Raw genomic sequence first — 72,089 nt, forward strand, 5'->3', positions numbered from 1 at the left:
GCACTTTGCAAGCAAAGGTGCTTGGCACTTGGGGGCTAATGTACAGCGCAAGTTCAAGGCATCATGTTACAACCGGATTAAATATCTTTTGAACTGGACAGAGCGGGACTAAGCAGTTTTCTAAGTCTACAGCATATTTATTCATAAGCAATAGACTTGGGGGCTGATACAGTAAGTAAGAATGAGGAAAATAGCATAAATTATACCTCAGATTTGTGTTGTATTTGTTTCACCATGTCAATTTCCAGGTCACGCTGTTATGCACTTGATTCAGATAGCCCGAGACTATGTCGACAATGCTTAAGTGAGTATAATCAGTAATGTCCAGCTTGGCTTTTCGGCGTTCGGTAAGTTCCTCCTTAGCAGAGCATTTGGCAAGGACAGTGGGTCGCCTTGGCTCAACAAACTGAGACCTCAGAATCTCAACTTCCAGGTCATTTGTCTTGATCGGGCTAGGAGCCTCCGGGTTATCAGAGCTGTTGAGAGTATCTTCGGCGGGCGGATCAGAGGTTGGCACCGGAATATCAAAGGCTGGTTCAGGCGGCGGCTGATGGGTGGAACTGTCAGGAGCAGCTGTTCCAAGCTCCGGTTCAGCCATGACCGGGTCTTGGGACGGCTTATTCTTCTTTGCCCTCTTACTGGGCTTCACTTGCATACTGCCAACAAAGGTGGAAGGATGAATACAAAAGCATGAGTAAGGTAAAGCCTAAGGTAAACAAAGTTACATTACCCGGGGGCAGTTTTGAAAGTCGGCATGTTAGATTGCATAGACTCACCGGAAGAAGGAGAGGTACCCTGATAAATGGAGTCAGATTAATTGAGAGGTTGGCAAATTAAACCCGCCAAAGGTAAAACAAAACGTAAATCGGAGATAACCTCAGCCCGATGCTTCCTGGTTACATCAGGTAAGCCGGAGGAGAGCTCTACATCCTTGCTGTTCCGGGTCTGCCTCTGGCTTTCGAACTGCTGTTGCTTCAAAAGAAATTGAGGATCTTGGTAAGCCAAAGGATGTTACTCTTCGAATTTTCTGACGCGGCAGAGGCTCGGAGTCGGAGGAAATTATAGTTACCTCTTCCTCGGCAGCTTGGTTGTTCCCTGTGTCTTCCTGGAAAGATTTAAAGTCAGTAAAGTGATGATAAAGAGTCAAGGGAGTTAGAAATTACCTCTTCTTCGTCATCAGAGGAGTCATCCAATTTGAATAAGTCTGAAGCACTTGGCTTCTTCTTCTTTGAAGCTCATATTTTTGTGGTTTTCCTCTCGGTTCTCTTGGCCGCTCTGGCTTTTTTGGCGGCCTCATGGTCATACTTGACCTTCCAGAAGTTGTCATCGGCCTGTGGAGAATATAAGGGGGTTATGAGTAAAAGTAAGGTGTAAAGCACTGAAAGAGTATTCATGAAGGATTAATGACTTACTGTGGGGGCCGGGTTCTTCTTGCAGAAAGGAAGTAAGCCAAAGGCGTTACTGGTCACGGTGCCCTCTTTCAGCAAGGTTTGGGTCGTAGCCTCCACCACATCATCTGGCAAGTCGTCGGAACTGTGACGTAGTGGATCATCCTTCTCGCCTGAGTAAGTGCACATTAAGCCGGGGCAGCGGCTTAACGGAAGCACTCGCCAAGCGACCCAGACTCGGACCAAGTCAATACCATTCGAGCCATTGCCTAAAAGGGCTTTGATCTTCTTGATGGTAGGAGCAAGTGGTAGGCGTTCAACAGCGGTTAACTTATCCGACAGCGGGTGATTTGACTCAAGGCGTAGAGCGCGGAAGCCGGGCAGAGGGTTCTCACCAGCGGGAGAAGTGTCCTGGCAGTAGAACCATGTCTGATTCCAATCTTTCGGATGACTCGGCAGTTCAGCATAAGGAAAAAGGCAGTCTCTTCGCCGCTGAATTGAGATGCCACCAAGTTCAAGACTGGGCCCGTTGGCGCGTTCATTCTGTCGATTTAAATAGAAAATCTCTCTGAACAAAAGCAGATTGGGTTCTTCTCCCAGGTACACCTCGCAGAAGACTTGGAAGTTGCAAATATTTGACACGGAATTGGGTCCAACGTCTTGAGGCCTAAGGTCAAAGAAATTCAGAACATCCCTGAAGAATTTTGAACCGGGAGGAGCAAATCCCCGGCTCATATGATCCGTAAAAACTATCACCTCCCCTTCTTTGGGATGAGGTTTCTCCTCGGACGGGTCAAGGGCACGATAAGACATGATCTCCTTCTTGGGCAGATGACCAGACTTTAGAAACTCTGACAGTTTGCTCCAGGTGACTGTGGATGGGACCCAATTATAGGTCACAGGAGCCTTGGTTGCCTTAGGCGCCATGACGACAGTTGGCCTATGACAAAATAAAGGTTTCTGTTCAAATTTAACCCGGCGGAAGGCATTTTAATTATTCAAGGTGGCGGCTTAAGAAGGGGCCTAATGATATATGGATAACTATGTAACAATATTTAAGCCGCTACAGGTGTCACGAGCAGTTAAGTTTTCTTAAGTCGCGAGAAGCAAGCAAGGTTCACAGATCAGTGGCATTTATTTAAACTGGCCACATGGACAGTCATGGTTAAACATATTCGACAGATGTAGTTTTTTATTTTCTGGGTGAAATAAACAGGTTTCACAAGTTGCCGCTATTATTTTGGATCAAACAACTGTTCTAAAAAGAAAATTTTCTAGACCTAGAACTGGCACAGAGGAAGTTCGAGGGCTCGAATAGAGCCTCTGTATGACAGAAAGGGATCTACTTGCAGCCAAAATGGGTGTGAAATAGCTACCGCGTCAGTTTATACTATCTTCAAGATCAAGGAATAGCAGTGGTGATGAAATCTACGAAGGGTTCCTGATGAACAGCGAAGAACACCGAGGAACTCGAAGGTCCCGATACAGATCTGAGGAACAAGAAGGAGGAGACTTACAGATGCAAGGTTGCTGCGGAGGGTCGTCGCGTTTTTCTGGTCCAACCAGGTTGATGCAGCGGCCTGAGTTGGTGAAGATGAGGAGATCTGCGACGGCGGCGGCGGCGGAGCTCGAGCGGCAGAGAAGCAGCGAGAGGAAGAAGACGACTGAAAGGGGAGAATGGGAAAGACCTAGGTCGTGCCTATTTATAAGGAAAGGATGACTGAGACGGCATGAGAAACGAGGAGATAAGCATTATTATCCAGCGGCCCCGACGCCTCGGTTTTCGAAACGGTCAGTAAATGCAGAGATCCGTTGGAGGATATGGTGGAATAAAGAATGAATTTAAGTGAAGATGACGTCACGGCGGGTTAACGCGGATCCAAAAGATGACATCATGGCGTGTTAAGGAAAATCTTTTGCAGAGGCAGAAGGCTGAAGATTTACTTTTTAAAAGGTATTTTAAGATTGACATGAACTGGTTCAAATCAATCTGGGGCCTAATGTTGGGGATGTAACTATTCGTGTAAGCCGCCCAGGAGGGGCCAGGTTACACAAAGAAGACTCAGTATAAGGAAGCCCAAGACCAAGCATGAAGATGGCGGTTCAGTACAGAGTCTGAGGCCCACGGGCGACTTAAGACCCGTCGTAGTAAACCGCCATAATGGCATGACTTGTATCATAAGGTAGATTTTAACTAGTAACCGAGCCGGACACTGTTTATGAGCCAGCCGAGACTCTGTAAGTCGGAGGGCGTCAACCCGTGTATATAAGGGGACGACCCGCCGGTGGCTTAGGGTAAGAAAGCAACTCATCGAGAAACCGGGCTTAGCGTATCTCACTCCCTGGTCATCGAAACATCAATACCAACCCAACTAGACGTAGGCTTCCCTTCACCGTAAGGGGCCGAAATAGTATAAACCTCTCGTGTCCTTTGTCCCGATCAACCCCTTCAAGCTTCCTAGTTGTGATGGCTCCACAGCTAAGTCCTTTCACGAGGACATCTGCCGTGACAATTCCACAACACTTTCAATCTCCCCCATTTTGGTAATTGATGACAATCACTTTCAAGAGAGTTTATATAAGGAATTATGCATCACCATGCAATGCAACAACCAATGATGTTAGATAATGAGATGCAAATGCTTAGGAACAAAACAAAAGCAAGGAGAGGACTCTGAAAACCTTCTCCGCAAAACTCTCTGGAACTTCTCCCCCATTGGCATCGATTGCCAAAATGGGCGAAAAACTTAGAAGGCCAATATAAAAAGTGTTCCTCCATAAATTGTGTATTTCTCAACAAGATAGTGAAATGTCATACACATATCCAAAGGTGAATACTTGGAGGAACACAAACTATATTGAGGCACAAAGATTGCTAAAGAATGATATGCCACAAGGACATAACAAAGAGAGACACAAGCAATCAAGCAATCAAAATATACCAATTCAAGCAAGCAATCAAAGGATATCAATTGAACCAACTATACCAAAGATCCTACGAGCCACATGAATAAAGGATATTATGATATGAGCGAAGGAGTGTTCTAAAGAAACTAGAGAATCTCCCCATGATTTGTGCACACATAAGAATTTTTGTATTTGAATACAAAGTGCACAAAATAGGATCATAGCTCCCCCAAAATCAATAGAAACTTACAACAAGTGCAAGTGAGCATATAGGAAACAAAGCCTAGCACTTGCAACAAACAAATGGTTGAGCACTCATGTAAAAGAGGCAACTAAGAATAGGCTCAACCAAAATAATGTGTGTGAGTCATGGCAAAGCACTTGATAAGACTAAAATAAGGATGAGAATTAAGCATCAACATAGTCTTGGAAAAATGAGATACACGATGCATGACATGTCCTATCCACACACACCCAACTAGCAAATGGATTCACAAGCTCACTAAAATGATAGCAACAAAGCTTGCGACAACCCATGGTAAAGATAGAAGATGAAGGCCTCATCAAGACGAGGGATACGAATTAAGATGGCAAAGCCTCGTAAAGATAAGCATGAGGAAAATAATCTTCACCACACAAGAGTGCATCAAGATGCAACGATATAAGACACGCACTCAAGGCAAAAGCTTTCACGGAGCCACCAAAGAAATAACATAAGAAAGACAAGGTGGACGTGAAAGAAAGGATATCATCTAGATATGCAACTTCACTCAAGTGTATAAGATTCTAGGTAGACGAAATCATGATGATATATATCTACAAAGAAGGATGTACACGCGAAATAGTTACAACACGAAGGAACAAGATATCCAAAAGGAAGTCATACATATACCAATAAGATATTTGCTTGGAAGCATAGCACATGGCTAGATATGGTCTTATTGTATATAAATGAATTCCTGCCACACAACCATCAAAGACATCACAACCAGCAACATGAGATTATCATTGAGATGCTTTGAGAAAGGAAACAAGTATCACAAGATGGAATGAATAGCATGCCAAGATGCAACCTACACAAGGTTGAATGCAAGAAAATAATGCATGAAAAGATACTTATTACTGAGATATCATTGGAAGGATGTAGAAGAAACCAATTGAAGGTAGTAGATAGTAGTTCATTGAGCATCCTAGCTTGACTCCAATAAGTTCATGGTGACACCACCTTCCTTGTGAGTGAGCCGAGCATCCGATGTATCTCCAATTGTTCCTAGAGAAACAACACAAACAAAATGGTACCCAGCCTCATTGGGACCAAAGAGTTAGAGAACCAACAATACATAGGACAAACTCCACATAAATATGTGCATATAGATATGAAAATGAATTTCATGCACATCTCATCCAATTTGAGACTTGGTGGAGTTTCCCCCATATATTGGGCCAAAGAGACTACATGAAGTTAATATACATGTTCAATACTTTCAAGAACTGAAACCAATTGACAAAGAAATACCAAGTGAAGAAAATATACCAAATGAATAAATCAACACTTGGAGGATATCCATAACAGATACATCGAGGAATGAGATATCCATTGATACACACTAAATAAAAGACATCAAACTCCCAAAATAGAGGATGGTTCCAAACAAACCAAGCTCTCTACAAAGTTTCATGATGGCACAAAGTACCAAAAACGAAACGGCTTGCCTTCCACCAACACACACTTGATAAGGATCGCAAGATGAGTGTTTTATAGAAAATAGGATAGCTCTCCCAAGACTAGTGCATTATAGAGAATTTGCATTTGAATACAAAATGCACAAGGTGGGATCACCACTTTCACTATATCCAGAAAACACTAGACAAGGTCAAGAAATTAACAAGATCCACAAGTGGTATGGAATACAAAGGGAGTTGATACATTCCTTGGCAAGAGAAAAGGCAAATAAAAGAAAAAGCCAATGTAAAGATGATCAATAAATTCTACCACACATAAGTGAGTACCAATTGTCAAAAGACAAGAAGTATATGGAAATAATTCCCGGTGGTAGATAGCAAGGATATCCAACATCATATTCACACCACATACAAGCAAATTTCAACTTGTAGAGCTAACATGCCACCTAGGAACAAGATAATTTACAATATCAACTCTAGGTGACAATATCTCAAATGTACACATTTTCTAGGCTAGTAATATGCACATAACATATTACTCCCCCATAATGTGATACCAATTAAAGATAAACAAGAGGCAAAAAAAGATCCAACAAGAGATAATTAATGGACAATTTAGAATTTGAATTCTCATGAGAAGACATACAACATAGCGACTATATAATCTTGTAATATCAATACTATGTGGTATTTCTCATGTACACACATTTATAGGATTATGAAATGCACAAAGCAAACCACTCCCCCAAAATGGGATGTTCCATTAATATCTCACAAGATCCAACTAAGACACAAACAAGATGCACAAAGTCTCAACGTACGACACACAAGTACATGATGTGCAAACCAACACACACATACACTACAGGAATCTGCTACTTTGCCATCTGCCACGGCGGATGGCAAAGGCATGGATGGCGGACGGCAAAAGGTGACGGCAAAGTAGGGGACGGCAAAGAGCTGCGTTGTCGTCTGCTTCGGGCAGCTGACGGCAAAGGGGCCTTTGCCATCAGCAGCGGACGGCAAAGAAGACGGACGGCAATAAATGCACTGTTACTCCGTTAGGTGGTTAACGGCAGGCCTTTGCCGTCCGCTGCGGACGGCAAAGCCTTTGCCGTCAGTTGCTGATGGCAAACTGACCAAATTGGTCAGCCTCCCAGGAAGCACAGTTGCCTGCCACGTGGCCTCTTTGCCGTCCGCTGCTGATGGCAAAGAGCCCTTTGCCGTCGGTGGCAGACGGCAAAGAGCCTGCATATTGTCTCTTTTTTTCTGTTTTTTTAATTCAACAATTTTCACAGCAAATATATATGACATATATAGATATATTTCCATATCACATATCCAGCACATAAGTTTCATATCACATATCACATCAGTTTCATCCATACACATTGTTCATACATAAGCAAGTTCCATCCATACACATTGTTCATACATAAGCAAGTTCCATCCATATACATATTACAATGCAAAGTTTCGTCAAGATAGCAAGTTCTATCATAGCAAGCTAGATACAATGCAAAGTTTCATCAAAGGAAAAGCAAGCACTCCATCATAGCAAGCTAGCTTCCATGAAGTGAATGAAATCTGCAAAATGGTAAATAAGAAAGTTAGAAATAGGTGACTAGAACAAGAAGAAGACTAGAACAAGAAGTATATGTCATTTATGAGCTAACTTAGGTGAAATGGATCATATATGAGCTAACAAAGTTGAAATGGGTTGTTTATGAGCTAACTTAGTTGAAATGGATCATTTATGAGCTAACTTAGTTGAAATGGGTCGTTTATGAGCTAACTTAGGTGAAATGGATCATTTATGAGCTAACTTAGGTGAAATGGATCGTTTTTTAGCTAACTTAGGTGAAATGGATCATTTATGAGCTTTTATGAGCTAACTTAGTTGAAATGGGTCGTTTATGATCTAACTTAGGTGAAATGGATCATTTAAGAGCTAATTTAGGTGAAATGGATCGTTTTTAGCTAACTTAGGTGAAGTTGATCGTTTAGGAGCAAATCTAGGTGAAATGGGTCATTTTGGAGCTAACCTACGTGAAATGGGTCATTTTGGAGCTAACCTAGGTGAAATGAGTCATTTTGGAGCTAATGCACGTGAAATGGGTCATTTTAAAGCTAACGTAGGTAAAATGGATCATTTACGAGCTAATCTACTAAAATGGGTCATTTTAGAGCTAACTTGGATAAATTGGATCACTTGTAAGCTAACTAAGGTAAAATGAGTCATATTAGAGCTAACATAGGTAAAATGGATCGTTTATGAGCTAACTAAGTTAATTATGCAATTTTTGACATAAGTAAGCTTATTAAGTCATTTTGAAGGAAAAGAAACTAACTCTAGGTCATTATGGTAAGCATATTGGAGGAAATAAAGCTAAGTCTAAGTCTAGAGAAACTTACCATGATCAGGAAGGTGTAGGAGCGGGCTGGCTCGTGCCGGTAGCTGGAGAAGGATCGTGCGATGCGTTTCTGGAGTTAAGCTGCACCAAAGATCATTTCCAATGTCTCGTTAGCATTATGACACTCAAATGTTAAGACTAGCAAGTAATGTCCATTCAAATTAAACTCACCGTGCTCCCAGGAACAATCACTGGCATCGGCGGAGCGGTCTGACCGGACTTCTCGCACACAGACTGCACATTTGGTTTTCACAACAGAGTCATACTAGTTAGTAATGAGACTCAAATGTTAAGACTAGCAAGTAATCTGCAGAAGAAACTTACCACAAGGAGCTCATATATGGCCCTTGCCTGCATGTCATTCCGTGCCCTCTCCTCCTCCAACATCTTTGTCGTCCTCTCCTCCAACTCCCGCTGCCTCTCCGCCGCCTCCGCCAGAAGTTTCTCCGTTCTATCTCTCTCACTCTGTATAGCCGCCTGCAACACCACTCACATGACCATTTGTAATCATTGATGGAAGCGCACATAATGTAATGGAGAAAGATAGCTGAGTACGTATAACTAACCTTGATGGCGAGTTGGACTGGCCGTTCACGAGGCCTTATCTCAGGAGCGGAGCTCGAATGGCGCGCCTTGATCTCCGGGAGAGTGCTAGGACAACGGATAAGTCCATCTCCCATGGCTATGGAGCCATGGGACCTCCCGCCACCAGATATCATCAGCAACTCTGTATCAATGGGACCCTGGCTCGGGTTAAAGTCCTCCCCTTTCCTCGCCTTCCCCTGATCTCTATATTGCACGAGCTTGTCGTGGGCGGAGATGTTGGTGAAGTTCTTTGGATCATCGAGGTCAGACGCAGAGAATGCCTTGACTTTCTTGTAAGAGCCAGTGTGGGCCATGGCATACAGGTCGTACACCTCTGGCACCTTATCCACCTTATTGTAGCGTGCCTGAAAGAGAGAAACAAAGTAAATTAGTAATTAAAGGGCTAAAGCTAGCATGATGAATGAATTTCATGAATCATGAAGCAAACCACATACCCAGTTCCGCCCGTACTGAAATAAGTTGGAGTTGCCTTGGTGGTGTGGCACACCTTCCATTTGGGCACGTTTGTCCTTGGCCTCGTTGTGGGTGGCCCGCCATTCTTTTGAGCACCACCCATCGACCAACACCTCCCAACAATCCATCCGATCCGCACACCATCTCTGAGGGGCCTAAGTTAGCAAATAGAAACTTCAGCGCTACGGCTATGAATTACTAAATGAAGGAATTAAGTACAATGCCTTAAGAATTACCTTCATGTACTGCTCCTTACTCAAGAACTTATCGCGGCAATCCCTCTTGGACTTCTTGATACCACGGTCAGCGTAGTAGTCTCGAACAGACTACACGCGAGCCTCATGCCGTAAGTTCTGAAGTAGGCGCTTGCACTCCTTGTGGATAACATCTGCAGCCTCCTCCTCATATCCCTCCTCACACCTGTAGAATGTCTGCAATCAAATGAGACAATATTGATTAGTACAATTAATAACTAGCTAGTTGAAGATTTTTAATTGTGTAAAGGAGAAATTTCCCAGAACTTTCTGATCACCATGTCTGTCCTCGTCTTGCACAAGACACCATCGATAATCTCACCCGGCGGGGCCGGGGCAGCCAAGTAGTGCTCCCAACTCAATCCAACCTCTGGAAGCCGACCCTCACCAGGCAACGTGACAAACCCCGGAAAGTTTTGCCGAATCAGAACTCCAAGGACGGAGTTGGGCCGGTGGACACTTTCATGGTGGTCCCAACCCCTGCAGCATGACAAGGCCAACGCATTAGTTATTTCAAGAAACATGAATGCAGAAGGTACAAAAAGATTAAATGCACTTACCTCTCCCCATCAGGGAAAATCAACCACCTCTGCTCGCGGGTCGCCGGCACGGACGGGAGCCGTGTAGCACCACGCTGGTAGACGTTGCCCCCCTCCTCCCCCTCCTCCTCAAAATCAGTCGGCTCCCCGCCATCATCAGCATGGCCACTCGGCTCCCCGCCATCATCAGCATGGCCACTCGGCTCCCCGCCATCCTCAGACTGACCCGACCAAGTACCCCATCCAGACATGTGCTCCTCCGGGGTCTCATGGGCCCAACTCTCGTGGGCCGAAGGCCCGTCAACCTGAGGCTCGTGGGCCGAAGACCCGTGGACCGGAGGCTCGTGGACCGGAGTCTGTGTAGCCTCCTCCTCAGACGAGTCCACCCTAGCAGTCACATGCTCGGGTGAAACAGCTGGGGGGCGGCGAGGAAGGCGCCGTAAGAGTCACCCTACCTCCTCTCCCGCGACCACGTGCTCCACCTCGGCCCTTCTTCTTACCTCGTCCCCTGCTGGGCACCGCGGTCGACGAAGAAGGGCCCAGCGGTGTCGCCATACTGTCCAGCAACGCTCGGCGGAGAGGTGCGTGTGGAATGGAAGACCTCACACTACGCGCCGATGAAGAAGGGGCCTTGGCGCGCTCCCGACCAGCGCCCACCATCTTTCAACACCTGCCATGACAAAGAATAAACGAAATTAGTACAACATGAAAAAAAGTACCGACATGAATAATAATATGTATATCACTTAAGTGTATCATCATCAAGTACAACATAAACAACTGCACATTTAAAACTACCCGATCAACACAATTATATATGATGTTTTCATAACAAAATCGAAAAATATATGACCTAACTAATAATTCACAAATATATGACCCCGTCGGCCTCTGGAAGGCCAAAGAACACCTTTTTCGGGAGGTGTCGGGGGTCGGGGTGTCGTGTCGGTGTCGGGGTGCCGTGTCGGGGTCGGGGTCGGGGTCTCGGGGTCGGGGTGTCGGGTCGGGGTGCCGGGGTCGGGGTCGGGGTGTCGTGTCGATGTCGGGGTCGGGGTGTCGGGTCAGACTCGGGGTCGGGGGTGTCGGGTCAGGCTCGGGGTCGGGGTGTCGGTGTCGGTGTCGGGGTCGGGGTCTCGGGGTCGGGGTGTTGGGTCGGGGTGCCGGGTCGGGGTCGGGGTGTCGTGTCGGTGTCGGGGTCAGGGTGTCGGTGTCGGGGTCGGGGTGCCGGGTCGGGGTCGGGGTGCCATGTCGGTGTCGGGGTCAGGGTGTCGGGTCAGGCTCGGGGTCGGGGTGTCGGTGTCGGGGTCGGGGTGTTGGGGTCGGGGTCGGGGTCGGGGTCTCGGGGGTAGGGGTGTCGGGTCGGGGTGCCGGGTCGGGGTCGGGGTGTCGTGTCGGTGTCGTGTCGGGGTCGGGGTGTCGGTGTCGGGGTCGGGTGTCGGGTCGGGGTCGGGGTGCCATGTCGGTGTCGGGGTCGGTGTGTCGGGTCAGGCTCGGGGTCGGGGTGTCGGGGTCGGGGTCGGGGTCGGGGTGTCGGGGTCGGGGTCGGGGTCGGGGTCTCGGGGTCGGGGTGTCGGGTCGGGGTGCCGGGTCGGGGTCGGGGTGCCGTGTCGGTGTCGGGATCGGGGTGTCGGGTCAGGCTCGGGGTCGGGGTGTCAGTGTCGGGGTCGGGGTCGGGGTCGAGGTGTCGTGTCGGGTTGCCGGGTCGGGGTTGGGGTACCGTGTCGGGTCGGGGTTTTTTCCTCCTTTTCCTTTTCTTCTTCTTCCTCTTCTTCTTCCTCCTCTTCTTCCTTTTCTTCCTCTTCTTCTTCTTCTTCCTCTTCCTTTTCTTCCTTTTTCTTTTCCTTTCTTCCTCTTCTTCCTTTTCTTCCTTTTTTTTCCTTCTTCTTCTTCTTCTTCTTCTTCTTCCTCCTTTCCTTTTTCCTCTTCTTCTTCTCCTCCTCTCCTCTTTTTTCTTCTTCTTCTTCCTCTTCTTCTTTTTTCTTCTCCTCCTCCTCTTCTTCTTCTTCCTTTCCTTTTTCCTCTTCTTCTTCTCCTCCTCTCCTCTTTTTTCTTCTTCTTCTTCCTCTTCTTCTTTTTTCTTCTCCTCCTCCTCTTCTTCTTCTTCCTTTCCTTTTTCCTCTTCTTCTTCTCCTCCTCTCCTGTTTTTTTCTTCTTCTTCTTTTTCTTTCCTAAAACTGAACTAAACCTAAATCTAAAACTAAAACTCAAACTAAAACTAAATCTAAACTAAACATAAACCTAAAACTAAAAAAAGAAAAAAAAAGGAAAAAACTAAATCTAAACCTAAAACTAAACTAAAACTAAACCTAAACCTAAAACTAAACCTAAGACTAGAACTAAAACTAAATCTAAACTAAACATAAACCTAAAACTAAAAAAACAGAAGAAAAAAAAGGAAAAACAGAGGAGGTAGAGATCACCTGGGCTGTGGAGGAGGTGGCCGGTGGAGGAGGGGGCGGGGCGGCCTGGGGCGGCGGCGCCGGGCCCGGGGCGGTGGGCGCGGGGGGGCTGGGGCGCCGGGGGGCCGGGGCGCGGCGGCGCTGAGACGGCAGGGCGGCGGGGGCGACGGGGCGGGGGGCCGGTGGGGCGACGGCGCCGGGCGGCAGTGGCGACGAGGCGGGGGGCCGGTGGAGGAGGGGGGCGGGGCGGCCTGGGGCGGTGGCGCCGGGCCCGGGGCGGTGGGGCGTGGGGGGGCTGGGACGCCGGGGGGCCGGGGCGTGGCGGCGCCGAGACGGCAGGGCGGCGGGGGCGACGGGGCGGGGGCCGTTGGGGCGACGGGGCGGCAGGGCGGTGGGGCGACCGGGCGGTGGGGCGACCGGGCGGCGGCGAGTGCTGGGGGCGGCGACGCGCGTGTGGGAGTAGGAGAGAAACAGAGAGAGAGGGCGGGGTGGGGCGCGCCATTATTTTTGTTGAATGTTTGTCGTCCGCCCTCTTTGCCGTCCTCTTTTTTGCTCTTTGTCGTCTGCTAGCAGACGGCAAAGAGGGGGGACGTTAAGTATTTTTTAAACAGCTCCTCAGTGGGCCCCCCCCCTCCCTCTTTGCCGTCTGCTAGCGGACGGCAAAGATTCTTTGCCGTCAGCTAGCGGACGGCAAAGAACAGGCTGATTGCAAAGGCTTTCTTTGCCATCAGCCAGTTCTTTGCCGTCTGCTAGCTGACGGCAAAGAGCTGGCAGATGGCAAAGTAGCTGATTCTAGTAGTGATACTTTATTACTCAAGATAAGCAAACTAGAAGCACAACATATACAACACATGCAAGGAACAAAACCAAAACATGCAAGGGGCAAGTAACTTTCAATGTAAACAATTTAAGTACAAGTTACCGGAAGGAGGCACATTGGATATAGTATAGAAACTTGATAACCCAATTAACTTGGCTTGAGACACTAAGAATGATGAAGTCCCCTTAATTCTTCATAATGTAGCCAAGTCTCCAATGCCCTCCAACAACACCTATTGATCAAGTTTGAGCTAGTTGGTCCCCAACCAAGTTGGGTCCTAAGAGATTAGTCACAATAGGCTTGGCTACCCAAATGGTTCTGTTCCTGACACCACTTTGAGTACCAACAACTTTGGCAAACACATTGCCAACCTTATCCTTCCCAAGAGAATAGATATCATCAATAATAATTGGGTTGGATAATTTATCACTAGTGCATGAAGAAGCGAGGTGACCTTTCTCATGACATAGGTAGCAACATCTACTCTTCACTTTTTTCTCACTTGATTTCTCAACTTGAGAAGCATTAGCTTGAGTTTTCTTGGGAAGAGGCCTTTCTTCAACTTGAGGTTGAGCATGAGAGTGAACTTGTGGCCGCTTACCTTGTTGCTTGTCACTAATGGGCTTCTTCTTTAATGGGCAAGATCTAACATGATGCACTTCTACTTTTCATTTGAAGCAAACAATCTTGGTCGAATTCTTGACTTGTTCTTGGCCCTTCTTTTTGTTCATCTTGGACTTCTTCTTCTTATTGGAGTTGAATCCAAGTCCACCTTTGTCATTGGGGGATTTTTGCACACTCAAGATATTGTTGAGTGTGGATTTCCCTTCATGACTCTTTTCCAAGTCTTTCTTCAAAGAAGTGACTTGGGCCTTGAGCTCTTTGATTTCCCCTCATGGTTAGTCTCAACACAAGTACTAGAGGAAGTATAAGCTTCATTCTTAGAGCAACAAGGCAAGGAAAGCAATTCATCACAAGATGTACCAACATTGTGAGTAGATGAATTACATGGACTAGCACATGGCAATTTAGTATTTGACTAGAAGTAGTGCTAGTATCCACATGAGGCTCACTAGATGTTACCTTAGCAATCATGGCCTCATGAGCTATCTTTAGCACATTATGGGATACTAGAAGATCATCATGAGAGCATGAGAGTTTTTCATGACTTTCTTCCCATTTCCCATAATTGCTAGATAGCACTTCAAGTTGAGCCCGTAGCTCATCATTCTCCTTGAAAATGGATGCTTCAGAAGTAATAGAGTTAGTAGCACAAGCATCATCATTTACAACAATAGGAGAGGACAACTTGGCAAGCTCTTTTAAATAAGAAGCTTCAAGTTGAGCATGAGACTCGGTGAGTTTGATGAGCTCACCCTTGATACCCTTGAGCCATTTTCGAGGTGCTCAAAATCCTCAAGGAGTCTAGCATGAGAAACTTCAAGCTTAGCATTTTTAGTTTCAAAAACATTGGCCACCTCAGGAGCTCTATCATGAGATTCCTTCACTCTAGATAATTCTAGAGCAAAAGTCTCCTCAAGAGATTCCTTGGTGGTTTGTTCAAGTTCAAGAGCTTGAGAGAGGTCTGCAATCTCATTAGCATAGTCACGCTCATGACCTTCCATTTTCTCAATGGTGACCTCATGCTCCTCGAGATGAGATTCCAACTCCTCAATATATTTCTTGCCCTCAGTGGCAATAGACATGATTTCCATGACGTTGGAACGAGCAATTTTATTCTTATGAAGAGCTTTAAAAATAATTTCTCCCTTAATTTTTAAGGAAGCAACATTATCATTCTCTTCGTCACTATCCTCATCATCATTACCATTAACATCATCATCAAGAGACATATTGGGTTCAAAGTAGGAGATACCTTTGAAGCTTTAGCCATAAGGCAAAAACCAATAGATGACGATGTAGGATCCCTTGAAACACCGTCCAAGACCACATCTTGTTCCATGAAATGTTGGGTTTCCTCTACATTGTTAGCACAACAACTCGAGGAAATACATACATTTTTATCATGGCAACAAGATATAGCAAGCATATCATCATAAGATTTAGTCAAGCAATTTCTAGATGATATGCACAGACTATCAACACAAGCATGAGAAACATGTAAGGTGCACGAAGTGTTAAAGTCCAAAGATGGAGCATTGCAATAAGATAGTGATGAAGAGTCACCAACGATTAGCATAGTATCATCATTGCAATGACCAACACTACTCACCATAACCTTGTGGCAATCCACATGTAGGTGAAGTAGAAGAAGTTGAGAAGGCAACACGGCCGAAGGTGTAGGGAGAACAATCATCCCCACAAAACTTGGACACACCATATTTATATTGAAGCTTTGTCCACAACTCATGAGGATCCCAGAACGACATGAGTTGAAATATAACTACATTGCTCAAAGCATCGAAAAGCACATTAGAAGCTTGAGCATTGAGATAAGAGTTTTTCTCATCCTCTAACGATAATATTTGGGGATCCTTTGGAGGAGAAAAAACCATATCTACAATTCGCTCTAAATTTGGGTCCATGACCCTAAAGAGATTAAGCATGCGAATTACCCAAACATCAAAATTTGTGCCATCAAAACTAAGAGTGTCAGAGAATCCTAATCCCCTAGTCGACATCTTTACTCTCTAGGCGGTTAAGCCTCACAAAGAGAGACGAGGCTCTGATACGAATTGAAAGACCGTGGATGTCGCCTAGAGGGGGGGGTGAATAGGCGCTTTAAAATAATTACGGTTTAGCCTTGAACAAATGTGGGGAAAACCTAACGGTTAATTTGTGAAGTACAAAACCTACAACAACTAGGCTCACCTATGTGCACCAACAACTTATCCTAAGCAAGATAAACAACTAAGTGATAGCAAGATATATGACAAGAAACAATATGGCTATCACACAGTAAAGTGCATAAGTAAAGGGCTCGGGTAAAAGATAGCTGAGGCATGCGGAGACGACGATGTATCCCGAAGTTCACACCCTTGCGGATGCTAATCTCTGTTTGGAGCCGTGTGGAGGCACAATGCTCCCCAAAAAGCCACTAGGGCCACCGTAATCTCCTCACGCCCTTGCACAATGCAAGATGTCGTGATTCCACTAAGGGACCCTTGAGGGCGGTCACCGAACCCGTACAAATGGCAACCCTTGGGGGTGGTCACCGAACCCGTACACTTTGGCAACCCTTGGGACCGGTCACCGGTACCCGTCAAATTGCTCGGGGCGATCTCCACAACCTAATTGGAGACCCCGAAGCTTGCTCGGAGCTTTACAACACAATGATTGAGCTCCGAACAACACCAACCGTCTAGGGTGCCAAGGCACCCAAGAGGAACAAGCTCTATGGTGCCCAAACACCCAAGAGTAATAAGCTTCTCAAACTTCACTTCCACGTATCACCGTGGAGAACTCAAACTGATGCACCAAATGCAATAGCAAGGGCACACGGAGTGCCCAAGTCCTTCTCTCCCAAATCCCACCAAAGCAACTAATGCTGGGGAGGAAAATGAGAGGAAGAACGAAAGAAGAACACGGAGAAGTCCAAGATCTAGATCCAAGGGGTTCCCCTCACTTAGAGGAGAAAGTGATTGATGGAAATGTGGATCTAGATCTCCTCTCTCTTTTCCCTCAAGAACTACCAAGAATCATTGGAGGGATTGAGAGTTAGCAAGCTCGAAGAAGTTCAACAATGGGGGAAGAACACGAGCTAAAGAGATTAGGTTCATTGGGGAAGAAGACCCCCTTTTATAGGTGGGGAAAAATCCAACCGTTATGCTCACATCCCGCACAGAGCGGTGATACATCTCCAATGTATCTATAATTTTTTATTGTTCCATGCTATTATATTACCCCTTTTGGATGTTTATGGGCTTTATTTTATACATTTATATCATTTTTGGGACTAACCTACTAACCGGAGGCCCAGCCCGTATTGTTGTTTTTTGCCTATTTCAGTATTTCGAAGAAAAGGAATATCAAACGGAGTCCAAACGGAATGAAACCTTACGAGGCGTGATTTTTGGAACGAACGTGATCCAGAGAACTTGGAGTTCAAGTCAAGAAGCAGCCGAGGCGGTCACGAGATAGGAGGGTGCCCCCCCTATAGGGCGCGCCCCCTGTCTCGTGGGCCCCTCGGGCGGCCGCCGACGTACTTCTTCCTCCTATATAAGCCTACATACCCCAAAAACATCCAGGGAGCACCCGAAACACAATTTCCACCGCCATAACCTTCTGTATCTGCGAGATCCCATCTTTGAGCCTTCGCCGGCGCTCCACCGGAGGGGGAATCGACCATGGAGGGCTTCTACATCAACACCATAGCCCTTCCGATGAGTTGTGAGTAGTTTACCACAGACCTACGGGTCCATAGTTATTAGCTAGATGGCTTCTTCTCTCTTTTTGGATCTCAATACAATGTTCTCCCCCTCTCTTGTGGAGATCTATTCGATGTAATCTCTTTTTGCGGTGTGTTTGTTGAGATCCGATGAATTGTGGGTTTATGATCAAGTTTATCTATGAATAATATTTGAATCTTCTCTGAATTCTTTTATGTATGATTGAGTTATCTTTGCAAGTCTCTTCGAATTATCAGTTTGGTTTGGCCTACTAGATTGATCTTTCTTGCCATGGGAAAAGTGCTTAGCTTTGGGTTTAATCTTGCAGTGTCCTTACCCAGTGATACAAAGGGTTGCAAGGCACGTATTGTATTGTTGCCATCGAGGATAAAAAAGATGGGGTTTATATCATATTGCATGAGTTTATACCTCTACATCATGTCATCTTGCTGAATGCGTTACTCTGTTCTTTGTGAACTTAATACTCTAGATGCAGGCAGGAGTCGGTCGATGTGTGGAGTAATAGTAGTAGATGCAGGCAGGAGTCGGTCTACTTGTTGCGGACGTGATGCCTATATACGTGATCATGCCTAGATAATCTCATAATTATTCGATTTTCTATCAATTGCTCGACAGTAATTTGTTCACCCACCGTAATACTTATGCTATCTCCAGGGAAGCCTCTAGTGAAACCTATGGCCCCGGGTCTATCTCTTATCATATTTGCTTCCAATCTACTTTTATTTGCATCTTTACTTTCTACATCTATATTATAAAATACCAAAAATATATTTATCTTATCATACTATCTCTATTAGATCTCACTTTCGCAAGTGGATGTAAATGGATTGACAACCCCTTTATTGCGTTGGTTGCGAGTTCTTTGTTTGTTTGTGTAGGTGTGTGGGACTTTTGAGGAGCCTCCTACTGGATTGATGCCTTGGTTCTCAAAAACTGAGGGAAATACTTACGCTACTCTGCTGCATCACCCTTTTCTCTTCAAGGAAAACCAACGCAAGCTCAAGACGTAGCAAGAAGGATTTCTGGCGTCGTTGCCGGGGAGGTCTTCGCTCAAATTAATACATACCAAGTACCCATCACAAACTCATCTCCCTCGCATTTACATTATTTGTCATTTGCCTCTCGTTTTCCTCTCCCCCACTTCACCTTTGCCGTTTTATTCGCCCTCTCTTTCCCAATATCCTCCTCTCTCTTTTGCTTGCCTTTTTCTGTTTGCTTGTGTGTTGGATTACTTGTTGCCATGGCACTAGATAATACCAAATTATGTGATTTCTCGAATACCAATAATAATGATTTCCTTAGTACTCCAATTTCTCCTCTTAATGATGTTGAGTCTTGTGAAATCAATGCTGCTTTGCTGAATCTTGTTATGAAAGATCAATTCGCCGGCCTTCCTAGTGAAGATGCCGCTTCTCATCTAAACAACTTTGTTGATTTGTGTGATATGCAAAATAAGAAAGATACGGATAACAATATTGTTAAATTAAAGTTATTTCCATTTTCACTTAGAGATCGTGCTAAAGTTTGGTTTTCATCCTTGCCTAAAAATAGTATTGATTCTTGGAACAAGTGCAAAGATGCTTTTATCTCTAAGTATTTTCCTCCCGCTAAGATTATCACTCTTAGGAACGATATTATGAATTTTAAACAACTTGATCATGAGCATGTTTCCCAATCTTGGGAAAGAATGAAATTGATGATTCGCAATTGCCCTACTCATGGTTTGAATTTATGGATGATCATACAAAAATTTATGCCAGTTTGAACTTTGCCTCTAGAAATCTCCTAGATTCGGCTGTGGGAGGCACGTTTATGGAAATCACATTAGGAGACGCTACAAAACTTCTTGATAATATTATGGTTAATTATTCTCAATGGCACACCGAAAGATCTTCTAGTAAAAAAATGCATGCTATAGAAGAAATCAATGTTTTGAGTGGAAAGATGGATGAACTTATGAAGTTGTTTGCTACTAAAAATACTCCTCTTGATCCCAATGATATGCCTTTGTCTACTTTAGTTGAGAATAATAATGAATCTATGGATGTGAATTTTGTTGGTAGGAATAGTTTTGGAAACAATGCTTATAGAGGAAACTTTAATTCTAGACCGTTCCCTAGTAATTCCTTTAATAATTATGGAAATTCCTACAATAATTCTTATGGTAATTTTAATAAGATGCCCTCTGATTTTGAGAATAGTGTGAAAGAATTTATGATCTCTCAAAAGAATTTTAATGCTTTGCTTGAAGAAAAATTGCTCAAAGTTGATGATTTGGCTAGGAACGCTGATAGACTTTCGCTTGATGTTGATTCTCTTAAAATTAGATCTTCTTCTCCTAAGCATGATATCAATGAGTCTCTCAAAGCAATGAGAATTTCCATTGATGAGTGTAAGGAAAGAACCGCTAGATTGCGTGCTAAAAAATATAGCTTTATAAAAGTGTGTTCTTTTAGTTTCCATGAAAATAATGATGAAGATCTTAAAGTTATTGATGCATCTCCTATTAGATCTATGTTTTGCAATATGAATCTTGATAATTATGGGACTGATGATGAGTCAACTTTACCTAGAAGGCATCCCAAAAATTCGGAGTTTTTAGATCTTGATGCTAAATTTGGTAAAAGTGGGATTGGAGAGGTCATGACTTTAAATAGCATTGAACCCACTATCTCGGATTTCAAGGAATTTGATTATGATAATTGTTCTTTAGAATGTTGTATTTCCTTGTTGCAATCCGTTGTTAATTCTCCTCATGCTTATAGTCAAAATAAAGCTTTTACCAAACATATCGTTGATGCCTTGTTGCAATCTTATGATGAAAAACTTAATTTGGAAGTTTCTATACCTAGAAAACTCAATGATGAGTGGGAACCTACTATAATGATTAGAATTAAAGATCATGAGTGTTTTGCTTTGTGTGATTTGGGTGCTAGCGTTTCCACGATTCCAAAAACTTTATGTGATATTCTAGGTTTCCATGATCTTGATGATTGCTCTTTAAATTTGCACCTTGCGGATTCCACCATTGAAAAGCCAATGGGAAGAATCAATGATGTTCTCATTGTTGCAAATAAAAATTTGGTGCCCATAGATTTTATTGTTCTTGATATAGATTGCAATCTTTCTTCCCCTATTATTCTTGGTAGATCTTTTCTTAGAACGACTGGTGCGATTATTGATATGAAGGAAGGGAATATTAGATTCCAATTTCCATTAAAGAAAGGCATGGAGCACTTTCCAAGAAATAAAGTCAAATTACCTTATGAATCTATCATGTGTGCTACTTATGAATCAAGTGCCAAAGATGGCACTACTTAGATCTATCTTCGCTTTTATGCCTAGCTAGGGGCGTTAAACGATAGCGCTAGTTGGGAGGCAACCCAATTTTTCTTTATGTTCTTTGTTTTTGCTCCTGTTTAGAAATAAATCTTACTTCTACTTTCTGTTTAGATGTGTTTTTATATTTTAGTTAGTGTTTGTGCCAAGTAGAACCTATAGGATAAACTATGATGATAGTTGATTTGATTCTGCTGAAAAACAGAAACTTTGCGCTCACGAGAAAAAATTCAATAAATCACAGAAACGTGCTTTTGCATTTATTCTTTTTTCTGCTGATCAATAAACAAATTTTTCAGTACGTACTATTTTGGTAGGATTTTTATAGTTCCAGAAGTTTGCGTTAGTTACAGATTTCTACAGACTGTTCTGTTTTTGACAGATTCTGTTTTTCGTGTGTTGTTTGCTTATTTTGATGCATCTATGGCTAGTAAAATGGTTTATAAACCATAGAGAAGTTGGAATACAGTAGGTTTAACACCAAGATAAATAAAGAATTAGTTTATTACAGTACCTTATGTGGTGATTTTGTTTTCTTTCACTAACGGAGCTTATAAGATTTCCTGTTGAGTTTTGTGTTGTGAAGTTTTCAAGTTTTGGGTAAAGCTTTTATAGACTATGGAATAAGGAGTGGCAAGAGCCTAAGATTGGGTATGCCCAAGGCACCCCAAGATACTCAATGATAGCCAAAAGCCTAAGCTTGGGGATGCCCCGGGAAGGCATCCCCTCTTTCGTCTTCGTTCATTGGTAACTTTACTTGGAGCTATATTTTTATTCGCCACATGATATGTGTTTTGTTTGGAGCGTCGTGTATTATATTAGTCTTTGCCTTTTAGTTTACCACAATCATCCTTGTTGTACACACCTTTTGGGAGAAGCCTACTTGATTAGAATTTGCTAGAATACTCTATGTGCTTCACTTATATCTTTTGAGTTTGATAGTTTTTGCTCTAGTGCTTCACTTATATATTTTAGAGCACGGTGATGTCTTAATTTTGAAGAAATTGCTAGTCTCTCATGCTTCACTTATATTATTTTGAGAGTCTTCTAGAACATCATGGTATTTGCTTTGGTTACAAAGTTGGTCCTAGAATGATGAGCATCCAAGTTGGGTATAATAAAAACTATCATAGAAAAAGAATTGGATGCTATGATCAATATGATGCTTGATAATTGTTTTGAGATATGGAGGTAGTGATATTAGAGTCATGCTAGTTGAGGTGATTATGAAAAATACTTGTGTTAAGGGTTGTGATTCCCGTATCATGCACGTATGGTGAACCGCTTCGTGATGAAGTTAGAGCACAATTTTATTTATTGAGTGTCTTCCTTATGAGTAGCGGTCGGGGACGAGCGATGGTCTTTTCCTACCAATCTATCCCCCTAGGAGCATGTGCGCAGTGCTTTGGTTTTTGATGACTTCTAGATTTTTGCAATAAGTACATGAGTTCTTTTGACTAATGTTGAGTCCATGGATTATACGCACCTCATCCTTCCACTATTACTAGCCTCTCTTGTGCCGCGCAACTTTTGCCGGTACCATACACCCACCATATACCTTCCTCAAAACAGCCACCATACCTACCTATTATGGCATTTCCATAGCCATTCCAAGATATATTGCCATGCAACTTTCCACCGTTCCGTTCATATGACACGCATTACTTTTGTCATATTGCTCTTTGCATGAGCATGCAGTTGACATCATATTTGTGGCAAGGCCACTTTCATAATTTTCATACATGTCACTCTTGATTCATTGCATATCCCGGTACACCGCCGGAGGCATTCATATAGAGTCATATCTTGTTCTAGCTTTGAGTTCTAATTCTTGAGTTGTAAATCCATAAAAGTGTGATGATCTTTATTATTAGAGCATTGTCCTAGTGAGGAAAGGATGATGAAGACTATGATTCCCCCACAAGTCGGGATGAGACTTCGGACTTTACAAAAAGAAAAAAAAAGAAAGAAAAAAAGAAAAAGGCCAAAAAGAAAAAAAAGGCCAAAGAAAGAAAAGAAAAAAAAAGAAAGAAAAAAAAGAGAGAAAAAAATAAAATGAGAGAAAAAGATAGAAGGGACAATGCTACTATCTCTTTTTCCACACTTGTGCTTCAAAGTAGCACCATGATCTTCGTGATAGAGAGTCTCCTATGTTGTCACTTTCATATACTAGTGAGAATTTTTCATTATAGAACTTGGCTTGTATATTCCAATGATGGGCTTCCTCAAAAGTGCCCTAGGTCTTCGTGAGCAAGAAAGTTGGATGCACACCCACTCAGTTTCTTATGTTGAGCTTTCATATATCTATAGCTCTAGTGCATCCGTTGCATGGCAATCCCTACTCACTCACATTGATATCTATTAATGGGCATCTCCATAGCCCGTTGATACGCCTAGTTGATGTGAGACTATCTTCTCCTTTTTTATCTTCTCCACAACCACCATTCTATTCCACATATAGTGTTATGTCCATGGCTCACGCTCATGTATTGCGTGAAAGTTGAAAGAGTTTGAGATTATTAAAGTATGAAACAATTGCTTGGCTTGTCATCAGGGTTATGCATGATTAAATACTTTGTGTGATGAAGATAGAGCAACAGCCAGACTATATGATTTTGTAGGGATAAATTTCTTTGGCCATGTTATTTTGAGAAGACATGATTACTTTGATTAGTATGCTTGAAGTATCACCATTTTCATGTTAATATGAACTTTTATTTTGTATCATTTGGATCTGGACATTCATGCCACAATAAAGAAAATTACATTGAGAATTATGCTAGGTAGCATTCCACATCAAAAATTTCTTTTTTATCATTTACCTACTCGAGGACGAGCAGGAATTAAGCTTGGGGATGCTTGATACGTCTCCAATGTATCTATAATTTTTGATTGTTCCATGCTATTATATTACCCATTTTGGATGTTTATGGGCTTTATTTTATACATTTATATAATTTTTGGGACTAACCTACTAACCGGAGGCCCAGCCCGTATTGCTGTTTTTTTGCCTATTTCAGTATTTCGAAAAAAAGGAATATCAAACGGAGTCCAAACGGAATGAAACCTTCGAAGGCGTGATTTTTGGAACGAATGTGATCCAGAGGACTTGGAGTGCAAGTCAAGAAGCAGCCGAGGTGGTCACGAGATAGGAGGGCCCCCCCCCCCCTATAGGGTGCGCCCCCCTGTCTCGTGGGCCCCTCGGGCCGCCACCGACGTACTTCTTCCTCCTATATAAGCCTGCGTACCCCGAAAACATCCAGGGAGCACCCGAAACACAATTTCCACCGCCGTAACATTCTGTATCCGCGAGATCCCATCTTGGAGCCTTCGCCGGCGCTCCGCCGGAGGGGGAATCGGCCACGGAGGGCTTCTACATCAACACCATAGCCCTTCCGATGAGTTGTGAGTAGTTTACCACAGACCTACGGGTCCATAGTTATTAGCTAGATGGCTTCTTCTCTCTTTTTGGATCTCAATACAATGTTCTCCCCCTCTCTTGTGGAGATCTATTCGATGTAATCTCTTTTTGCGGTGTGTTTGTTGAGATCCAATGAATTGTGGGTTTATGATCAAGTTTATCTATGAATAATATTTGAATCTTCTCTGAATTCTTTTATGTATGATTGAGTTATCTTTGCAAGTCTCTTCGAATTATCAGTTTGGTTTGGCCTACTAGATTGATCTTTCTTGCCATGGGAAAAGTGCTTAGCTTTGGGTTTAATCTTGCAGTGTCCTTACCCAGTGATACAAAGGGCTGCGAGGCACGTATTGTATTGTTGCCACCGAGGATAAAAAAGATGGGGTTTATATCATATTGCATGAGTTTATACCTCTACATCATGTCATCTTGCTGAATGTGTTACTCTGTTCTTTGTGAACTTAATACTCTACATGCAGGCAGGAGTCGGTCGATGTGTGGAGTAATAGTAGTAGATGTAGGCAGGAGTCGGTCTACTTGTTGCGGACGTGATGCCTATATACATGATCATGCCTAGATAATCTCATAATTATTCGATTTTCTATCAATTGCTCGACAGTAATTTGTTCACCCACTGTAATACTTATGCTATCTCGAGAGAAGCCTCTAGTGAAACCTATGGCCCCCGGGTCTATCTCTTATCATATTTGATTCCAATCTACTTTTATTTGCATCTTTACTTTCTGCATCTATATTATAAAATACCAAAAATATATTTATCTTATCATACTATCTCTATTAGATCTCACTTCCGCAAGTGGCCGTGAAGGGATTGACAACCCCTTTATTGCATTGGTTGCGAGTTCTTTGTTTGTTTGCGTAGGTGCGTGGGACTTCTGAGGAGCCTCCTACTGGATTGATACCTTGGTTCTCAAAAACTAAGGAAAATACTTACGCTACTCTGTTGCATCACCCTTTCCTCTTCAAGGAAAACCAACGCAAGCTCTAGACGTAGCAAGCGGTACTACCGCTCAACCTCACGGTACTACCGCAAGGGGTAGCGGTGCTACCTCAAAGGGTAGCGGTACTACTGCTTGCGAGCGGTACTAAAAAATACATCCGTGCCTACCACCGCTGGACTTGTGACGGGTTTTTGGTTCGGAGCGGTACTACCGCTGTAGTAGCCGCGGTAGTACCGCTCTGGAGTGGTAGTAAAAAATTACATCCGCTCCTGTCCGCGGTAGTACCGCTGCAGCCTTTTCAGAACACCAAAACTGCCACAACTTCTGTAAACGGACTCCGAATTCAACGAAACCAAGTTTGTTGGAAAGCTAGCGACAAGGGCTAACACAATCTTGATAGAACTAACAATAATAAGGAAATTAGAAAAGGCTCAAGAGAAAATGGTGAGAATCCTTCCTCGAAAAAGACCGGTAAAACCTCCAACACCGAAAACGCGATAGAAGAAGCATATGAAATCCGTTTTCGATGTACTAGAGCTTGTCACGAAGATAACCACAAGCTCTAAAACCTCAAAAGAAAATACAAATAAGAATCAAAAAAGATAATACAAGTAATACAAGGATGCAATGGTTTGAGCTCTCGACAAATGATACGATCACGCTACTCACTTGAGAGCCCCCCTTGATAGTACGGCTAGCGATCCTATAACCCGGTCTCCAAACTATCACCATGAGACCGGTAAAATATAAAACCTATCAAGGGAAAACCTTTGCCTTGCACAAAGTCCACTTGAGCTAGATGATGACGATCTTGACTCCCTCAAGTTGGACCACCTTTCTTGATTGTGTTGGGTCGATGAAGACTAGATGATTGCTCCCCCATACTCCACTATGGGTGAGCCACTCTTCGGCACATCTTCACAAGTCCATTGACACCATAATGGACGGCAAGCATCAAGCACTTGATCTCTTCGTGATGCTCCACTTGAACTTGCGCACGACAATCTTGATGATGATCACCACTTGATGTCATCCTCTGCATTGGTTAGTGATATCTTCCTCTTGACGCAAGCCCATGAACACGTACCTAACTCCACATGGAACTCTCACATAGACCATGGGTTAGTACACAAAACACAATGGACAATGCTTACCATACCATGAGATCACTTGATCCCACTCGGTGTATCTTCTACGCTTTGTGTGATGATCAACTTGAATCACTCTCTCTACTTAGTCTTGATTAACCTTGACTCTTTCCAACTCTATGACCAATCTTTGGATAATTCCTTAATACCACATTGGTCAACTCATAAACTCCTTGAAACCAACACATGTACTTCAAGAAATGCCTATGGACAAATTCTTCAAATATAACTCAATGTAACCATTAGTTCATAGAGAATGTCATCAATTACCAAAACCACACATGGGGGCACCGCATGTCCTTTCAACATGGCAGCACCACGGTCCACGGAGGTCCAAAGTACACATGACCATACATGTTACGTATGTTCATATTACCATACATGTTATGTTTTCACTTTTTGTTTAGAACGGGCTCAGAAAGAGCCCGGCTTTGAATTAACAAAGCCATCAACCGGCCAGGATTACAAGATCACCAACTTACAAGGAAAAAGAACAAGCGGCTGATACAAGGAGCAAAGCGAAACACACTCAAAGGCAGCAGCGATAGCAAGCAGGAACGCCATGCTGCAGCCAACACCCTATAGGACAACCTACACCAACCGGACTACTACGAACTTGAGAGGATGCACCACCGCGCAAGCTTCGTGATCATAGCCAAACTCGAAGACAGTAATGGATCGACACTCCTCTGGAACTGCCACTGCAAAGGGCCCCTGCCCTCTCATCCTGGCTCAATGGATGTCACACCGGCACGCGGCAGCTCGGTTCACCCTAGAACCCAGAAGGAAGACGTCCAAGCTGCGCATGGAAGGAACTAGGAGCAGACCTGCAAGCACAGAGCACACCACTCCGAGCACCATCATCGTCCGCGGTTAAGCCACACCAAAGGGCTAGAGCTGTCGGCCACAGTCGCAGCAACAAGGGTAACAGCGAGGCCACTGAAGAAAAGGCAGTGAAGCGCAGAGCCAAGCTGCCACCCGCCATCATCACACCCACAACCCAACTCTCTTGCCGCCCCTGTGATCCCCGGACTGCGCCTCCAAGAAGGAACACGACACGGATGTGTCGTCGCCGCCCGAATCAGGGGACCTAGGCTTTCACCTAGCAGGGGACGAAAAGAGGGGGAGAAGGATCGTCACCACATCCTCCAGGGAGTGGAACGACGCCGAGGGCGTCACCTACGGTGTGGCTGCGTCGGCCAGGGATTTCCCCCGAATCCAACCCCACTCGATGAAATCCGCGCAGCCAGCGCCCGGGTAGAACGGCATAAGCCACTAGGACCCGGATCTGGCGAAGGAAGGAGTAGATCGGGGCGGAGAGGATGAGATGCATCTGGCGGCGGCAACCGCGCGGGGGAGGCCGCACACCAGCGACCGGGGACCGACGCCTCCTCGTCCCCCGCGAGACCGAGGGAGGCTCCTCACCAACTCCGACAGGAATGGCCTGCCGCAAGGCCACCCCGCACTCTCCGCCCAAGGTCGCCGCCCCGGATGCGGAGGCCCACCACGCAATGTGGAGCTGCCGGATCCCCCGCCGCCACCTTCATCGAAGTCGAGCGCATACCGGCGCACTCCTCTGGCAGAGGCGGCAGTTAGGGTTTCCCCCGAGTCGCCTCAAAGGAGACGACGCGGGGAGGGGGGGGGGGGGCAAAGCCCATGTTTTCACATTCCAGGATCTTATTGGAGCATTTCTCAAGTTCGGGGACAACTATTATACGCGCCACGGCTAAACCAAGCACACTCATGGAGAGAACAAAATTATGATTTTCCCAGCCATGCAGCGAATGACTACAGACTGGTACCCATACAAGGAATTTCAGACATCCGAGCGAGAACAAGAAAATCACATGCAACCGCCAGCACATTACTTAGAAAAAGCAATATTTTAAGGTTTATAGAGCTGAAATTGGACTGGTGACAAGATCAGGATGAAGCTATAAGGATCCAGCGTCTCTTTATTCCCATTTACTTAGCGAAACAGTGAAGTACCCAGTTATATCATGACCCCAACATTCAAACCAACCCCCCTCCCGCTGTATATGTTAATTAATAGATTAAGAATTGCTAACGGTACAAAAACAATTACTAACTAGTGCAACCACAAGGAATCGAGCGCTTCTGAGGATCTACTATTGTTCAAATGTCCTTCCCTAGCTCAACCTTCTTCACCAACCTTAGCGTGTTGTGCAAGATGGAGTCAAGTATTCCGGCCACCTAGAATTCAAAGGTTCAAACATCAGCCATGTATACTCGATGCTCTCGGAAATATGAAAATATAAACAAGGAGATGTTCCCACCGTGAAAACTCCACCAATAATAGCACAGACATTTGTGATGAAGTGGGAGAATGATTTGGGAAGTTCAGTCACCAAGACCTGATGATAAATGAGAATCAGCTTAGATGGACTGTTCGATATGTTAGTGAACCAAGTAAGAAGTATATAAAATACCTACCTGCATGGGAGAAGGCTCAAAATGGAATTTCACAACAGGAACATAGAAGCTGTGCACCAAGCTGCTGTGTGCTGTGTATTCATATTCTTCAAGCACTTTCAACTCCTTTGAGTATCTCAGCGTAACCAGCTCCGTCTTTACAATTTGTAGGTAATGCTCAATCTAGAATGACAGAATTTACACAAATGCTATGTTATTTACTAAACAACGGAAAAAAGCTTAGATGCATTGCAAACTTCAAAAGAGAAGTAGGCAAATTTTAGGGACTTACAGTAACATTTGCATTGACATCACCATGCTTAACGATGTAAGACTGACCAGCTAATCTATCATGGTGTCCGCCAACATAGGGAAATAGTCTTTTCAGTTCATTAAACATCTTTGATGAGAGCCTTTTGCCAAATGAGAACGTTGTGACGTAGTGGGAAACATTTATCTGAGATGGATCAAATGAGTGTGAACCAGATCGAGCCGATATTACAACACTGCCAGGAACCTGGTGAAGAGAAGATAGTAATCAAACATCCCACAAAAGAATCCTTTCTCCATGCAGCAATTATTAGTACTACAGAAGCTGAATGTTAGCAAAGAAGTTCATTTACCTTTTTGACCCGCACAAAACCTTCTATTCTGCAGCCGCCGGTCATTGGAGCAGGACGCTTTGCAGGATCAACAGTCTTGTTGGATTTGTCTTCCAAAGCAAGCACATGGGCCTCTTTTGGAATATTTGCAACATATGTTTCCATTGCCTAAGATTCAAAACTTATATCAAGAACCCAGTACAGAACAGCCTATGAGACCATAAATACCATATATTAACAAGCAAAGAATTAGCCTTTAGTTCGCCCTCAAGAAGTTCATTACGATTTCTCAGGTAGGCTAAGGTTTATGATATTGCGCGGTAGTAAAAATAACCCATGTGATACTATCGTGCTGACATAAGAAGAACAATTACAATATAAGAAGAACAATGGGAAACCATGTGATTCATAACATACCGCGACTAAACTTTCAGTATCACGTTCCCCATAGTATGAGTCATGATCATGGTGACCCTGATTCTCCCTGTACAGAAGTTGATTTGGTTATCTACTGATCTTGAGGGTAAAATTAACACGAAGTATTGGAAGAATGAGGTTTACAGTTTCAGTATGATATAATGTAAGGTTTACTGTGCTTACTTCATATCACTCCCTTTATGAAAAATGCGAATTGATGGGTAACCTTGTATATGGTGCCTGCATTTAATAAAGTGAAGAGATGAAGATATATCATATCAGCATTTTGACTAAGAAGCATACGAACGCCAATATGTGAAACTAGGAGACAGGGTTGGGGTGGGGAGGGGGGGGGAGGCTTTCGCTAAATATGCAGAACTGAAATATTTTAGTTACTTTACTGGCGCCAAACAGAAAGCCAGTGGGAATGAAAATAGACAATCCTGCCACTGTTTATCCGGTATGCAATATGGAAGATAGGTAAATGCTTCAAACTCATTCTTTTTTTCTTTTCCTATTTTTGCGGGTGCTTCAAACTCATTCTTAATCAAATAGTTCCAGAAGGAAGGAATAGCACCCACAAGAGCAGCATGCAAGGGCACACTAAATCATGACAAGACGGTGGGATCATCATATAACTTCAACAGATATTTACAATCAAAATTAATCAATTCTCATGGTAGAAGACAAACGAGGATTTTGGATTCCAATGTACTCCCTCTAAAGAAATATAGGAGTATTAAACACTTATATTTCTTTACAGAGTAGCATATTCATGTGATGTCAGTCTATTAATACAGAAAAGGAAAGGTTAAAATAAGAAGAAAGTTCAATTTTGGACGAAAGAGAAAACCCATCGAATTAAAAGTATATAATCAACTCTAATTTGATAGTTAATTAGTACACACCTCTTACACAGTTCAACTTCCTCAGTGCAGTCAACTTTGCCGAGAAGAATTCTGCCATCCATTTCAGGGTCATATCTGAATATAACAAATAAAATCAGGATGGCAATCAAAAGCGTAAAATCATGAATCCCCAAGCCATGTTAGGGACAAAAAAGAGCAAAAGCATATACCTCTCCCTTATTATTTGCGCAGCCTTTTCCCATGAAGGTTTCTGAAGGATTATTGATTGATCAGAACCATTTTAACTTCTCCATATACACTAAGTGAAAGGGAACATAAAGAAAATAAATCTAACCAGACGATTGCTCCAATAACACCAGGGGGCATAAAAGTTGACAACCAAAACAGGGTACCTGGAAAGGAATATAATCTATGATAAATATCAACCTCAACAATAAGGGAACTCCGGCAAAGAATAGGACAGAGCTAAATGCTAAATAAAAATCAAGAACAGAATATGATTGGCATGCAAGACTGAACCTGGCGAAAGTAATTAGAACTTATAGCCTATAGAGAAACAACGAGTACAAATTAAATAATTAAATATCCACAAGAATGTCTAGCAGTTAGATGTTGGTGCGTAAAATATCTTTGACAATAGGTTTCACTATTAAACAAGATACTTGAATACTTACTGGTGAGAATAGCTATCAAAATTGCGAGAGGACAAGGCAACTGAACCATCACCATGGTATTCTTCAACATCATCTCCATGTTTGTTGACAGTGGGTATAGGTCCAGCATGGAACTCAGATCCAGTAGGTACTAAATTCCGATCAATTGAAAACTTGCGAACAGTTTTCGTTATGTTTAGTCTGTTCTGCATATGTTTTGAACAGGAAACCAAGGTTAAACTAGTATAAGAAAAAAAAAGGGCATGCTATGGAAAGAAATAAGAAAAAAAATAGGAAGTCATTCCATATGTACAAAACATAGTACACATAGGTCCCCTACTTTTTCACACAAAAGCAACTTCAAAGAAATGGAGGCACTGACCTATTTCATGATTTCAAGGATGGTGTAAAAAATATATGTAGCTTACATTTAAGGGAAATACCCATTCTGATCCCTAAACTCTCTTCTGCAGGGAGAGTAATTTTTTGCGTTCTTCCTTTTGGTGCTTTTATGACAGGTGCAATGGAAGCAGCCGGGTTAGCAGCTTGGCGCCAGCAATGAGGAGGAAGGCAGTCAGCAGTCCCAATGAGGCTTGGTCTGGTTGGGGAGAGAGAGAGAGAGAGAGAGAGAGAGAGAGAGAGAGAGATGCGATGATTGTAGGAGGAAGCCAAAAAAGATACTCCCTCCGATCCACAATAAGTGTGGCAGTTTTGAACTAAGGTTGAACTAACCTTAGCTCAAAACTGCGTCACTTACTATGGATCAGAGGGAGTACTATAATTTAGTTTTCTCTGATTTCTGTCTGGGCAAGTGTTTGGTTCACATGTTGGGCCTTCTATCGTCTTGGGAGCTTTTTTATCTGACTGGTGGCAAATTGGCTACTTAGCTGCTACATAGGCCTAAAATTAGGTGAATTCTGTTGCGAGAGGGTTAGTTGTGATGATTTTCATAACCAGGATCTTTAAAGTACACCGCGTGAAGATGAAATTTTCCAACACATAAATCTAGTGTAAGAGATTTTCAACAAGCAACGTAATAAGGTACTCAACAAAAAAATTACGGAAAGCATAAGACCTGATTCTGTTTCCCCGTTTTAGGTTATTCATACGAAAAGGAAGACACATTTTATATAATGTTGCATTTTCGGAACTAGAAGAGAGCATATAAAGCACGGTAGGAAGAGATCGAATCTTACTGTTCCCAGCACATCACTGACATCAACTGATGCAAATTCACATGAAAGCGCAGGAAAGCTGCAAAATGCAAAAGCCACATAGTGAACAATCAAGGGAATAATAAGGTTGCGCTGCCTATCATTATTAACAAAGTTATCCCATCAAAAACAAAAATATCAATCTGAAATCCGAACAGACGGCTAGGCTACGTGTATACCTCTTACTATGAATTATGGTGTGCAAACAAACAAACGAATATCTGGCTAGTGCTTGAAATTTTCCCAAAAACATGGAGCACCAGTTCCAATAATAGATCTCAGATGCATACGTAGACTAGGAGGAAAAAAGATAATAATGGATGACATAAACCTATTATGCTATGAACAAAATTAAAATGGAACTAGTTGATGGCAAGACTATTAACCTAAGTACACATCAGATGCTTCTTGACAGGATTCAGAGAAGAGTAAAAACATCAAGAAACACGCAGTGACATGTCTTGTGCTGCATATATAAACTGCGCACAGGTAACAGGTAAATAACAATAGCAAGTAAAATTCCATGAAGTGTCCGCAAAACAAAGAGCAACAGATAGCAGAATTATTGATGAAACATAAAGGCTCGGGTTTAAACTATGTATTCAATAATGCTCGCGAAATGCTACCAAATTCACCTCAAGTTAAAATCTATCCGTAAGAACTCCCCATCTGAACTCCTGTCAACAATTACAGATGTGGTGGTATTGACTGCTAAGTAACTACTCAACTCCTGCAACAACAATTTAACAGCTTTAGATGAAAGTAACCTCATCATATATTGCAATATAAAATTAAAGATCAAGAATACAAGACCATGTAAACATTATTCAAAATTGCTAGCAAGTGCAGGAATTGCAATGCTTAACCAATGAGGACTCAAGTGATGAAGTGATGCATTGGTTCCAGAGTAACTAGTACACCATGTGATGTCATCACACTGCCTAGCTTTAAGTTCCCATGATCATAGTTGCTTTCATAATCTATGGCACCATGTTGATGCTCTAATGATAAATAAATAAAAGTTTATTCGAAAGGGTTTGGACTACATAACTTGAAATGGTGTAGCAATTAACTACTACAGCAAACCAAATAGTAGCAGACCAATTATTCACATAAACAAAGGTGTTGAGTATCATGATTATTAGGAAACAGCACCGCCGCCCAGTGGTTCTCCCTGCGGCTGCACCGACCCACGCCGCCGCTGCGTCACCCTTTCGGGCCATAGTGCCGCGGCATGCTGTCCACGCCGCCGTCCCGAGGTCATTCCCGCGGTTGCATCGACCCGCGCCCTGCCGCTGCGTTGCCCCTTCGGGCCGTAGTGCCGCGGCCCGCGGTCCACCGCTGCCCCGAGGCCGTCCGCTCCAGGCCGTCCCCGTGGCTTCACCGACCCTCGCGCTGCCGCTGCGTCACCCCATCGGGCCGTAGCGAGCGTGGCACACGGTCACCGCCGTCGCCCGACCCGCGCGCTGCCGCTGCGTCGCCCCTTCGGGCCGTAGCGCCGCGACACGCGATCCACTTCGCCGTCCACGTGCGTTGACTTCTGTGTGGTATGCGCCGCGCCACATTCCTAGGCGCGGGAATGTCGCCGTCTGCGCCGGTCTTCATCATGTTGTCGGGTTCTTCCTCACCTACTTCGAGCACCATCGCCGCGCTCCTAACCTAGCCGCCGCCGCCGCCGCTCTTCTTCCCGGTCCACGGGGACTACCTCGAAACCAGCCACCCTGACTCGACATCGACCACGGCGTCCCTCGCACGGCTACCTCGACCACGGCTACAGCACCCTGCGCTCTCGGCTACCTCGACATCGGCACAAAGGGCTACCGCCTTGCTTGAGCAACCTCGTCGGTTTTCAATCCAGCCACGACTTCCCCGATGCATCCACCGTCCGACTGTGGGGGGGTGTACGTCGGCTTACCTTCGGATTATTCTCCACCGTTGTCACTGCGGGGGGATGTTGAGTATCGTGATTATTTTGAAACATAGGATAGACTAGGAATTATTCTAGCTTGTCTTGTATTCCAAGATCATGTACCCCTATATATATGCCCACGAGGCTAAGCAATACAACAACGAATCCACCTTATCCCCTCTATTCCTTTTACAAAAGGGCAATGCCCTTTTCCTTATGGTTTTGTTCCTAAGTGTAATCTACAAACAAAATCGAACATGAGAACAGCAATGTTACTTATTTTGTGCTACATAGACTGAAACCAAGTAAGATAATGTAACCTGACAAGAAGTACAGTATAGTTGATAACAGAACAGAAACTGGAAACAAACCATTCCAAACAAAAACACCATTGCCAGTGCTGCAAATATGGATAATCCAGCGCCAGATAGTGATGCCTCCGTCAAATCCCTAGGAATTTTCCTGCAGACAGCCAACACAAAAAAATATATCTCAATACGTTACCACTTCAGTAGAAACTCGAAAACAGCACTGCACAATGCCAGAAAAAAGGTCACATGCCCCCACCGACCACCATTACAGCATACTGTAGATTTTTGCATTTTCGGTATTACCACGTTCGAACATATATCATCTACGGTGCAGTTCTCCAGAAACAGACCGAGTTAATCATTCTGTTCTAGAAAAAGACGTAAATCATTGCTGCCGAGTACCCAAGCTCGAAGTAAAAACATCAATTCGTAGCCAATCCCCCGAATACAGACAGTAACCCGACTAAACCAAACCCCACATTCACCGAATCCCGCCGCTAATCTGGAGATCGGAAGGGAAGCGAATGATACCTGTAGAAGTCGACGGACTTCAGCTTGCTCGAGGAGATCATGGCTGCCGATGATGACGGCGTGGCAGCGCGCCGGGTGGTCGGATCTGCCGGGTGCGGAGAGATCTGAGGGAGGGGAAGGAAAGAGGTGAGATTTATGTGGGGAGATCTCTTCTTTTCGTCGTTTCGAAAGGTGTGCCCGCGGATCTCACCGCCTCCTACCTCCGGGAGTCCAGAGTACCGCTGCCTTGCCTTCGATGTTAATTGCGTCCAGCCACGGATACGTATCCATCTATTTCTATTGCTTTCCTTTTATGTATTTCTGAAAAATGCCGTGTCAAGTTAGAAAATTAATTTGGCCCTATCCTCATCTCAAAAAATAAATGCCCCTGTATGGCTGTATCGCTTTTTTTTTATTTTTAGTTGGAAAAATGCCCCTGTATCCTGAAAAGTTAATTCGGTCCTAGTATTCACAGTGCTGAGTAATGTAATGTTTTTTTTTGACAAAGAGTAAATGTAATGTTAACGCAGGCACATACACCCACGCCAAGCACATTCAAGAGACTGAATCGACACGCCATCTTGACATTGATGAAATAGTCACAAACTTTTTCGTGGTCGATGGGAACGCCTCCACCCACTGAACGCACAACGCCAAAAGCCTAAACAAATTCAAGAAAATGTGAGTATCAGTGTCAAGTCTAGGACTTAAACTTTAATGGGTTGAGGATGTCCCTATCCTCCTAACCCAATCAGGTTGGTTCACAGTTTATATTGCAGTATATGTTCTCCTATATAATTCAAAAGTACTCCTATACAATAATGTATGCATAAATTCAAGTTTATAATCTAAATATTCAAATAAATACGGTAGTCAAGGTTTTCGATGTTTAACCTAAGACATGTGTTAGTGCAATTTGTGTGCCTTGAGAGTTCTCGAGATTGTTGGAGAAACAATGAGCGACTAATGTGCTTGCTAGTACACATAGAGAGGTTAGGTTCCTGGAGTTCTTAGGAGTTTGATATAAACTCGGAAGATTATTACTGCACAACATAGAAGAATGCTAAGGCTATCGAGAAGATTGCTAACGAATGTATTGCGTGGCGGAAGTGACCCCCAAAAATTGATGACGCGAGCAATTGCTACGGAGCTGGGTCCGAGATGGTTGACTACAACGGTGAAGGAAGAGGACGAAGAAAGATGTAGCATTTTCCTTTGTAGCTCTTTTTCTATTATTTGAGTCACAAGACCACCGTACTACTAAGAGTGGTCATAGTGTTTCAAAACTTATGTTTATTTGATGCTTAGTCGAAACATATACTAAGCGAGATGTAAGAGAAATTTCTTTGTTTTTCCAGACATTTACTTGTCAGCCACAGAAGATCATCTTCTAGGCTACGAGAGAAATGCTCAAACCAAGGAGTCGACTTTACTTGTTCCTCAAGTAAAGTTGTCGGGTGCGTTTGAAATCCAACCATTAGATACGTGTCAGTTGATCATTGGCTGGACGTCGTGTCCTGAATGGTCATTTCCCCCTCGGGATTGCTTCGGCTATAAATAGACACCCCGCGCCTTCCGAGAAGGTTGGTTGCTCTGTGTGATGTTGTCACCTATTACAGGTAGGGTCAATGACCCATCATTCGGGACCCACATGGGGCCCATCACCACCACAGGTGGGTCCCTGGACCATACCAACATTCGGATGCATACATCAGGAGGATCACTCGGACAGCTCGACGGCACTCGGACGACCACACTTCACTCGGCTGATGGACCACCACTCAAACATAAAAGGCCGGAGGACGTCGTGGGACCTGCAACGGTCGAGGGATCCTAAGTCATCCATTAAGTAGAGTCATAGCTACCGTTACCTGTAACTGTTGTAGTAGAGGCTCATTATACTAGTAACTGTCTCATTCAATGGCATTAATTGCCTCGACGGCGTGGGAGACATGGGGCTGCAGCGCACTCTATATAAGTCGCTCCCCTCTCCATAGTTGGGGACGTTCAACCTTTGTAACCACTAGATGACCCGTTGCGCCGATGGCGCAAGAGGCGAGAGTAAGGCATGTATTGTTACACAGAATATTTATAATGGTATTAGAAATAAAGAATAAGCATTCTGCTTGGCGAAAGATCAGTAGATGGATGTGGTGCACATAAGTAATAGCATCTGGGGTTACATAGATTATAATATAGGTATAGGCGGCAGTTGTACAAAAGCAATGCATGACATCATTGGAGACCACAGGTAAGGTTCTTTTTATCATAGAGCCAAATTAGATGTTTTTAAAGCCATAAGCTATGCGTGCACAAGGCCTGTGTTGCTGTTGATGGTTCATTTAGAGCACATGGATGATGAGAGTCAAGCGTCAATGGTGCAAAGGCCGAGTATAAGCCAGGTATTGGAAGAGTGTGCATTAAAATATATAAACACGTAATGAAACATATGGAAATAAGTACGGATTAATGATAAATAGATGGTTGATGATGATAATCCAAACCAAGAGTTATCTGCAAACAAATTTTTAAAATAGTTTGACACGTCTAACTCATACTCCATGCTATATCTCCAAGTCCTGTGTTATTTACAAACTCTTGTAAAAGATTAATGAATTTCAAAATTTCATATCACCGGCTTACAGTTCAAACCCAAACTCGAGGCATATTTGAAACCAAATCTGGAAAAAGGCAGTCAAATACTCCTGATAAGTCTTGGACACTTTCACAAAGTTATATTATACTCCCTCCGTTCCTAAATATAAGTCTTTTTAGAGATTTCAATGCGGACTACATACGGATGTATATAGACATGTTTTAGAGTGTAGATTCACTCATTTTGCTCCATATGTAGTCCGTATTGGAATCTCTAAGAGACTTATATTTAGGAACAAAGGGAGTATAAGTAGTAGCATATGTGAAAATTTCAAAGATATTTCTGATGAGTTTTGAGCAATAAAATTAATCTTGAGTAGATTACGAGGGAGTAGAGGAGTAAGAGATATTCCAGTCATTTTCATATATATTTTTTCAACCTCTCCCTTTGTTACTGACCAGTGGGTCCCTCTCGTGAACCCACCAGTCAGGCTGGCAGCGCCTGCTCATGGGACGCGCCCGCAACTCCCTGCCCCTTCACGTTTTACTCATACTCCTACTCCACTACCTTCCTCCTCAATCCATTTCCTCTTCCTCCTAGATCCTCTTTCTGGTCGAGCTCGTCGGGTACACCACCGCTCGCTGCTGCAGCGCCAGCCATAGGAACGGGCGGAATCCAACAGCCCACCGTCCGGCTCGACGTCCACGCCCCAAGGTCCAACATGCAGGCCCGCTGGACGCCACAATGAATCGCCTCATTTTTCCAATGAGTCCTTGATCCTAAGTAGTTTCCCTAACTTTGTTCACCTCCGGCCATCGTTCTGATTCGATTCCTGGACACCGAGCATGCAGAGAACTTTTGGACCGAGGCCGCCTTCCTCTGTTCCATCAGCTGTCGTTATGACGCCACCGCGGTCGTCATCCTCCCCGAGTAACTCCAGGAACCGTGAGTAACTCCAGGAACCGTGGCTCCGCGTCTACTCTGGCCCAAAGGTTCGAAGCTGCGGGTCTCTCTTACTTCTTCCTCGACACTGACTGCCATTGCTGCCGTCCTGAATTCGCTGTCATCAGTCCTTGTGCCATCTGACATCGCCACGAACAGCAAGGTGAGAAGCCGCCACTGCCTTCTCGTGCCTTCTTTTCTTTGTCAGCGTCGCTTTTTCTCATTTTTGGTCCGGGCCAACATGGTTAGGCCACGAGCTTGTTGCTGCTCGCTTCCGCTGCTTACTGCTGCTACTTCTGTTTGCTGTTAGTTGGCTGCTCGCTATTGCTCTGCTGGCTGCTCGTGGGCTGCCTGTACTTGAGAGAAAGAGAGAGCTTTTTGCTACACAGAGACTATATTATGTGTTCATCAATCCAACAGTTTGCTTGTGTGCTTGTCTAGCTAGCTTGCACACACGTAGCTTTCCTGGGTGATTTCATCTACCAAGTTCAGAAACCAACATATTATGCTAAATCAAGTTGTCGCTAAGTACGAAAGTTTACTCTAATAGTTGATTTATCAAGAAAATCACACAAAAAATGCTCAACATGCTGAATTTGTAAAATCTATAAAGAAATATAATCATTCCAGTTCTGTTTGTAGTACTGCTATGGAGTTGGGATGGGTTAACTTGTACTATAGCAGTAGAAATAAGCATATCCAGTATTCCTTTAGACATAAAAGATAATGTACACTAAAAAAATACATCTATTTTTTTAAAGCATATTTAACCTGTACTGGTGAATAAGTTCTTTAAGCTCATCCAACTTAGTTTTGAAAATGAACAAATCCCTTTCATGACATAATTTAATACATCATATTTTTTTGCAGACATAGCCAATTCAATATTCTGATATGCAATAGTTAAAAAATAGGAACTGCTAGTACATCATACATATACGTAGTATATAAAAAGCATGGTTAGAGTTCCTTTGTTATTAAAAGGCTCCCTCTTGTGAGTTTAATAGCAACTTAGGATAAAATCCTGGATCGGTAGAGTTCTTTTGTTTAATAGCACTTTTGGTAGAAAATAGAAGCTTCAGCGAGCACCAAGTCATAAACTGACAGTAGATAATTCCAAGAAGAATTAGATTATCAGTCCGTCGTGGATTCTTCTCATAAACAATGCTACCATGCTCTGAAGTTTCTCTGTACTTTACCGATCTGTACTTCTGGTGGGCAAATGCAAGTGCCTCTCTTCCATCACCAGCTACAGCCGCTCCTTCAGCTGCAGCCATGGAAATTACAGCCAAACAAACACACCCTAAGTAATACTAAGAAATTGGTTAGGAATAATATGTAACGTATATATAAAATAACCAAGAGATATGGAAATTCGTATACATATTTTATTGATAATAGTTCTTTATCTAAGATACAGAATTCCATGTAAACACATTTCCTACCACCATATGACATATTATGGTGCCATTTCATTAATAATAATGGAGATTATTAAGAAATGATTGGAAAAGATGAACTACAAAATAAAGTAGCATCTCTATACGGGCATCAAACATATCACCCATGCTAACGTAATAAGCGCATACATGTAGCATTTGCACTGAATAGAACATCTGAACATGAATAAACAATGTCATACAATATTAATGCAAGGGTGTCATGGACAGATCAAAATATAAGACCAGTTCCGCAAAGAAGCATAGGCAGAGATGCATCACATATATAGCCTTGGTCACCTAGTTTATGGTAACTCAAGGCACCAGTTCATACCACCTATGTTTCTAAATATAAGATGTTTTTTAAGTTCAATTAAACTACGAAAGTGACTTATATTTAGGAACAAAGGGTGTACATTATATACAGGAGCACTCGGGTTTAGACAATGTCCTATCTACGGTGGTGTTTCAAGCATATAGTTCACCTGATGTTCCTTCTGCGTTCTGAGCATTACAAATCGGCTTCCTCATCTATTCATCACCCGCTCCATCCTTCACCAGCAACCCTCATTCAAATTAATTTCTTGTTGGAAAATGTCCTTGTTGTGCTGAGCCTCTGGTGGAGGGGGTATCATCCAAAAAAACAAAGCCTTACTATGTTTGGGAGGAGCTAACAGCATATAGGAGTCTTGTACATGCCCCTGAATAAACCCTGAGATGGAGAAGGAATGTATGGTGTGAGAAATCCATAACATTAAGTTGTTGGAGTATTGCGTGGGAACATGAGAATCTGGCAACGCTACTTGTCGCAAGGTCAAATCCATTAACTGAAAAGAGAAATAAGAAATAACTCACAAATGAGAACACAAAGAAAAACAGAGATTTTCTATTATGACAGGGTTTTGGCAGTACGAAACAAACTGCATTTGAGATAGAAGAATGTAGAAGTATTACACACCCATGTCAATGGATTGCCAGGATGAGACACCATGCATGTAAACCAGATTCAAAAGGATAGTTGAAGAGATAAACTTATGCATGCCTTGATGCAAGTGCAATGATAACTAATATGCCATATATATATATCGGATAAAGTCAGCCCAACCAAAAGCATATGATCACATAAGTGTACAATAGCAAACGGCGAGTGCAAAGATAAGAAACATAACGTTGTTCGGATGTGGCGTTGGCGTGTTTAGGTCACGTTCGCCTGTTTTTAGTTCAGAAGGAAATTAAATGGAGTACTATTCCTATTTTCTAATTACATACGACAAAGATGGTCGAGAGAAATTTTATATTCTATAATCAAAGATACAAAGTAGGAGTATCACAACAAGCAGTAAGTCTTAGTCATGTCTGTATCCATCCTCTACAATTATTGACCCCCATTTATTTTTGGTCACGGCCACACCCAGGGCGTAATTCAAGCTATAATTTCAAATGTGAAAACAGAAGTCATTTACCTGTTGCGGTCCTTACATCCATCAAGATGGTCCTACTGATTCCTATGATGGGTTGTGCTTGTGCATGAGCAAAAACCAACAATAACCAACTTGGGACCTAAAAGGAAGAGGACATTAAATTCATTAACTGAAAACTGAATTAATCGAGTATGGAAAACTGAATTCATTAATTGAACTCCTACAAAGAAGAAGAGTACAAATACATTAACCTATTTCCCCCGCAAAAAATACATTAACCTATCTATGCATCATCTCTGTGGTTAAAGATCCCAAGCTCCTACATTAATAATCGACTACAAAAAATGAATTCATTAACTAAATCACATAGATAGAGAAAGTTTCTCAATGGCAATACTTAGTAAACTCTAAGATCAATCCGACATTACCAATGGGAACAATTCAAAATGTGTACTTGCTTGGGTATATAGTTTTAAGATAAGGCAGTAGCAATGACACAATGGAACACAACAGTTCTATAGGTGACAGTTTTATAGCTGTCTAGTATTATGACCAGCCATATCGAATTTTCGCCATATATTTACCTACTTGATGAGAGAAAATGACATTAAAGTAGGCTGGTGTCATAAAGAAACCATCATGATTGCAGATTCACCATCGTGTTTCTGAATAGTACACGAGTTCCGTGCAATGTGAAGGAAGAAAACAGAGCAAGTACTCCACTATAGTACGAAAACAACATATACTTACTTAACCCAACAATTGTTTTATCCAATTAAACCTAAAAGCGGTGAAAATAAAATTTTGATGCGAGAAAATAACTGAAGAGAAAAATCTGCACAAAACGACCCATGTTAAATATACTCTAGTCACTACTTAAGTAAATTTGTAATCATTCGCAGAAATATTTGCTATGCTATTTGAAGGAAACAAAACAGCTTATACCACAGGAGCAGAACATAAATATCCTTTTGACTCAAACTATACCACATTATCTCCTCCAAAATTCACAATGCTATCAATAAGAGAGATCTTGCACTGAAAACAGAAGAAACAACAAAGAGAATTCGCCTCAACCAAATCTCAGTTTTCCTGAATATACCTAGAAATCGAATCAGGGAGACAGGCTACAGAATAACCCATAGATCTTCTAAACAATTCTATGTTTTTAAGGCGACGCCTTGCTTTAAGGCGCTGGGGGGGCGCTTCGACGCCTAGGCGCCTAAAGCGGACGCCTAGGCGCCTAAAGCGCAAAGCGCTGGGGGGGCGCCTCGACGCCTAGGCGTCGCCTAGGCGTCGCCTTACGGACGCCTTTAAAACATAGAAACAATTTACATGGTCAATGGCTGATTGTACATCATCAACTATCTCAACCATGCAAGACACGAAACTGTACTCCAGAGTCCAGATGTAACTAATCTGCTTTCTGGTAGCCCAATACTTTGTGCGCAACACGCTCGCAATACAGATTAACTCCTGCAATACATCATTAATAAAAAACATAAGGGGAATCATCAATCCACATGTTTCTAGGTATTTTGTTTGACTGTACTGACTGAACGAGGGCTCACATGCCTTGAGTGGAAGAACAAAAATCACAAGGACTCATAGAATATAATGCACCTAAAATTAGAAACATTTACCTAGCTAGCAATAAGATATGCATCAGCATAGAAATGAAAGATGTAATCAACCAACTCATACTGGTACAGAGAAGGTCAGGAAGAGAGATAGGACAGGGGTAGAGAGAGGCCACAGAGGGGAGCCGGGGAGTACCTACAGTTGGACAGAAGGGTGGCCACGCCGATGTGCACACGCGGTGGCGAGGAGGAGCTTTAGTAGGTGACCTGAATGCCGACTTTCCTAGGGGCTCGTAAATATGCGATAACAGTTCAATTGCATGAAGCCGAGCAAAATATTTTAGGACATGAATCTTTGATCTGGATAGTGCCAAAATTGCGTAGTAATTTATCCTTGCCATCACAGAAAGCACATGCAGTACCTGACATGAAAAGTAAAAAGAGAGGGAATTAATCACACCGATAAAACCACACATCAATAAAAAAGAGGAAATTATGTACAAGATTATCCATAGAAGTCAAGGTGCACATGAAGGTTGCACTGAATAGCATCTGTGCAGAAGAAATAAAAGAACACCAAATTACACATTACTGAAGTGAACATAGCAATAAGCAGCAAAATATAAGAGGATACAACTTTGAACATGTTGATCGGCAATTCTATATAGCTTGCAAATACACCAATGAAAGGTAGCGTGCAATCTGATGATACAAACCTGGCTAAAATTAGTAGAGTCAAAGCGCTTAAACCTGGAAGAACATAGTGGCACCACAAAATTTCTCTCAACCACCTTTTGGCTAGATTTATTTTAGACGGTGGAGTGTACAAGCCCTACAAACTGAAACGAACAATAATAAGCAGGAGGATGACAAACAATGCAAATAAAAAAAACAGTTCATTCGATAGCAAACCACAACGCTAATGGCTAGTCAAGTGAAAAATATAGATGGAAATGATAAAAGCAATCATCCATATATTTTGATACAAATAAGGGCATATCCAAACATGGCATGCATGACAACCTCAAATCCATGGGGTCTATTTGGTTAGATCAGAATGAGCAAAAATGGAAAATAGCCACAAACATTCAGCACAAGAAAACAAAGTTTTGCATCTACACAGCAGTGAAGCAAGGCTATGAGCCAAATTAGTGCATCTACTACATACTTGACTCACTCTACACTCTAGGCTGACATAGCATCACATTAATGTCAGGTCACTCGTAGGAAATAAAATAAATTGAAGACCAAGATTTGCGTATGGTGAATGAAGGAATGACGGCATACCTGCAGGAGAAATTCATCGCATCAAGCTACAAAAAAACAAAAAAGAGAAGTAAAACCCTCTATCATAGAGCCTCTTCCCTGTGAATTTCTTAGACACGGAAGCAGCACAAAGGAAGACGTTTTTCCATATAATATTCATAAATGAAGTTTTTACTCATTATCCATTGGTAACATAGACACCTTAACAAATTTCCTGGTAGACGAACAACTACTCTCTCCGTCCGGAAATACTTGTCATCAAAATGGATAAAAGGGGATGTATCTAGACATATTTTAGTTCTAGATACATCCCCTTTTATCCATTTTGATGACAAGTATTTCCGGACGGAGGGAGTACCAGATTTGACATTAGTGTGTTGAGACAAATGGCATATCAAAAATCACTGTTCAAGAAGGCGCTATTAGGCGCTCGCCTAGGCGCGCTTAAGCGCTGGGCGTTGGCATAGCGCCTCCCTTTGGCCCTAGGCGCTCAAAAAAGCGGCCGGCGAGGTCCTCCGGCGAGAAATCAGCCTCTCCGGCGAGGAATCAGCTTTCTGAGGTGAGAAATCAGTCTCCCCGGCGAGGATTCGACCTCCCCTGCGAGGATTCATCCTCTCCGACGAGGGATTCAACTGCCCCGGCGACAAATCGAGCTTCTCCGGCGAGGGATCGAGCTTCTCCAACAAGGGACAGAGGAAGAGGGAGGGAGGCAGCGTGAGGAGGAAACCTAAATTTCCTATCGACTGCAGCAGACGAGAGCTTTTAGTAGGAGGATATGAAGATGGGCCTATGGTTTAGTGGGCTAGCCCAGCCCATCTAGCTTATTTCTTCACGTTACAGTACTAACGCCTAATTGCGTCTAATTTCGCCTAATCACGCCTAAGCTAGAAAAGCGCAAGTAGGTGCCCAAACGCATAATTAGCGCCTAGCGCTTTTTTGAACTTTGTCAAAAATACCAATACATTTAGAAAAAATGGATGGTCAATGACTAAATCGAACAAAGGTTCAGATACTACAGGTAATAACTAATCACTTGACTAATTGCAGGTAATTCATAATCAAACTACTGAAATGGCATGTACAGGCAGTCACCAAGATTTGTAATGCAGTCATAAACCTGCACATTAAAAAGTTTTTAATTGTTCTTATTCATGTTCCGCCTCATACAATTGATCCAACCAACCTATAGCGTAGTGTGTAAACTTTTAAAAAGAAAATACAAGAAATTATGGGGGAAGATGGTTGCAGCTTGCTTAGAGAGGGGCACCTTGGAACTATCAAAGAAAGATCTGTGCAAAGCAACGCAACTTTGTACGCTCTGTGGGAGGGGAATCAACCTCCACCCAAACCCTATCTGCATAACAACAACAGATTAGGAAGACATGAATTAGAGAGATGAGCCCAGGTCATCATGGGAAGACAAGGAAAGGAAAAGAAGAGCTTACCTGTGTTTGAGTCTCCCCCACGAACTGGAAGATGTCCTCGAATTCTGCTCCTCTGCACGCAGCCACCGGGGTGGAAGCTCGACGAGGATAGATACCTCCGTTGTCGCTGTTGCCCTCACTGCATCTCACAGTCATCCCGTGGCCTTCCTAGACCGTGTGTGCTGCGTCAACCCTATCTGAATGGACGAGATTGGAGGATGAGCAGCAACGAGGCAGAGAAAAAAGGAGGGTAATGGGGAAAAGAGAGAGGGGACTCACCCATTCAGAGCGGCAGCGAGCGCCATGGAGGCCACTTGTTCCTCGAGATCCCGCCAGCAACGAGCGCCATGGAGGGACATGAAAAAAATGTGCGCTTGGCCATGGAGGCAGCAAGGACGCGGCCCGGAGGCGAAGACGGGCAGCGGACCTAGTTCGTCTTCCCCGCGGCTGCACCCCCACCGCGACCGGAGTGCAGTCCCCGCCGCTCTTCTCAGGCACGGATCCACCACCCGTGTGCACCTTCTTTGGCGCCGCCGCCGGAGAGAAAAATGAAGGAGAGGAGGCGGCGGCATAGTGGAGAGCAGGGAAGGAGGGGATCGGGGCTCACGGGGCGAGGTGGGGAGGAAGCAGGTGAGGGGGATCGGGGCAGAGGAGAGCGTGGCGGCGGCGGCAGGCGGATCCGGCACGGGGCAGAGGGGAGGGGTGGCGGCGGCAAGGGGGGCTCGGGGGGACGCAGGTTAGGTCGCTCTCGCGCGGGGCAGGCGACGGCTAGGGTTTCTCCATGGCAGCGGGTGAGTTTTATACATCTGTATTTGCCTGTACGTGAAATTACAAAAATGCCCTCGGCGGGGCACGAAATTTACCAGCTGTGGCAGCAGCGATTTAGGGGCGACGTGGCCACCTTCCTTCTGCCTAGCGGTTCTCCAGGGTTTATAGGTTCAATATCCATCAAATCAAAGCAAGCCTCAGGGCACGAGACGTAGTGTTTTTACCTTCACCGAGTGAGGGGCTTGAACTCGTTAAACACCGAGTGTTACACATGCGTCGTAGCTAGGCTCTGCCCCTTATCCGTACCCTAGTACTCATTGTCAGGATCATAACCATGACAGTTGGCGCCCACCGTGGGGCTAGGCGTCTAGCAGAAGTTTCACGGTGTAGGTGGATTTCCTCATCATCATGTCAGTCGGCGGCGAAATCCGTTTTGGGATGATCTCCTTCATCCCTGATCACTCAGCGTGGCTACGCGAAGCCCCGCTGGACGTGGAGGCGTTGCCTGTCCGCGGCGCGACACACTTCCGTGCTTCCTCCTACAGAGTCCTCCTCCGACAGCCCTCGACTCCGTACCGAGTGGTTGCCAACACCACCATTGCGCGTCGTTGCAAGCGCTCTGGGCATTCGCGGCTACAACGCTGGATCAAGCACGCTGTTGCCACCCAGGCAGCGGCGGAACATGTGGCGGCTCTCGAGTTCGACAAGCCCGCCCTTGACCTTTCTGATGGATCACTGGATGATTCCTCCGTGGAATCTGGTCCGAGAGCATCAAGTCGACCGCCGAGATTCTCATGGCGGACAACTCCGAGCACCGCGCACCCTCGGGACACACAAAACCCAAGGACAGACGTGTGGGTGCGTCTCATGTCAACACTGACGGCGGCATTCCGGTCCACGAGCCGTACGTGCTCCAAGCTCTCACCCGGAGCAGCGAGACGAGCTCCGACACAGGAACGAACAGCTCCTGAACACCCCCATCATGGGGACGACCCCCGAGGCGTTGGCCATGGAGTCGACTCGCATGGCTACCTTGGCAGAGCGCGATCACCTCGAGCGGCTTCAAAGGGAGCTGGATGAGCACGAGTGCCGTCAACCCAGTTCCAGTCGGCATAAGCACCGACTTTACTCAAGTGACCAGCCTCGTAAGTATCAAGTCCTAAGTACTCCATTGAAAAATCTGGCAGCTGCCACTCGGATCACAGATTCCATCCAGCCCTCTGGCTCTACGGTCGGGGAGGGATTCGACAGATCCAGGTGTTCTTGAAGACCGCATTATCGCAAAACGCGGCAGTGTTCCAGTCTAGAGATCGGATCCACAGCGCATCAGTGCGCACGGAAACCATTCAGTTGGCACATAGCCCACTAGGCTCTTGTAGGCGCCGAGTCACTTCCTCCTCAAGAGAACACTATGAAGATCTGAGGCATGGTCGAGTCGAGTCTCCCCAGCGTCACGATGACTATGATCGCGCCATGATGTCTCCGCCATGAGACGGTGCATACGGGCGTCAGCCCTACGATGCCAAGCGTACACACGGCAACGATTGTAGGCCGAGTCTCGCCCGCCATACGAGGGACACTCGAGACCCTTTGTTCAATGCAAGATTCGTTCTCTCTCAGAACTTGGTCGATAGGGGTCGAGCCCTGTGAGAAGGCCAAGATCACGATGTACCGAGTGGTTACGTACCATCGATCCCCAAGTGCTTCAGCCATTACATACGAGCGGCAGAGATTCCCAACAACTTCAGATTAGCCATGGGGATTAGCAAGTTCACTGGCGAGTCCAAGCCTAAGATTTGGTTGGAAGATTACCGAGTGGCAATCCAGATCGGCAGCGGCAATGACAACGTGACCATGAAGCACTTGCCACTAATGCTTGAGGGCTCCGCTCAGGCCTGGCTAATGCCGCTCCATCCAAGTAGCATATTCTGCTGGGATGATTTGGCAAGAGTGTTCGTCAAAACCTTTGAAGGCACATACAAGCACTACAAAAAAGACACATCCGTGACATTTTGGGCCGAACTAAATTTTTTTCTGTCATACAAATGACACTTCTATGACGATAATTGTGATAAAACCCGGTATCGTCATAGATGTGGTGGGCTCCTACTTCTATGACAAAAAATCATGACAGAAAATGGGCTTTTCGTCCTGGGCAGGCCGGAGACGCAACTGCATGACATTCTTTGGGCCGTCCATGACGGAAAAAACCATGATAGAAGCAAGGGCGAGGAAAATTTTGGGGAGTTCCCGGTTACGGTGGGTGGTTGGGGGCCGAGCGATGCGTGTTTCTCTCATACATGTACGCGCGTGTGTGCGAGGCGTTGGCTCTAACTGAACCCGAGCGAGGCGTTGGGCTCTAACTGAACCCGAGCGATTGCATTGCAGGCTACGCGTTACTGAACCCGAGCGATCGATCGATGGCTGTTAACTAAACCCGATCGAGCGATTCCTTCGCTACTACTGCTAACTGAAGCCGATCGATGCTGCCTCTGGGATGAACAGTGAGCGTTGCGGGGGGGGTGGATGAACAGTGAGCGGTGACGTTGCCTCTGGATGAATAGGACCCCGATCGATCGAGCCGGTTGGGGCTGGATGAACAGGCCCCCGTGGAGTGGAGGGCTGGATGAACAGGACGACCCCGTGGAGGGCTGGATGAACAGTAGACGATGGAGGGGTGCCCGTGGAGGGGTGGTTGAACAGTAGCCGATGGAGTAGCACGCGGTGGAGGCTGGATGAACATGAGCCCGTGGAGGCTGGAGGAGGTCGACGGTGGAGATGAACAATATCCCGTGGAGTCCCGTTTTGCGGTACGCCACACCCCTCCCGATGAACAGGAGCCCCGTTTCGATTGTAGCGCTCCAACACAAGTCCGTTTCGTCCGTTTTGCGGTACGCCACACCCCTCCCGATCAACAGGACCCCTGTTTCGACCGTAGGAGGTCCGTTTCCTCCGTTTTGCGGTACGCCAGACCCCTCCCGATGAATAGGATCCCGTTTTGAATGTGGCTGGTCGAACACAAGGTCGTTTCCTCCGTTCTGCGGTACGCCAAGCCTTGTTTCCATCGCTTGTTCCGTCCAAGCCGGTTGGCTCCCATGCGTTCCGTTGCCTTCCGATGAACACGACGCATTCCGTTGCCTCCCAATGAACACGATGCATTCCGTTGCCTCTCCATGAACACGACGACGACGCAGTTTCTCCGTTCCGACCCAGCCATGTACACGAGCCCTGACCGTACGTATGCGTGAGTAGGCGTTCGAGACCCTGCCCGTATGTACGTACGTGGCCGTATTTTCTTTCTCACACCCTGGCCGTTGTACGTACGTGTACATGCTACGTGCGCGCCTCTACTACGACACGTGCGCGCCTCTACTACGGCACGTGCGTGCCTCTACTAGGACACATGCGCGCCTCTACATCCACCAGTATGTATGTACACGTTCGCGACCAGAATGACAACGCTATGTACGCTTCGACCAGGTGGGTCCCGACTATCAGGCACTTCCTTGTGTGCGAAGATGTAGCTGGTGGGTCCTAGCATTCAGGGGGGCGAATCATTTTTTTTCGGACGTACTTCCTTGCGTGCGAAGATGTAGCTGGTGGGTCCCAGCAGTCAGGGGGGAAACGTTTTTTTCACAAAATACAGTGGCCCGTCCGGTGGGTCACTGCTGTCAGGTGGAGGTATCATTATTTTCCGCATAATAAGGAGGCACTTCCTTGCTGCGGCCGTGGACCCAGCTGGCAGCCTCTCCATGTATAGTCCACGTCCGATGGAAGTCGTTCCTTGACCACATTGACCACGCCGTGCCGAGAGCACCTGGACGGTGGACGACAGCGAGGCCTAGGAAGGGGACGACACGGAGCCGGGGAAGACGCGGCAGTGGATGCCCACACGGAGAGGAGTATGAGGGTTCTCTCATTCAGCTACGGCGTGAGGCTGCCGTCACCGCAGGGCCTGGCTAGCAGTGGGAATAGTAGGGGGCGGTGATGTTGGGGAACGTAGTAATTTCAAAAAATTTCCTACGCACACGCAAGATCATGGTGATGATATAGCAACGAGGGGAGAGTGTTGTCTACGTACCCTCGTAGACCGAAGCGGAAGCGTTGACGCAACGTAGAGGAAGTAGTCGTACGTCCTCCGGTTCAACCGATCCAAGTACCGTTACTCGGGCACCTCCGAGTTCTTGACACGCGTACAGCTCGATGACGCACCCTCGATCTCCGATCCAGCAGAGGCGCCGAGGGGGAGTTCCGTCAGCACGACGGCGTGGTGACGATCTTGATGTTCTCCTGTTGCAGGGCTTCGCCTAAGCACCGCTACAATATGACCGAGGTGTAATATCGTGGAGGGGGGCACCGCACACGGCTAAGGAACGATCAATGATCAACTTGTGTGTTCTAGGGTGCCCCCTACCCCCGTATATAAAGGAGGGAGGGAGAAGGTGGCCGGCCCTAGGGGGGCGCGCCATGAGGAGGGGGAAACCTACTCCAAGTAGGTTTCCCTCTCTTTTCCTTATCTTATTTGGAGGGGGAAGGAAAGAGTACTAGTATTAGGAAGTAGTACTAGTAGTAGTAATAGGAAGAGGGGGAAGGAGAAAGGAAAGGGGGGGCCGGCCCCCCTCCCCAATTCGGATTGGGCTTGGGGGGGCGCGCCCCCCTCCCTTGCTCCTTCTCTCTTCCTCCTACATGGGCCCAATAAGGCCCATATACCTCCCGGGGGGTTCCGGTAACCTCCCGGGGCTCCAAACTTCTCCGGAACCTTTCCGGTGTCCAAATATATCCGTCCAATATATCAATCTTTATGTCTCAACCATTTCGAGACTCCTCGTCATGTCCGTAATCATATCCGGGACTCCGAACAACCTTCGGTACATCAAAATACATAAACTCATAATATAACTGTCATCGAAACCTTAAGCGTGCGAACCCTACGGTTCGAGAACGATGTAGACATGACTGAGACACATCTCTGGTCAATAACCAATAGCGGGACCTGGATGCCCATATTGGTTCCTACATATTCTACGAAGATCTTTATCGGTCAAACCGCATAACAACATACGTTGTTCCCTTTGTCATCGGTATGTTACTTGTCCGAGATTCGATCGTCGGTATCCAATACCTAGTTCAATCTCGTTATCGACAAGTCTCTTTACTCGTTCTGTAATACTTCATCTTATAACTAACTCATTAGTTACATGCTTGCAAGGCTTAGGTGATGAGCATTGCCGAGAGGGCCCAGAGATACCTCTCCGACAATCGGAGTGACAAAACCTAATCTCGAATTATGCTAACTCAACATGTACCTTCGGAGACACCTGTAGTACTCCTTTATAATCACCCAGTTACGTTGTGACGTTTGGTAGTACCCAAAGTGTTCCTCCGGTAAACGGGAGTTACACAATTCTCATAGTTACAGGAACATGTATAAGTCATGAAGGAAGCAATAGCAGAATACTAAACGATCAAGTGCTAAGCTAACGGGATGGGTCATGTCAATCACCTCATTCTCCTAATGATGTGATCCCATTAATCAAATGACAACACATGTCAATGGTTAGGAAACATAACCATCTTTGATTAATGAGCTAGTCAAGTAGAGGCATACTAGTGACTATATGTTTGTCTATGTATTCACACATGTATCATGTTTCCGGTTAATACAATTCTAGCATGAATAATAAACATTTATCATGATATGAGGAAATAAATAATAACTTTATTATTGCCTCTAGGGCATATTTCCTTCAGTCTCCCACTTGCACTAGAGTCAATAATCTAGATTACATAGTAATGATTCTAACACCCATGGAGTCTTGGTGCTGATCATGTTTTGCTCGTGAGAGAGGCTTAGTCAACGGGTCTGCAACATTCAGATCCGTATGTATCTTGCAAATCTCTATGTCTCCCACTTGGACTTGGTCCCGAATGGAATTGAAGCGTCTCTTGATGTGCTTGGTCCTCTTGTGAAATCTGGATTCCTTTGCCAAGGCAATTGCACCAGTATTGTCACAGAAGATCTTCATTGGTCCCGATGCACTAGGTATGACACCTAGATCGGAAATGAACTCCTTCATCCAGACTCCTTCATTTGCTGCTTCAGAAGCAGCTATGTACTCCGCTTCACATGTAGATCCCGCCACGACGCTTTGTTTAGAACTGCACCAACTTACAGCTCCACCGTTTAATAAAAACACGTATCCGGTCTGCGATTTAGAATCGTCCGGATCAGTGTCAAAGCTTGCATCGACGTAACCATTTACGACTAGCTCTTTGTCACCTCCATATACGAGAAACATATCCTTAGTCCTTTTCAGGTATTTCAGGATGTTCTTGACCGCTGTCCAGTGATCCACTCCTGGATTACTTTGGTACCTACCTGCCAAGCTTATTGCTAAGCATACGTCAGGTCTGGTACACAGCATTGCATACATGATAGAGCCTATGGCTGAAGCATAGGGAACATCTTTCATTTTCTCTCTATCTTCTGCTGTGGTCGGGCATTGAGTTTGACTCAACTTCACACCTTGTAGCACAGGCAAGAATCCTTTCTTTGCCTGATCCATTTTGAACTTTTTCAAAATTTTGTCAAGGTATGTACTTTGTGAAAGTCCTATTAAGCGTCTTGATCTATCTCTATAGATCTTGATGCCCAATATGTAAGCAGCTTCACCGAGGTCTTTCATAGAAAAACTTTTATTCAAGTATCCCTTTATGCTATCCAGAAATTCTATATCATTTCCAATTAATAATATGTCATCAACATATAAAACTAGAAATGCTACAGAGCTCCCACTCACTTTCTTGTAAATACAGGCTTCTCCAAAAGTCTGTATAAAACCATATGCTTTGATCACACTATCAAAACGTTTATTCCAACTCCGAGATGCTTGCACCAGTCCATAAATGGAACGTTGGAGCTTGCACACTTTGTCAGCACCTTTTGGATCAACAAAACCTTCAGTTGCATCATATACAACTCTTCTTCTAGAAATCCATTCAAGAATGCAGTCTTGACATCCATTTGCCAAATTTCATAATCATGAAATGCAGCAATAGCCAACATGATTCGGACAGACTTAAGCATCGCTACGGGTGAGAAAGTCTCATCGTAGTCAACCCCTTGAACTTGTCGAAAACCTTTTGCAACAAGTCGAGCTTTGTAGACAGTAACATTACCATCAGCGTCAGTCTTCTTCTTAAAGATCCATTTATTCTCAATGGCTTGCCGATCATCGGGCAAGTCAACCAAAGTCCATACTTTGTTTTCATACATGGATCCTATCTCAGATTTCATGGCCTCTAGCCATTTTGCGGAATCTGGGCTCATCATCGCTTCCTCATAGTTCGTAGGTTCATCATGGTCTAGTAACATGACTTCCAGAATAGGATTTCCGTACCACTCTGGTGCGGATCTTACTCTGGTAGACCTACGAGGTTCAGTAGAAACTTGATCTGAAGTTTCATGATCAATATCATTAGCTTCCTCACTAATTGGTGTAGTTGTCACAGGAACCGGTTCTTGTGATGAACTACTTTCCAATAAGGGAGTAGATACAGTTATCTCATCAAGTTCTACTTTCCTCCCACTCACTTCTTTCGAGAGAAACTCCTTCTCTAGAAAGGATCCGATTTTAGCAACGAAAATCTTGCCTTCAGATCTGTGATAGAAGGTGTACCCAATTAGTCTCCTTTGGGTATCCTATGAAGACACATTTCTCCGATTTGGGTTCGAGCTTATCTGGTTGAAGTTTCTTCACATAAGCATCGCAGCCCCAAACTTTGAGAAACGACAACTTTGGTTTCTTGCCAAACCACAGTTCATAAGGCGTCGTCTCAACGGATTTTGATGGTGCCCTATTTAACGTGAATGCGGCCGTCTCTAAAGCATAACCCCAAAACGATAGCGGTAAATCGGTAAGAGACATCATAGATCGCACCATATCAAGTAAAGTACGATTACGACGTTCGGACACACCATTTCGCTGTGGTGTTCCAGGTGGCGTGAGTTGCGAAACTATTCCACATTGTTTCAAATGTAAACCAAACTCGTAACTCAAATATTCTCCTCCACGATCAGATCGTAGAAACTTTATTTTCTTGTTACGATGATTTTCTACTTCACTCTGAAATTCTTTGAACTTTTCAAATGTTTCAGACTTGTGCTTCATCAAGTAGATATACCCATATCTGCTCAAATCATCTGTGAAGGTGAGGAAATAACGATATCCGCCACGAGCCTCAACATTCATCGGACCACATACATCTGTATGTATGATTTCCAACAAATCTGTTGCTCTCTCCATAGATCCGGAGAACGGTGTTTTTGTCATCTTGCCCATGAGGCACGGTTCGCAAGTACCAAGTGATTCATAATCAAGTGATTCCAGAAGTCCATCAGTATGGAGTTTCTTCATGCGTTTTACACCGATATGACCTAAACGGCAGTGCCACAAATATGTTGCACTATCATTATCAACTCTGCATCTTTTGGCTTCAACATTATGAATATGTGTATCACTACTATCGAGATTTAATAAAAATAGACCACTCTTCAAGGGTGCATGACCATAAAAGATATTACTCATATAAATAGAACAACCATTATTCTCTGATTTAAATGAATAACCGTCTCGCATCAAACAAGATCCAGATATAATGTTCATGCTCAACGCAGGCACCAAATAACAATTATTCAGGTCTAAAACTAATCCCGATGGTAGATGTAGAGGTAGCGTGCCGACCGCGATCACATCGACTTTGGAACCATTTCCCACGCGCATCGTCACCTCGTCCTTAGCTAATCTTCGCTTAATCCGTAGTCCCTGTTTCGAGTTGCAAATGTTAGCAACAGAACCAGTATCAAATACCCAGGTGCTACTGCGAGCATTAGTAAGGTACACATCAATAACATGTATATCACATATACCTTTGTTCACTTTGCCATCCTTCTTATCCGCCAAATACTTGGGGCAGTTCCGCTTCCAGTGTCCAGTCTGCTTGCAGTAGAAGCACTCAGTTTCAGGCTTAGGTCCAGACTTGGGTTTCTTCACTTGAGCAGCAACTTGTTTGCCGTTCCTTTTGAAGTTCCCCTTCTTCTTCTTCCCTTTGCCCCTTTTCTTGAAACCAGTGGTCTTGTTGACCATCAACACTTGATGCTCCTTTTTGATTTCTACCTCCGCGGCTTTCAGCATCGCGAAGAGCTCGGGAATAGTCTTGTTCATCCCTTGCATATTATAGTTCATCACAAAGCTCTTGTAGCTTGGTGGCAGTGATTGGAGAATTCTGTCAATGACGCTATCATCCGGAAGATTAACTCCCAGTTGAATCAAGTGATTATTATACCCAGACATTTTGAGTATATGCTCACTGACAGAACTGTTCTCCTCCATCTTGCAGCTGTAGAACTTATTGGAGACTTCATATCTCTCAATCCAGGCATTTGCTTGAAATATTAACTTCAACTCCTGGAACATCTCATATGCCCCATGACGTTCAAAACGTCGTTGAAGACCCGGTTCTAAGCCGTAAAGCATGGCACACTGAACTATAGAGTAGTCATCAGCTTTGCTCTGCCAGACGTTCTTAACGTCGTCAGTTGCATCAGCAGCAGGCCTGGCACCCAGCGGTGCTTCCAGGACGTAACTCTTCTGTGCAGCAATGAGGATAATCCTCAGGTTACGGACCCAGTCCGTGTAATTGCTACCATCATCTTTCAACTTTGCTTTCTCAAGGAACGCATTAAAATTCAACGGAACAACAGCACGAGCCATCTATCTACAAACAAACATAGACAAGCAAAATACTATCAGGTACTAAGTTCATGATAAATTTAAGTTCAATTAATCATATTACTAAAGAACTCCCACTTAGACAGACATCTCTCTAGTCATCTAAGTGATTACGTGATCCAAATCAACTAAACCATGTCCGATCATCACGTGAGATGGAGTAGTTTCAATGGTGAACATCTCTATGTTGATCATATCTACTATATGATTCACGCTCGACCTTTCGGTCCCCGTGTTCCGAGGCCATATCTGTATATGCTAGGCTCGTCAAGTATAACCTGAGTATTCCGCGTGTGCAACTGTTTTGCACCCGTTGTATTTGAACGTAGAGCCTATCACACCCGATCATCACGTGGTGTCTCAGCACGAAGAACTTTCGCAACGGTGCATACTCAGGGAGAACACTTCTTGATAATTAGTGAGAGATCATCTTAAAATGCTACCGTCAATCAAAGCAAGATAAGATGCATAAAGGATAAACATCACATGCAATCAATATAAGTGATATGATATGGCCATCATCATCTTGTGCTTGTGATCTCCATCTTCGAAGCACCGTCGTGATCACCATCGTCACCGGCGCGACACCTTGATCTCCATCGTAGCATCGTTGTCGTTACGCCATCTATTGCTTCTACGACTATCGCTACCGCTTAGTGATAAAGTAAAGCAATTACAGGGCGTTTGCATTTCATACAATAAAGCGACAACCATATGGCTCCTGCCAGTTGCCGATAACTTCGGTTACAAAACATGATCATCTCATACAATAAAATATAGCATCATGTCTTGGCCATATCACATCACAACATGCCCTGCAAAAACAAGTTAGACGTCCTCTACTTTGTTGTTGCAAATTTTACGTGGCTGCTACGGGCTTAAGCAAGAACCAATCTCACCTACGCATCAAAACCACAACGATAGTTTGTCAAATAGACTCCGTTTTAACCTTCACAAGGACCGGGCGTAGCCACACTCGGTTCAACTAAAGTGAGAGAGACAGACACCCGCCAGCCACCTTTAAGCACGAGTGCTCGTAACGGTGAAACCAGTCTCGCGTAAGCGTACGCGTAATGTCGGTCCGGGCCGCTTCATCTCACAATACCGCTGAACCAAAGTATGACATGCTGGTAGGCAGTATGACTTATATCGTCCACAACTCACTTGTGTTCTACTCGTGCATATAACATCAACGCATAAAACCTAGGCTCGGATGCCACTGTTGGGGAACGTAGTAATTTCAAAAAATTTCCTACGCACACGCAAGATCATGGTGATGATATAGCAACGAGGGGAGAGTGTTGTCTACGTACCCTCGTAGACCGAAGCGGAAGCGTTGACGCAACGTAGAGGAAGTAGTCGTACGTCCTCCGGTTCAACCGATCCAAGTACCGTTACTCCGGCACCTCCGAGTTCTTGACACGCGTACAGCTCGATGACGCACCCTCGATCTCCGATCCAGCAGAGGCGCCGAGGGGGAGTTCCGTCAGCACGACGGCGTGGTGACGATCTTGATGTTCTCCTGTTGCAGGGCTTCGCCTAAGCACCGCTACAATATGACCGAGGTGTAATATCGTGGAGGGGGGCACCGCACACGGCTAAGGAACGATCAATGATCAACTTGTGTGTTCTAGGGTGCCCCCCTACCCCCGTATATAAAGGAGGGAGGGAGGAGGTGGCCGGCCCTAGGGGGGGCGCGCCATGAGGAGGGGGAAACCTACTCCAAGTAGGTTTCCCTCTCTTTTCCTTATCTTATTTGGAGGGGGAAGGAAAGAGTACTAGTATTAGGAAGTAGTACTAGTAGTAGTAATAGGAAGAGGGGGAAGGAGAAAGGAAAGGGGGGGCCGGCCCCCCTCCCCAATTCGGATTGGGCTTGGGGGGGCGCGCCCCCCTCCCTTGCTCCTTCTCTCTTCCTCCTACATGGGCCCAATAAGGCCCATATACCTCCCGGGGGGTTCCGGTAACCTCCCGGGGCTCCAAACTTCTCCGGAACCTTTCCGGTGTCCAAATATATCCGTCCAATATATCAATCTTTATGTCTCGACCATTTCGAGACTCCTCGTCATGTCCGTAATCATATCCGGGACTCCGAACAACCTTCGGTACATCAAAATACATAAACTCATAATATAACTGTCATCGAAACCTTAAGCGTGCGGACCCTACGGTTCGAGAACGATGTAGACATGACTGAGACACATCTCTGGTCAATAACCAATAGCGGGACCTGGATGCCCATATTGGTTCCTACATATTCTACGAAGATCTTTATCGGTCAAACCGCATAACAACATACGTTGTTCCCTTTGTCATCGGTATGTTACTTGTCCGAGATTCGATCGTCGGTATCCAATACCTAGTTCAATCTCGTTATCGACAAGTCTCTTTACTCGTTCTGTAATACTTCATCTTATAACTAACTCATTAGTTACATGCTTGCAAGGCTTAGGTGATGAGCATTGCCGAGAGGGCCCAGAGATACCTCTCCGACAATCGGAGTGACAAAACCTAATCTCGAATTATGCTAACTCAACATGTACCTTCGGAGACACCTGTAGTACTCCTTTATAATCACCCAGTTACGTTGTGACGTTTGGTAGTACCCAAAGTGTTCCTCCGGTAAACGGGAGTTACACAATTCTCATAGTTACAGGAACATGTATAAGTCATGAAGGAAGCAATAGCAGAATACTAAACGATCAAGTGCTAAGCTAACGGGATGGGTCATGTCAATCACCTCATTCTCCTAATGATGTGATCCCATTAATCAAATGACAACACATGTCAATGGTTAGGAAACATAACCATCTTTGATTAATGAGCTAGTCAAGTAGAGGCATACTAGTGACTATATGTTTGTCTATGTATTCACACATGTATCATGTTTCCGGTTAATACAATTCTAGCATGAATAATAAACATTTATCATGATATGAGGAAATAAATAATAACTTTATTATTTCCTCTAGGGCATATTTCCTTCAGGTGAGGCCTCCGCAGCAGCACAGCCGGCCACGGGAGGCAGGAGCAGGCGGCACGACCGGCGCTGCTTTGGGCGACTGGAGCAAGAAGACCAGAGGTTGAAGAAGCACTACGACCGTTGGATGGACATCGTACGGTCACTGGAGCTAGAATCGTTCATATTGACTAAGTTGACAAAGCCCTCCATCCCCATCAACTTAGTAGGCCCACAAGTCAGCCTCCCACCAAGGTGGTGTTGGGGAACGTAGTAATTTCAAAAAAAATCCTACGCACACGCAAGATCATGGTGATGCATAGCAACAAGAGGGGAGAGTAATGTCCACGTACCCTCGTAGACCGTAAGCGGAAGCGTTATGACAACGCGGTTGATGTAGTCGTACGTCTTCACGATCCGACCGATCCAAGTGCCGAACGTACGGCACCTCCGAGTTCAGCACACGTTCAGCTCGATGACGATCCCCGGACTCCGATCCAGCAAAGTGTCGGGGATGAGTTCTGTCAGCACGACGGCGTGGTGACGATGATGATATTCTACCGGCGCAGGGCTTCGCCTAAACTCCGCGACGATATGACCGAGGTGGAATATGGTAGAGGGGGGCACCGCACACGGCTAAGGAACTATCACGTAGATCAACTTGTGTGTTCTAGGGTGTCCCCTGCCCCCGTATATAAAGGAGGGAGGGGGAGGTGTGGCCGGCCCCCAAGGGGTGCGCCTGGAGGAGTCCAACTCCCACCGGGAGTAGGACTCCCCCCTCTTGCCTTGGTGGAGAAGGAAAGGGGGGAGGGGAAAGAGCAAAAGGGGGGCGCCCCCCTCCTTGTCCTATTCGGACTAGGGGGGGAGGGGGCGCACGGCCTGCCCTGGCCGGCCCTCCTCTTCTCCCTCATGGCCCATGTAGGCCCAATAACCCCCGGGGGGGGGGGTTCGGTAACCCCCCGGTACTCCGGAAAAATCCCGGTTTCTCCCGGAACGTTTCCGATATCCAAATATAGGCTTCCAATATATCAATCTTTATGTCTCGACCATTTCGAGACTCCTCGTCATGTCCTGGATCACATCCGGGACTCCGAACAACCTTCGGTACATCAAAATATATAAACTCATAATAAGACTATCATCGTAACGTTAAGCGTGCGGACCCTACGTGTTCGAGAACTATGTAGACATGACCTAGAACTATTCTCGGTCAATAACCAATAGCGGAACCTGGATGCTCATATTGGCTCCTACATATTCTACGAAGATCTTTATCGGTCAAACCGCATAACAACATACGTTGTTCCCTTTGTCATCGGTATGTTACTTGCCCGAGATTCGATCGTCGGTATCTAATACCTAGTTCAATCTCGTTACCGACAAGTCTCTTTACTTGTTACGTAATGCATCATTCCGTAACTAACTCATTAGCTACATTGCTTGCAAGGCTTATAGTGATGTGCATTACCGAGAGGGCCCAGAGATACCTCTCCGACAATCGGAGTGACAAAACCTAATCTCGAAATACGCCAACCCAACATGTACCTTTGGAGACACCTGTAGTACTCCTTTATAATCACCCAGTTACGTTGTGACGTTTGGTAGCACCCAAAGTGTTCCTCCGGTAAACGGGAGTTGCATAATCTCATAGTTACAGGAACATGTATAAGTCATGAAGAAAGCAATAGCAACATACTAAACGATCAAGTGCTAAGCTAACGGAATGGGTCATGTCAATCACATCATTCTCCTAATGATGTGATCCCGTTAATCAAATGACAACTCTTTTGTCCATGGCTAGGAAACATAACCATCTTTGATAAACGAGCTAGTCAAGTAGAGGCATACTAGTGACACTATGTTTGTCTATGTATTCACACATGTATTATGTTTCCGGTTAATACAATTCTAGCATGAATAATAAACATTTATCATGATATAAGGAAATAAATAATAACTTTATTATTGCCTCTAGGGCATATTTCCTTCAGTCTCCCACTTGCACTAGAGTCAATAATCTAGTTCACATCATCATGTGATTTAACACCAATATTCATATCTGTATATGATTAACACCCATAGTTCACATCGTCATGTGACCAACACCCAAAGGGTTTACTAGAGTCAATAATCTAGTTCACATCGCTATGTGATTAACACCCAAAGAGTACTAAGGTATGATCATGTTTTGCTCGTGAGAGAAGTTTAGTCAACGGGTCTGTCACATTCAGAGTCGTATGTATTTTGCAAATATTCTATGTCTACAATGCTCTGCACGGAGCTACTCTAGCTAATTGCTCCCACTTTCAATATGTATCCAGATTGAGACTTAGAGTCATCTGGATCGGTGTAAAAGTTTGCACGATGTAACTTTTACGACGAGCTCTTTTATCACCTCCATAATCGAGAAACATCTCCTTAGTCCTCACTAAGGATATTCTTGACCGCTGTCCAGTGATCTACTATTAGATCACTATTGTACTCCCTTGCCAAACCAGGGCAGAGTATACAATAGGTCTGGTCCATAGCATGGCATACTTTTATAGAACCTATGACTGAATGCATAGGGAATGACTTTCATTCTCTTTCTATTTTCTGCTGTGGTCGGGATTTGAGTCTTACTCAATTTCATACCTTTGCAACACAGGCAAGAACTCTTTCTTTGACTGTTCCATTTTGAACTACTTCAAAATCTTGTCAAGGTATGTACTTATTGAAAATCTTATCAAGCGTCTTGATCTATCTCAATAGATCTTGATGCTCAATATGTAAGTAGCTTTACTGAGGTCTTTCTTTGAAAAACTCTTTTCAAACACTCCTTTATCCTTTGCAGAAAAATTCTACATCATTTCTGATCAACAATGTCTTACACATATAATATCAGAAATGCTACAGAGCTCCCACTCACTTTCTTGTAAATACAGGCTTTCCAAAAGTCTGTATAAAACCATATGCTTTGATCAACTCATCAAAGCGTATATTCCAACTCCGAGATGCTTGCACCAGTCCATTGATGGATCGCTGGAGCTTGCACATTTTGTTAGCACCTTTAGGATTGACAAAACCTTCTGGTTGCATCATATACAACTCTTCTTTAAGAATCCATTGAGGAATGCAGTTTTGACATCCATTTGCCAGATTTCATAAAATGTGGCAATTGCTAACATGATTCGGACAGACTTAAGCATCGATACGAGTGAGAAAATCTCATCGTATTCAACACCTTGAACTTGTCGAAAAACCTTTCGCAACAAGTCGAGCTTAGTAGATAGTAACACTACTATCAGTGTCCGTCTTCCTCTTGAAGATCCATTTATTTAACATGGCTTGCTGATCATCGAGCAAGTCAATCAAAGTCCATACTTTGTTCTCATACATGGATCCATCTCAGATTTTATGGCCTCAAGCCATTTCGCGGAATCTGGGCTCATCATCGCTTCCTCATAGTTCGTAGGTTCATCATGGTCTAGTAACATGACTTCCAGAACAGGATTACCGTACCACTCTGGTGCGGATCTTACTCTGGAAGACCTACGAGGTTTGTAGCAACTTGATCTGAAGTTTCATGATCATCATCATTAACTTCCTCACTAATTGGTGTAGGAATCACTGGAACTGATTTCTGTGATGAACTACTTTCCAATAAGGGAGAAGGTACAATTACCTCATCAAGTTCTACTTTCCTCCCACTCACTTCTTTCGAGAGAAACTTCTTCTCTAGAAAGGATCCATCTTAGCAACGAATAACTTGCCTTCGGATCTGTGATAGAAGGTGTACCCAATAGTTACCTTTGGGTATTCTATGAAGACGCACTTCTCCGATTTGGGTTCGAGCTTATCAGGTTGAAACCTTTTTCACATAAGCATTGCAACCCAAAGTTTAAGAAACGACAACTTTGGTTTCTGCTAAACCACAGTTCATAAGGCGTCGTCTCAACGGATTTAGATGTTGCCCTATTTAAACGTGAATGCAGCTGTCTCTAATGCATAACCCCAAAATGATAGTGGTAAATCGATAAGAGACATCATAGATCGCACCATATCTAATAAAGTATTGTTATGATGTTCGGACACACCATTAAGCTGTGGTGTTCCAGGTGGCATGAGTTTGTGAAACTATTCCACATTGTTTTAATTGAAGACCAAACTCGTAACTCAAATATTTGTCTCCGCGATCAAATTGCAGAAACTTTATTTTCTTGTTACGATGATTCTTCCACTTCACTCTGAAATTCTTTGAACTTTTCAAATGTTTCAGACTTGTGCTTCATTAAGTAGATATACTCATATCTGCTCAAATCATCTTGTGAAGGTCAGAAAATAACGATACCCGCCACGAGCATCAACACTCATTGGACCGCATACATCGGTATGTATTATTTCCAATAAGTCACTAGCTCGTTCCATTGTTCCGGAGAACGGAGTTTTAGTCATCTTGCCCAAAAGGCACGGTTCGCAAGCATCAAATGATTCATAACCAAGTGATTCCGAAAATCCATCTTTATGGAGTTTCTTCATGCGCTTTACACCGATATGACCCAAACGGCAGTGCCACAAATAAGTTGCACTATCATTATTAACTTTGCATCTTTTGGCATCAATATTATGAATATGTGTATCACTACGATCGAGATCCAAACAAACTATTTTCATTGGGTGTATGACCATTGAAGGTTTTATTCATGTAAACAGAACAACAATTATTCTCTGACTTTAAATGAATAACCGTATTGCAATAAACATGATTAAATCATATTCATGCTCAACGCAAACGCCAAATAACATTTATTTAGGTTTAACACTAATCCCGAAAGTATAGGGAGTGTGCGATGATGATCATATCAATCTTGGAACTACTTCCAACACACATCGTCACTTCACCCTCAACTAGTCTCTGTTTATTCTGTAACTCCTGTTTCGAGTCACTAATTTTAGCAACCGAACAAGTATCAAATACTCAGGGGCTACTATAAACACTAGTAAGGTACACATCAATAATCTGTATATCAAATATACCCTTGTTCACTTTGCCATCCTTCTTATCCACCAAATATTCAGGGTATTTCCGTTTCCAGTGACCATTTCCTTTGCAGTGTAAGCACTCAGTTTCAGGCTTTGGTTCAGCTTTGGGCTTCTTCGTGGGAGTGACAACTTGCTTGTCATTCTACTTGAAGTTCCCTTTCTTTCCCTTTGCCCTTTTCTTGAAACTAGTGATCTTGTCAACCATCAACACTTGATGCTCTTTCTTGATTTCTACCTTCGTCGATTTCAACATCACGAAGAGCTCGGGAATCGTTTTCGTCATCCCTTGCATACTATAGTTCATCACGAAGTTCTACTAACTTGGTGATGGTGACTAGAGAACTCTGTCAATCACTATCTTATCTGGAAGATTAACTCCCACTTGATTCAAGCGATTGTAGTACCCAGACAATCTGAGCACATGCTCACTAGTTGAGCGATTCTCCTCCATCTTTTAGCTATAGAACTTGTTGGAGACTTCATATCTCTCAACTCGGGTATTTGCTTGAAATATTAACTTCAACTCCTGGAACATCTCATATGGTCCATGACGTTCAAAACGTCTTTGAAGTCCCGATTCTAAGCCGTTAAGCATGGTGCACTAAACTATCAAGTAGTCATCATATTGAGCTAGCCAAACGTTCATAACGTCTGCATCTGCTCCTGCAATAGGTCTGTCACCTAGCGGTGCATTAAGGACATAATTCTTCTGTGCAGCAATGAGGATAAACCTCAGATCACGGATCCAATCCGCATCATTGCTACTAACATCTTTCAACACAATTTTCTCTAGGAACATATCAAAATAAACATATGAAAGCAACAACGCAAGCTATTGATCTACAACATAATTTGCAAAATACTACCAGGACTAAGTTCATGATAAATTTAAGTTCAATTAATCATATTACTTAAGAACTCCCACTTAGATAGACATCCCTCTAATCCTCTAAGTGATTACGTGATCCATATCAACTACACCATGTCCGATCATCACGTGAGATGGAGTAGTTTCAACGGTGAACATCAATATGTTGATCATATCTACTATATGATTCACGCTCGACCTTTCGGTCTCCGTGTTCCGAGGCCATATCTGTTATATGCTAGGCTCGTCAAGTTTAACCTGAGTATTCCGCGTGTGCAACTGTTTTGCACCCGTTGTATTTGAACGTAGAGCCTATCACACCCGATCATCACGTGGTGTCTCAGCACGAAGAACTTTCGCAACGGTGCATACTCAGGGAGAACACTTCTTGATAATTTAGTGAGAGATCATCTTAAAATGCTACCGTCAATCAAAGCAAGATAAGATGCATAAAGGATAAACATCACATGCAATCAATATAAGTGATATGATATGGCCATCATCATCTTGTGCTTGTGATCTCCATCTTCGAAGCACCGTCGTGATCACCATCGTCACCGGCGCGACACCTTGATCTCCATCGTAGCATCGTTGTCGTTACGCCATCTATTGCTTCTACGACTATCGCTACCGCTTAGTGATAAAGTAAAGCAATTACAGGGCGTTTGCATTTCATACAATAAAGCGACAACCATATGGCTCCTGCCAGTTGCCGATAACTTCGGTTACAAAACATGATCATCTCATACAATAAAATATAGCATCACGTCTTGACCATATCACATCACAACATGCCCTGCAAAAACAAGTTAGACGTCCTCTACTTTGTTGTTGCAAATTTTACGTGGCTGCTACGGGCTTAGCAAGAACCGTTCTTACCTACGCATCAAAACCACAACGATAGTTCGTCAAGTTAATGCTGTTTTAACCTTCGCAAGGACCGGGCGTAGCCACACTCGATTCAGCTAAAGTGAGAGAGACAGACACCCGCCAGTCACCTTTAAGCACGAGTGCTCGTAACGGTGAAACCAGTCTCGCGTAAGCGTACGCGTAATGTCGGTCCGGGCCGCTTCATCTCACAATACCGCTGAGCCAAAGTATGACATGCTGGTAAGCAGTATGACTTGTATCGCCCACAACTCACTTGTGTTCTACTCGTGCATATGACATCTACGCATAAAACCAGGCTCGGATGCCACTGTTGGGGAACGTAGTAATTTCAAAAAAATTCCTACGCACACGCAAGATCATGGTGATGCATAGCAACGAGAGGGGAGAGTGTTGTCCACGTACCCTCGTAGACCGTAAGCGGAAGCGTTATGACAACGCGGTTGATGTAGTCGTACGTCTTCACGATCCGACCGATCCAAGTACCGAACGTACGGCACCTCCGAGTTCAGCACACGTTCACTCGATGACGATCCCCGGACTCCGATCCAGCAAAGTGTCGGGGATGAGTTCCATCAGCACGACGGCGTGGTGACGATGATGATGTTCTACCGGCGCAGGGCTTCGCCTAAACTCCGTGACGATATGACCGAGGTGGAATATGGTGGAGGGGGGCACCGCACACGGCTAAGGAACGATCACGTAGATCAACTTGTGTGTTCTAGGGTGCCCCCCTGCCCCCGTATATAAAGGAGGGAGGGGCTGGTGCGGCAGGCCCCCAAGAGGTGTGCCTGGAGGAGTCCTACTCCCACAGGAGTAGGACTCCCCCCTCTTGCCTTGGTGGAGAAGGAAAGGGGGAGGGGAAAGAGGAAAGGGGGGCGCCCGCCCCCCCTCCTTGTCCTATTCGGACTAGGGGGGAGGGGCGCGCGGCCTGCCCTGGCCAGCCCTCCTCTTCTCCCTCATGGCCCATGTAGGCCCAATAACCCCAGGGGGGGTTCCGGTAACCCCCCGGTACTCCGGAAAAATCCCGGTTTCTCCCGGAACGTTTCCGATATCCAAATATAGGCTTCCAATATATCAATCTTTATGTCTCGACCATTTCGAGACTCCTCGTCATGTCCTGGATCACATCCGGGACTCCGAACAACCTTCGGTACATCAAAATATATAAACTCATAATAAAACTGTCATCGTAACGTTAAGCGTGCGGACCCTACGGGTTCGAGAACTATGTAGACATGACCTAGAACTATTCTCGGTCAATAACCAATAGCGGAACCTGGATGCTCATATTGGCTCCTACATATTCTACGAAGATCTTTATCGGTCAAACCGCATAACAACATACGTTGTTCCCTTTGTCATCGGCATGTTACTTGCCCGAGATTCGATCGTCGGTATCTAATACCTAGTTCAATCTCGTTACCGGCAAGTCTCTTTACTTGTTACGTAATGCATCATTCCGTAACTAACTCATTAGCTACATTGCTTGCAAGGCTTATAGTGATGTGCATTACCGAGAGGGCCCAGAGATACCTCTCCGACAATCGGAGTGACAAAACCTAATCTCGAAATACGCCAACCCAACATGTACCTTTGGAGACACCTGTAGTACTCCTTTATAATCACCCAGTTACGTTGTGACGTTTGGTAGCACCCAAAGTGTTCCTCCGGTAAACGGGAGTTGCATAATCTCATAGTTACAGGAACATGTATAAGTCATGAAGAAAGCAATAGCAATATACTAAACGATCAAGTGCTAGCTAACGGAATGGGTCATGTCAATCACATCATTCTCCCAATGATGTGATCCCGTTAATCAAATGACAACTCTTTTGTCCATGGCTAGGAAACATAACCATCTTTGATAAACGAGCTAGTCAAGTAGAGGCATACTAGTGACACTATGTCTGTCTATGTATTCACACATGTGTTATGTTTCCGGTTAATACAATTCTAGCATGAATAATAAACATTTATCATGATATAAGGAAATAAATAATGACTTTATTATTGCCTCTAGGCATATTTCCTTCAGGTGGGTCCCAGCTAGCAGGGGGAGTATTCATTTTTTTGTGCGTAATAAGGAAGCACTTCCGGTGGGTCCGAGCTGACAGCGGGGGGAACATTTTTTTTCACGAAATAAGGTGGCCCGTCCGGTGGGTCCCAGCAGTCAGGGGGAAAACGTTTTTTTCGTGAAAGAAGGTGGCCCGTTTGGTGGGTCCCTGTTGTCAGGTGGAGGGATACTTATTTTGCACGTAATAAGGAGGCACTTCCTTGCGACCGCCGTGGACCCAGCTGTCAGCCTCTCCACATATAGTACTCTTCCGATGGAAGTCGGTCGTTGACCATGTTGACCACGCTGCGCCGAGAGCACCAGGGCAGTGGACAATAGCGAGGCCTAGGAAGGGGACGACGCGGAGCCGGGGAAGATGCAGCAGTGGAAGCCCGCGCGGAGAGGAGTACGAGGGTTCACTGGTTCGGCTGCGGTGTGAGGCTGTCATCGCCGCAGAATAAGAGGGGGTGTGGGTGAGTGAAGGGATGGCCTGGCCAGCGGTGGGAGTAGTATGGGGGCGGTGAGGCCTCTGTGGCAGCACAATCGGCCACGAGAGGCAGGAGCAGGCGACACGACCGGCGTTGCTTTGGGCGGCTGGAGCATGAAGACCAGAGGTTGAAGAAGCACTACGGACGTTGGATGGACATCATCGGTTACTGAAGCTAGAATTGTTTATATTGACTAAGTTGACAAAGCCCTTGGTACGTGCCAACTTAGTAGGCTCACAGGTCAGCCTCCGAAATGGTGTGCCCCAGATGTCAGGGGGAGGAATCATTTTTTGGGCGGCCGAAGCTAAGAATATCTGAGATTGAAGAAGAAGCACGACATCCGTTGGATAGACATCCAACGGCCATTGCTACTAGAACCGTGTGTTGACTATAATAAGTTGACAAAGCCTTGCATACGCGTCAACTTATTTTTTTAGGGGACGCGTCAACTTAGTAGGCCCACAAGTGTGTGGTAGTGAACTTATAGCCCATTTGCGATTTGTAAGAATGTACAACCCATTTTTGAATTTTAATGGAATTTATTACAACCCATTTACAGTTTGTTAGAAGTACAACCCATTTTCTAGCTAGGACAACGATTAATAATTTCAACCAACCGTTGAAGACAGAATTCAATAAAATTTCCCACATTTTGATGGGATCAGAAATATTTTTATCCCGAAATTTCTAGTCAGATTAAATATACATTTGTATTACGTAAAAATCCAACGAAACATTGCACGTGCAACAATGAAAATTTAAGATTTTCAAAATCCATAAATAATATTTTATAAACTAATTTCGTGTTTGGTGCATTTTTTTACAGTTACTGCCCAGTTTTTATAATTACATCACATTTATTGTTTTTTAAAGCCCATTTTCCTGTTAAGCCTAATGCATCCCTCCTAGGAAAGATTTGCAGCCCAGCAGGGCAGAGAATAACAAGTTGACCTTGCCTGGGTATTCCTCAAAAAACGTATAGCTAGGCTAGCCATTTTCATCTTGAAAAAATTAATATCTGGGCTGGATATCTGGCCTGGGTTAGATGGGCCACAACCCGCCCAGTTAATACCCTGCTCTCCTCTAAACAACAACGAAATCATCGCCAAGAAAAACTCTGCAGTGCTCACGCCTCAAAAACACAAATACTGCTTGAGCTGCTTGGTCCCCGTTGTTGGCTACACCTTGTGCAATTCTCTCGTTTATATTGACTACATAGGTTGACAATGGTGTGGGACCGTGATGTCAGGAAACCAGGAGGAAGCAAAAAAATATAGTTGTACATAATAAGGAGGCACTTGCGTGCGTACGACTATGGCCCTAGTGGGTCCCTAGTGTCATCCAGTCAAAATAAAGTCATCTCCTGAATCCTCATATTCGTTGACAATGTTAACAATGCTCGGCGCTACGGCGAGCGCAACAACTCAAAGGACGACTGAGAGGGCCTCGTGGGCCCTACAGATGGTCTGATACAGTGCCCGCTCTCATTCAGGAAGCTAGGATCATCAGACAGCTATGAGCACCTTCGAGAAACTGAGACGGCATGAAACGGTAAGGCCGCACTTGGGAGCTCTGGTTTATTTCAAACTTGTATTAACATACAAGTGTAATTTACTCGTCATTGGAAATAACGCGAATACAGGTGTAATGAAACCGAGGGCCCGAGATCTGTAAGTAAAACCGGCGGGTTACGCGTGTCATTTGAGAGACTAGTGTATATTTTACGAGCACTGCTATATGGACGACATTACCAGACGATACATGCACGACGTGTGTATCATGCCATCCATGGGCAAGGATGAAACAACAGCTAACGGCTAGATTAGCAATCTTCCAAGTGTCGTTCAGCGTTTTTATTGTGTGTGAAGTACTTCCGATATTTTACTAGTCGAAATCGACCAACCAAGCGCTTCGCCCGAGACCATCTGCTTTTATTTACAAGTGTCAGTTTTACAAGCGGTTTTGGTTGGAAAATGACCACCCAATCATGGCCTAATATCATGAGTTGGTCAGAAGATCATATGGTTTCACGTCTAACCTACCCGACTTGTCGTATAGGCTATGAATGAAACATAAGACGATGAACTTCTTAAGCACGGAAACAACAAAAGAGGATGATCTTCTTAACAAGCAAATCACTGGCATTAGATCGACATGCAAAACAATACGAAGCATTATTCTCAGGAGTCACGGCGAATAGCTCGTGATGCCGCATGCCACAACATTCGAAGCTCAACTTTGCAATCAAGCACAAGGCCTGGCATTACATAGACAATATTCAGAACAAACTCTTAACACAGGAATATCTCAGCAGAGTAACTATTTACTTCTAAACTGAACACATGAATAGGAAAAAACAATCGATGTTGCTCACAGCAAGGGCGTCCCACTCAAAAATATCAAATGCATGTCTTCTGGCTAACATCAATGAGCAAATTTTGACAAGGTTTTCCAATTCCAATATATTAAACTAACGTCTTCTTGCTAACATCAATGATTAAACTTTGACAAGCTTTTCCCATTCAAAATATGTAATTCCTATGATCGTGGAGTCCTGTCGTAGCTTCTTGAACTTGTTTGGGCACTTTTTGCCCAGTGCACTCCACGTGTTGTAGAATTGCCAATGCTCTCTACAGACTAGTCATGTCACCAGCGTCTAATAATACTCTGTAAAGCTTCTCGGTCATTCCTTCTGTAATGTAGTGCAAACAGTGACTGCTTCTTTCTACAAAGTGGAACGACCAACTGGACCCAGTAATGCAGCAGTTTGCCTTGGACACATTGGCTCCTTTTGTGCAGTTCAACTAAAATTGAAGTCGGAATAAAACCGAGCTTTAATTTTGATATCCCTATAAGCAACAATAGGTATAAGGGAAACAATTACTGAGAAATAACGGTTGACGACTTGTACTCCCAGAAGAAAAGCATCTACTGATCTACTTTATCTCAATGGGAAACAAAGC

General features: G+C 44.4%; 1 protein-coding gene and 1 long non-coding RNA gene across 3 annotated transcripts; both read right to left on the bottom strand.

Moving 5' to 3' along the window:
• Window positions 1-28,632: 28,632 nt before the first annotated feature.
• Window positions 28,633-35,950, bottom strand: LOC123044653 (protein disulfide isomerase-like 5-4). 2 transcript variants are annotated; one of them, XM_044467458.1, is made up of 16 exons: window positions 35,843-35,950; window positions 35,643-35,746; window positions 35,172-35,262; window positions 33,527-33,621; window positions 32,874-32,931; window positions 31,699-31,883; window positions 31,359-31,416; window positions 31,234-31,274; window positions 31,064-31,138; window positions 30,339-30,395; window positions 30,156-30,222; window positions 29,760-29,906; window positions 29,429-29,653; window positions 29,158-29,319; window positions 29,001-29,078; window positions 28,633-28,917 (listed from the first exon to the last, which is right to left on the bottom strand). In XM_044467458.1, exons 2-16 carry the CDS (start codon window positions 35,681-35,683, stop codon window positions 28,840-28,842), a joined length of 1,458 nt encoding a protein of 485 aa, XP_044323393.1. In that variant the 5' UTR covers window positions 35,684-35,746; window positions 35,843-35,950; the 3' UTR covers window positions 28,633-28,839. The 2 variants fall into 2 exon arrangements, with proteins under 2 accessions (XP_044323393.1, XP_044323392.1); XM_044467457.1 differs by having other exon boundaries at window positions 35,833-35,900.
• A 2,573-nt stretch (window positions 35,951-38,523) lies between these two features.
• LOC123044654 (uncharacterized) lies at window positions 38,524-47,033 on the bottom strand. Its single transcript, XR_006420226.1, has 9 exons — window positions 46,569-47,033; window positions 46,311-46,486; window positions 46,133-46,219; window positions 44,887-44,912; window positions 44,316-44,438; window positions 43,796-44,021; window positions 42,062-42,158; window positions 41,084-41,310; window positions 38,524-40,426 (listed from the first exon to the last, which is right to left on the bottom strand). It is a non-coding gene; the product is annotated as an uncharacterized lncRNA (long non-coding RNA).
• Between the last annotated feature and the right edge of the window lie 25,056 nt (window positions 47,034-72,089).

The sequence above is a fragment of the Triticum aestivum genome, chromosome 2B, assembly GCF_018294505.1.
Source record: "Triticum aestivum cultivar Chinese Spring chromosome 2B, IWGSC CS RefSeq v2.1, whole genome shotgun sequence".
Taxonomy (NCBI): Eukaryota; Viridiplantae; Streptophyta; class Magnoliopsida; order Poales; family Poaceae; genus Triticum; species Triticum aestivum.

Bases quoted from the DNA above. Each gene is read 5' to 3' on its own strand.
- LOC123044653 (XM_044467458.1), bottom strand. From the start codon at position 35,683: ATGATCTCCTCGAGCAAGCTGAAGTCCGTCGACTTCTACAG. The intron at 32,932-33,526 runs GTGAATTTGGTA...TGCATTTTGCAG, and splicing joins CGGATAGATTTTAACTTGAG to CTTTCCTGCGCTTTCATGTG. The intron at 29,320-29,428 runs GTAAGTCCCTAA...CTGTCATTCTAG, and splicing joins ATGTCAATGCAAATGTTACT to ATTGAGCATTACCTACAAAT.